This window comes from Narcine bancroftii, chromosome 3 (assembly GCF_036971445.1).
Source record: "Narcine bancroftii isolate sNarBan1 chromosome 3, sNarBan1.hap1, whole genome shotgun sequence".
Lineage (NCBI taxonomy): Eukaryota > Metazoa > Chordata > Chondrichthyes > Torpediniformes > Narcinidae > Narcine > Narcine bancroftii.
In genome coordinates, this window is record NC_091471.1 from 83,660,067 (window position 1) to 83,732,120 (window position 72,054).

The following is a 72,054-nucleotide window of genomic DNA, read 5'->3' on the forward strand; positions in this document are numbered from 1 at the left end:
CACTTTTCAAGACTCTGCTGTCTCTTTTGTTACCTCTATCTTTTCTCCTGGTTTATGAATGGTCTAAAATTGATGTTGAGAGTTCTGAACATTCTGGCATTAGAAAGCTTCTCCCATTCCTATTAGCAGAATATCATATTGAGAGTTTAGCGTTCCATCAATTGACGCAACTATGGAACTTGCCAAGATGCCGCAAACAGCAATATGATATAATCACCACCATGTTTTTTTTAGGTGCAACAATAATCTTTAAGAGAGAATAAGATTTCACATAGTGCCATGGAATCCTTTAAGTTCAAATTCAAGTTCAAGTTTATTATCATCTGAGTGACAAAATTGTATTTCTCCAGACCATAGTGCACACACATACACAAACAACACAGCACATAATAATCACATATATACAAAGAGACATAATTTTAAATAAACAAATATAAATATTTTTGAATGATTCACTTGATTACAGGATACTGTTCTTCATCTTACTGTCTGCAGGAATATTGATGAACAGATTCCTGTCACCAAATAAATTATCCCAAAATATTAATATATATTTATTTTAAATTATATCTTTACCCTCAACCAAGAGCAGATCTACATTTCAAGTGAAAAACAGACCACTAACAGTGTAACACTCCCTCAGTAATTCATTGGCTTATCAGCCTAAATTACTCTTCACTTTCCAGTGATCCACTGAGAGCTTGCAAAGGAATGGAGCAGGAAATCACCCCTTGTGGAATCCTCCCATTTCTTAAAATCAATAAGGCCATTACACTTCAACACATACTATTACTTTTTAACGTGACCACTCATGCCTGGTGTAGTGAACTGGGATTGACTAGAAGTGTGCTGTCCTAACGATTGGTTCTGCCTCCTGGCTCCTCCCCTGAGGGCCCGTATATAACCCTGGTTTCCCGCTTAAACCCAGAACCCCTCTGAAGCCTGTTAATGAACCCTCCCTGTGTTGTCAGCTATTAAAAGCGTTAGATCTCTCTCCAGTCGAGTGTGAGCTTTTATCTACGCTACAAATTTATTAACACAAACAAGGATGGAGGTGTTGCTCAAGCCCAGTATACTGCTAATAGATTCCCAGTCCCTCGACACAGTTGAGGAGTTCGTGTATTGGCTAGACTGCTTCCAAGCCTACCTGAATGCGACTAGGGACATCTTCCATACAGACGAGCTCCGGAGGTTGGCTCTCATCTCAAGGATAGGGACAAAGAGTTATGCAGTTGCCTGAGACTGCCTGATGTACGAGGCCTCCATCGAAGTGCTAAAGACCCGCTACATGAAGGCCCCGAACGAGGTCTTAGCGAGGCACTATGCTCATCCTATGCCACCAATGGCCTGGAGAGTCAATTGACGACTACCTGCTGGATGTGCGGACGCTGGCTAAGAAGTGCAGGTATGAGGCCACATCGGACCATGTCCAGGAAGATGAACAGATCCGGGACACACTAATCATAGAGATCCGCTTGAGGTACGTAAGGCAGCGACTGCTCGAGTCAGGAGAGAAGGACCTCGCTAGCCACGTTGAGCAGGCCAAATCACTGGAACAGGGCAGACTCGAGAATGATGACCTGGAGGCCAGCGAACTTGCACTCTTTGTGTAAGCACCTCCAAGGACTGGTGACCCCCGCTTTAACGGCTGTCGCTTCCTGAGACTGGAAGTGCTTTTTCTGTGGCAAGGGACAGCACCCCTGAGCCCGCTGCCCAGTCAAAGACTCAGCGTGCTCCAGCTGTGGGAAGAAGGGACATTGGACGAGGGTCTGCTGTGTGAAGAGAGATCTGGGGAAATCCATGATCTGTACTGCTCCTGGATCCAATTATAGCCCCAAGTCATCTGCGCCGGACTCACCCGAAATCACCTGTTGCGCAACCCATCGCCACCGGTAATGGCACGAGAAGGCTCGGCGGCCATTTTGTAGTGACCCAATTTTGAATTCAGCACCATCATCATTGTGAGAGGAGGAAGGAGGGCGGCCATCTTGCTGCGCCACGAGGTCGGCACCATTTTATGTGCACAGGTTGACTCAGGATGGAGGAGGCCACTCGAGGGAAGAGCATGATGTCTCTGGCAACCTGGCATCACAGGTCCTTGACCAGAATGGACCTCACCAGCTCAGCAACTCGATGGTGATTGTGAAGGTAAACGGGCATTTGACCAAGTGCCCGATTGACACAGGCTCTACGGAAAGTTTCATAGATTCACAGACTCTGCAAAAATATAACTTAAAAATGTAGCTGTCTAATTACTGAATCTTCCTAGTGTCCCAGTCCTATTCGGCGCGTGTACAGAAACATTGAATAGTTAATCTGTCATGTGAAGGGGGGCGGGGGAATTTTGTAAATTTCGCATGTACATTTTAGATGAATTGTGTTCTCCAGTATTGTTGGATTTGGACTTCCTGTGTCACCTTAAATGCATGACCTTGAGGTTTTCTGGTCCCCTTTCCCTGGTAATGGTTCAGAACAGGGGGCCCTCAAAACCAGAACCCACTTGCAGCCTCTCCTTGCTGAACATCGACCCCCAACCTCTGTTCCCGAACCTGTCTGCCAACTGTAAGCCCATCACCACCAAGAGCAGGAGGTATAGCGCAGCAGACAGGGAGTTTATAAAGACAGAGACTCAGCGCCTGCTGGAGGAGGGGATCATCGAACCCAGAATCAGACCGTGGAGAGCACAAGTGATGGTTGTAAAGAGGGAAAACAAGTCCGGGTTAGTGATTGACTACAGCCAAACAATTAACAGATACACACTCCTGGATGCACCCCCCTCCCTCACATTTCAGATATGGTGAATGATATCGCGCAGTATCGAGTCTATTTGACCATCAACCTCAAAGCTGCCTATCACCAGCTGCCAATCCTTTCCAAGAACAGCCTGTACACTGCATTTAAGGCTAACGGTTGACTCTATCAGTTCATATTTTCCATCAGCAGATGGACAGGATGGTGGATGAGTACAGGTTGAAGGCTACCTTCCCCTATCTCAACAATGTCACCCTCTGTGACCACCCAATGGAAGACCATCATGCCAATCTCTAGAGCTTTCTCCATATGGCGAGAGCCTTGAATCTCACCTACAATTCTGACAAATGTGTATTCAGGACTACATGACAGGCTATCCTTGGCTACATGGTGGAAAATGATGCCATTATCCCCGACCCAGATAGGATGCACCCCCTATTAGAGCTTCCCTTCCCCAGAGATGCCTGGAGTTTTTCTCATATTACACCCAGTGGGTCCTCAATATGCTGACAAGGTTCGTTCCTTCTTAAAGCTCACCACCTTCCTCCTTTCGGCCTAAGCCCAGATGATTTTAATTACCTCCAAAGTTACATTGTGAAAACTGTCATGCACGCGGTAGACGAGCATGTATCTTTCCAAATGGAAAGTGACGTAGACCTGGCTGCTACTCTCAATTAGGCGGGCATTTTCCTCATGGACTCTTCAAGGCCATGTGTTCCAGGTTTCACAGGTATCATGCCACAAAAGTTAAAAAAAAGGGATCCAACATTATCAGATAGATGTTTTCACTGTAAAAAGGAAATGGAAACAACAGTAAATGGAATTTGGACATGTGAGAAAGTGAAAATGTTTTGGGAAGAACTAAATCAGATATTAAATAAAATCACAAAAATAACATTCCAAAAAATCCAGAGATCTTTCTTCTAAGTAATATGAGAAGTAAGGAATTAGGCCTCAAACTGGATAAAGCACAAAAAAGATTTATTATGATAGCCTTAGCAGTTGCAAAAAAAATTATAATGTCAACTTGGAAAATGGAAGAGAGCATAAGAATACAGCAATGGTACATGGAAATTAATAAATGTATTCCATTGGAAAAAATAACATATAATTAAAAAAATAAAGTCACATTATTTGAACAAATTTGGGAACCATACATGGAACATAACAGAGAGGGCTTGCCTCGGACCTCCACCCCCTAAAATGATAAGAAGACAAAACAACTTGATCCAGTGTGTAAAAGTAGATCACACATTTTTCTTGCTTATTTTTCATTATGTGATGACATTGTTTAATGGTTTTATTGTATTGTATATGTTGAATATTTTTGGTTTTGGAGGGGGTAGGGAAGGTAGGGGGGAAAAAAGGGAGAAAATGCCACTGTGTATATTTAATGAGAAACGTTTGTATATATTTTGGTTGATATGCTTCACAGTATGAAAAATAAAAAAATTATTAAAAAATAGGCCATGAGCTCCGGAACTTGTAGAATCCGTAAAGCAATGGAGGCATTACCTGGCAGGTAGAAGATTTACACTCCGCAAGGACCAGCGTTCTGTCGTATTTATGTTCAGTAATGCCAAGTGGGGAAAAATCAAGAATTACAAAATTGCTAGGTGGAGGATTGAACTCTCCACCTACTGTTTTGACATCGCCTACCTGCCGCAGCCCTTAATATCCCTCCAGATGCCTTGTCCAGGGGATGCTGTGTCTCCACACACACCGGTCAACTGCGGACCATACACAATGAGCTTTGCCTGCATGGCTCATTTTGTCAAGTCCCGCAATTTGCCCTACTTAATAGAAAACATTAGGGAAATGACCAGGTCATGCCAGGTCTGTGCTGAGTGCAAGCCGCACTTTTATCACCCCACGAAAACGCACCTGATTAAATCATTCTGCCCTTCGAACAGCTCAGCGTCAATTTTAAGGAACCTCTCCCTTCCATGAACAGGAACACCTACTTTCTCTCAGTCATCAATGAGTACTCCTGGTTCCTGTTTTCCATCCTGTACCCAGACACATCCACCTCATCCGTTATGAAGGCCTTAGACTCTATTTAACCCTGTTCAGGTATCCCAGCTATATTCATAGCGACTGGGGCTCAGCCTTCATGAGCGATGAGCTGTGTCAGTACCTGCTGGTGAGGGCATCGCATCCAGCAGGACTACCAGTTACAGCCCCCGAGGGATATGGGCAGGTTGAAAAAGAGAACACCATGATCTGGAAGACTGTCAAATTTGCCCTGAAGCAAAAAACCCTTCCATACTCGCACTGGCAGGCTGTCCTCCCCATCGCTGTCCACACAATTCGGTTGCTACTCTGCACTACGACCAATGCTACTCCTCATGAGCTCATGTTTACATTCGACAGAAGGTGGGCATCAGGGACCACACTCCCAGCCTGGCTCTCTAGTCTTGGTTTGGCCCTTCTCAAGAAGCACGTGAGGAGAAACAAGACGTGGTGGAAAGGTGAAATTGCTCCATGCCAACCCCACATACGCCTACATTGACCGTCTCCATCTGTGACCTGCCACTCGCCAGAACAGAGGATCCATTGCCTCAGGTGCCCCACGAGCTACCAAGATCTTTTTCCTCACCCCTGCCCAGGGTTTCAGGGGAGAGGGAACCCCCCCTCTGTTGTCAAACTGGAGTCCCAGCCCACTATCCTTCCATCACAGGTGGACCAGGAGACTCAAGGAGCCGAGGCCCGCCGGTGCTAAGGCACTCCATGAGGATCTCCAGTTGCCCAGATCGCCTGAAACTGTAAATAGTATTGTAAATATTTCTCTTCTGTGTCCATTACCAGCTTCTGATTCTTGATCTCTTCATCCACAGCCCCTTAATTCTGAAGGAAGGGGTGAATGTAGTGAATTGGGATTCACTAGACGTATGCTGAATTGACGACTGATCCCGCCTCACGTTTCCTTCCTTGGAGGGGGGTGGGTCTCTACAACTCTGGTTTCTCGCCTAAACCCAGAACTTCTCTGAAGCCTGTTCATGAACCCTACCTGTGTTGTAAGCTAATAAAAGCATTAGTTCTCCCTCCAGTCGAGTGTGAGCTTTTATCTGTGCTATACCTGGCGATAAAGTAAAAGTGATTTACCCACTCAAATCTTAGTTATACATTCAAAGGAAGATTCCACCTCTGCATATCTCCAAAATGGCACTAACAGCAGTGGCTGGTGCTTGAGTACCTTTCCCACCTGGTTAAAAGGTGATTTCAAGACAATCAAGAACGATATCAGTTAATGAATCACTCAGGCATTTTACTTGCTCACCCACTCTGCCTTTGTTTGGACTATACCCTTAAAGTCCTTTCCTCCTATCCTGTAACTATGCTTGGAATGTTTGGCTGGTTTCACTGACGTTCCTCGACATGATTAGCTAAGTCTGTTTTCCAAGAAAATGACAAAGTGGGATTGAATTTTAAATATTTGGGTGTGACAAGACTGGTGTTTGATGAAGTGTTCTGAAATATTGATCCATCTTGCTCCTTCAGGCGCTGCTTCAGTTGCTGTTCTGTCCTGCACTTTCAATTATTATTTAAAAATGCTTGGAAGAAGAATAATTTGAGTCTTACAATTTCTGTCTTACATTCTCAACCATTTATTAGCTGCATGCAGTTACCTGACTGAAATGTAGACCAACCATTTCTATCCATGAATGCTGTCTGACCTGCTCAGTCCTTGCAGCTTCTCTTTGTCTGCATTAAAAGACCTATGGGCCACAAACTCGATAGGAGTTTCAATAGAGATCTTCATTGACATAGTAGCTGTGGAACTCTTGTTTACAGCTATGCTTTAATCCATTTTGATGAGCTTCATCTTTAACAATATGTTTACAGTGACAAGGGTTGACAGAGTGAGTTTCAATATTTCTTCCTGAAGTTGGAGGGCACTTTGACCCATTGAATCTGTGTGGGATCACACTCTCCCCCCAGTAATTTTCAATGTAATCAATTCTCCATGTTCCACCTACACTGACGATGTTAATTGCCGGACCAAGCTCCAGGTCTTTGGGATGTGGCAGCAACCGAAGCACCAATTACAATTACAATTACAATTAATTGCAACTTCTCACAATCAGTGCCAGAGATCAGGGTGAATTTGGGTGTCTGGAAATACTCACTGAGTCACCATACTGCCCTTATGATTAAACTTAATGATGTCTTCATTCAGACAAATAAATATTTCTATTTGGTATCTGGAATTGGGTTGATTTTGTGGTCCATTTAAGCTTGTGACTAGCAAGGTTTTAAATTTTAATGCCAATAGTTCCTTTTGGTGCTCCAACACTGGCACACGTGAGGTTACTGCAGGAATCCAATGGAATGTATGTCTGACTTTGATATGGCATAGGGCTCTTTGATATGTAAACAACTGCACCATTTATCAGTAAAGGAAGTAGTTCAATCAATTATACTCTGATGTGACTGGGCTCCAATACCTGCTGATGCTTGTGTAGAGGATCACCTTCAATGTTCAGCTATGATGAGCTCACTTCACTTTTATACAATTAATGTCAAATAACCTTCCTCCTACTCATAATAAATTAAATTAGCTATAGTTCAATTGATGTTATAAAGCTTTCATCTTTTCATGAACTCAGCATTTTATCTGGTGCAATCTGCTATACAGCAGTCACCTAGATTCTTTCTATTAGAAAGAAAAACCAAAGGTATAGAAATGGGAAAGGTTTAAATAACTATTTGGTGCTATTGCACTAAACCAATCTTTTTTTTTGCTGATTAGTATGCCTAGATGGCAAGCATCCACTCGCTGATCTCCTCTAGAGATCATTACAGTGAAATCTGTGTCTGTGCACACATACCTGTATGAAGGTTGAGAGGGGATTTGATAGAAGTATTTAAGATTATGAAAGGGATAGACAGAGTGGATGTGGATAGACTATTTCCGTTAAGAGGAGGAAAGATTAAAACAAGAGGACATGAGTTAAGAATTAAGGGGCAGAGGTTTAGAGGTAACGTGAGGGGGAACTTCTTTACTCAGAGAGTGGTAGCCGTGTGGAATGAGCTTCCGGGAGAAATAGTGGTGGTGGAGTCAATTGTATTATTTAAGAAAAGGTTGGACAGGTATATGGATGAGAAGAAGATGGAGGGTTATAGGCATTGTGCAGGGAGGTGGGACTAGAAGGGCCTAATGGCCTGTTTCCGTGATGTTAATTGCTATGTTATCACACACACACACACACACACACACACACACACACACACACACACACACACACACACACACACACACACACACACACACACACACACACACAATCTGTTCCTCAGAGGGAACCTTGCTGGTCCTTCCCCAGCAGGAAAATGGATAAATTATTTTGGGCCTGTTAATTTGGCAGAACTTAAGAACAACACTTCCACTCTTTTTATGCTTTGATTGGATGATTTCTGAGGTGAAGGAAACAAAATAATGAAGTCGCAGAACTCTTCGACCTCAATGGATGAATATATTCCTTCATTTTTAATGCAGTGTCTGTCATTTGGAGTCATATTATGGCCATTCACAACTTTAAGCTTAGTTGACAAGTTTGAGGAGGAAATAAAGATTTGCTAAGCTCCAAGTTTGCTCATTTTTTTCTCTCACTGATACTGCTTGACCTGATGTTTGTGTTCAGCGTTAGATTTCAGCATCTACATTTTCTTGTGTGTCTCCAAAATAATTTATGACATTACTTTGCAAAATAAATGACTTAAAATTAAAATGCCGAGGTTAACCTTGACTGGAATCACGATACCATCCTAATTACGAGGGTGTTGGGTATGTGAATGGAGCTGCTAGAGGTAGTTGTTGAGGCAGGTTTAATTGTAATTGTTTAGAAGACATTTAGATAGGTGCACGGAAAGGAATGGTTTATAGAGGTAATGATCTTGAGTTTATCGTCATAAACATTATACTACATATATATGCAACAAAATTCTTGCTGCAGCAAAACAGATCCTTGGAAAATAAAACATCTTCAAAAACAACTAAATAAACACCTACAATAGTATACTTAATTGAGATGAAAAGAGAGCATAAATTTTAAAAAGATAATAAATATTCATAGTTATTCTAGAGCAAAAAAGGGACTTTTTAACCATGCAGTATGGTAATAGGCCATTTCGGCCCACAAGTCTGTACTGCCCAATTTACACCCAGTTAACCTACACCCCCAGTATGATTCAAATAGTGGGAGGAAATTGGAGCCCCTGGGGAAAACCCACATTGACATGGGGAGAACACACTAACTCCTTTCAGACAGCGCAGGATTTTAAGTCCAGTCCCGATTGCTGGTGCTGTAAAGGTGTTGCGCTAACAGCTATGCCAACCGTGCAGCCCATTCGCATTCCAATCAGTCCTCTTGTGGTGACAGAGCAATCCTTGATTAATTTAAAACAGGAAGGTTCAAGAGTCTGATAGCTATTGGAAAGGAACTGCTCTTGAATCTAGAGGTGCTGGTCTTAGCAATAAGAAGAAATTGTGATCAGGAATTCCTTTTTGATGTTGGCTGTCTTCAGGAAGCACCTTCATAGATGTATTCACTGCATGGGAGGTCAGAGCCTGTGATGGACCGAGCAATGCTTGACACTCTCTGCAACCTTAGGTGTTCTTGGGCAGTTGAAATCAGGCTGTGATGCACCTGCCAGTATATTTTCCACCCTGAATCTATAGAGTATTCAACAAAAAGTCAAATCCCAGACTTTTTAAGCATTTGTGTGTCTTCTTCACAGTTGCCTTGATGAGGTCTTCTGAAATATGTTCTTCCAAAAACTTTAATGTTCTTATCCTCTCCACCTCTGCCCATCTGGACAGTCTGGTGTGTGGTCCCTAGGCCTCTCCTTCCTAAAATCGCCATAAAGCTCCTTAGTCTCATTGAAGTTGAGAGCAAGATTTATTTTTGGGGTACCATCCAACCAGATTCTTGATCTCTATTATGGAACATAAAATATTGCAGCACTGTACAGGCCCTTCAGCCCACAATGTGGTACTGACTTATGTAAATGTTCAGTACAATTCTGATTATCCAAAATGGTCAGAACTGGGCCTATTTTGGAAAACGGGTCATTTTTTAAAACAGCCCAGTAGCAACGGCAAATCAATGGTAAAAGCAAGACCAAACAACAAAGGAAGGCCTTTTAAAGAAAGAAATAATATTTAATTCTTACCAAAAAAAAACATGAACAAAATAAGGTAAATCCAACACCAAAAACTTGAAATTCTACTCAGAGGTTTTTCCAAAATACCAAAAAAATTTTTAACCTGAGATGTCGGTTCGGCTCTGAAAAAATTTCAGATAGCTGAAGATTTCTGATTATTTCAGATATCCTCGTATCCTCGTTTATCCAAAAAATTATCAGAGGCAAAATGATGTCATTTTGGCTTCGAAATTTTTCAGATAAATGAGGATTTCTGATTTTTCTGAAATCCTCAATTACTCAAACAAATTTTCGAGCCAAACAGACATCACTTCTGGCTCCAAAAAAATGTGTATAACTGAGGATTTTGGATAATCTGATTTTGGATGATTGGAGTTGTACTGTACTTACCTTTTCAGCAATCAAAACCTTCCCTACCTCAAACACATAACTCTCTATCTTTCGTTCATCAATGTGCCTGTCTTTTAAATATTTCTATTCTACCAACCTCCATCGTAGCCCCTGGCAATGCATTCCAGGCACACACTCCTCTCTCTTTAAACAACAAGTACCCCTGATATCTCCCCCAAACTTTGCTCCCCTCACCTTAAACATATTTCCTCTGGTATTTGCTATTGTTGCCTCAGGATAAAGGTGTCTCTCATTTTTTTAGACATACCGCACAGTAACAGGCCATTTGGGCCCATGGGTCTGCGCTGCCCAATTTACCCTCATTAGGCCTACACTCCCAGTATGGTTTTGAATGTACCAGATTGTAGGTTAATTGGGGGTAAATTAAATGTTTTCATAATACTGGCAATGAAGATTTTTACTTCCTGAATACTTTTGCGTGCATTTAATGGATTTTGGGCTGCTGATCACCTTAAAATTTTCTTATCACGACCGTTGTTTTTGGATTTAACCTATTCTTGTGATTTCCAGTCATATTTTAAGTCTACTTCAAGCATACAAAACCATAAAGTGCAACGTCATTTAAAATTCATTTTCAACATTCGCATTTGGACTTCTTCCCTGCTGAGCCTGGTGCGGTCAGTGACAAACATGGTGAAAGGTTTCACCAAAATATTGCGACCTTGGAAAACCGGTATCAGGGCAACTGGAATCCATCAGTGCTAGTTGACTATTGTTGGACATTGACACGCAAGGCATCAGATGCTGAGTACAAACAAAAATCAGAAAAAAACATTTTTTAGGTCAGTTGAACACAGGCAATGTGTCAGCATCATTATATGATTAAACATGCTAAAATAAAAACTATGTGATATGGATGATCTGAAATTATCTGTGTTCAGCTTGAAGTTGTCTATTATAATCCACAATTTTTCTTCAGGAGGCAAACTTTAAAAAAAAAATATTGTCCAGTGTATAGGAACATAGGAAGTAGGAACAGGAGTAGGCCAAAAATGGTCCATCGAGCCTGCTCCGCCATTCAATACGATCATGGCTGATCTAATTTATGACCTAACTCCACCTTACTGCCTTCTCCCCATATCCACTAATTCCTCTATCATGTAAAAATTTATCTAACTGAATTTTAAATATGTTTAATGAGGCAGCCTCAGCCACTTCCCTGGTTAGAGAATTCCAAACATTCACTACTCTCTGGGAAAAACTATTTTTCCTCATCTCTGTCCTAAATCTACTCCCCCAAATCTTGAGACTGTGTCCTCTCCTTTTAGTTTCCCCGGCCAGCTCAAAAAACCTTCCTACATCTATCCTATCCATACCCTTCATAATCCTATATGTTTCTATAAGATCTCCTCTCATTCTTCTGAACTCAAGCAAATACAATCATAGATGATTTAATCTTTCATCATAAGTCAACCGTTTCATCCCAGGGATCAACCTAGTAAACCTTCTCTGGACCATCTCCAAAGTCAGTATATCCTTCCTCAAATATGGAGACCACAACTGGACACAGTACTCCAGGTGCGGTCTCACCGGTACCTTATACAGTTGCAACATTACCTCCCTACTCCTGAATTCAATTCCTCTAGCGATGAAAGCCAGCATTCCATTTGCCTTCTTAATAACCTGCTGCACCTGCAACCTAACTTTTGCGATTCATGCACAAGCACTCCCAAGTCCTCTGCACAACAGCATGCTGTAGTTTTTCACCCTTTAAATAATATTCAGCTCTTTTATTTTTCTTGCCAAAGTGGATAACCTCACACTTACTAACATTGTACTCCATCTGCCAGACATTGTCCACTCATCCAGCTTAACTATATCCCTCTGCAGACTCTTCACATCCTCATTACAATTTGCTCTTCCACTCAATTTGGTGTCATCCGCAAACTTGGCTACACCACATTTTGTCCCCTCCTCCAAGTCATCAATGTAAATGATGAACATATGTGGGCCTAACACTGACCCCTGCGGCACCCCACTTACCACTCCCTGCCAACCTGAAAAACTCCCATTTATCCCGACTCTCTGCCTCCTGTCAGACATCCAATTTTCAATCCAGGCCAATATACTTCACCGGACTCCACTTTCCTGTAACTTACTGAGAAGTCTCTTGTGCGGCACCTTATCAAACGCTTTCTGGAAATCCAAATATACAACATCAACCTGTTCCCCTCTATCCACCGCACCCATTATATCCTCAAAGAATCCTAACAAGTTTGGCAAACAAGATCTTCCCTTTCTAAAACCATGCTGCATCTGCCTGATTGAACCTTTACGTTCCAAAAGTTTCACTATTTCATCTTTAATGACGGCTTCAAGCATTTTTCCAACCACAGACGTCAAGCTAATTGGCCGATAATTTCCAGTCTTCTGCCTACATCCCTTCTTAAAAAGTAACGTGACATTTGCTGTTTTCCAGTCTGTCGGGACCTGCCCAGAATCCAAGGAATTTTGGTATATGACCACCAATGCATCAACTATAACTTCTGCCATTTCCTTCAGAACCCTTGGATGCATATCATCAGGACCAGGTGATTTGTCTGGCTAGTCCCATTAGTTTCTCCATCACTACTTCCTTTGTAACAACTATTTTATCAAGGCCCTCCCCAACATTCGCATCCTTAACTCCGTACTTGGGCATGCTGGAAGTGTCTTCCACCGTGAAGACTGACATAAAATATTTGTTTAATGCCTTGGCCATTTCCTCATTTTTTGCTACCAGTTTTCCTTTCTCATCCTCCAAGGGTCCTATGTTAACTCTGGCCACCTCTTCCATTTTATATATTTATAAAATTTTTTGCTTTCTGTTTTTATATTTTGTGCCAATTTACTTTCATAATCCTTTTTCCCATTTCTTATTACCTGCTTTGTAACCCTTTGTTGTCTCTTAAAGTTTTCCCAATCTTCCATTTTCCCACTGCTCTTTGCAGCTTTGTACACTTGCGTCTTCAATTTTATACTCTCCTTTATTTCCTTTGTTAACCACGGTTGATTATTCCCTCCCTTGCTGCCCTTTTTCCTAACCGGAATATACTTTTGTTGAGCATTACAAAATATTCCTTGGAAAATCTTCCACTGTTCCTCAACTGTTTAATCAATTAGCCTGTGCTCCCAGTCCACTCTGCTCAATTCCTCCCTCATCCTCTGGCAGTCACCCCAGTTTAAGCATAATATATTAGTTTTAGATCTAACTATTTCCCCTTCCATCTGAATGAGAAATTCAATCATACTATGATCGCTATTTCCCAGATGGTCTCTGACTATTATATCATTTACTCTACCTATCTCATTACACAACACTAGATCCACGAGAGCAATTTCTCTCGTGGGTTCCTTAACATGCTGCTCAAGAAATCTATCGCGGATGCATTCTATGAAGTCCTCTTCCAGACTCCCACGACCAACTTGATTTTTCCAATCTATGTGGAAGTTAAAGCCCCCCATGACTACTGCCGTATCATTATTACATGCCTCACTTATCTCCTATTTATTTCCTGTGCCACTAAACTATTGTTATATGGTGGGCGATAGATAACACCCACCAATAATTTTTTCCCTTTGTTATTCTTTATCTCTACCCAAATGGACTCAACATTATGCTCTTTAGATCTTATATCATTCCTCACTACTGCCTGGAGCTCACCTTTGATTAAGAGTGCAACTCCACCTCCCATACCATCTTGTCTATCTCTTTGCACCACCTGATACCCTTGAAAGTTTAATTCCCATTTAGGGTCACCTTGTAGCCATGTTTCTGTGATGGCTACCAAATCATAGACATGGGTACCGATTTGCGCCTCAAGTTCACTAACCTTATTTCTAATACTGCGGGCATTCAGATAAAGTGCCCTTATGCTCTTTGTCCTTTTAATATCTAGTGACTTCTGTAACCTTTTCTTTTGATTTTTCTGCCCACTATTTTTCTTTGTAATTTTCTTAACACTATCATTGACCCGAAAACTCACTGCACCATCTGATTTTTTACTTTCTCCTCCCAATATTACTTTTCCTATTTTATTTTTCCAGGCCATTACTTTATCTTCCCTACCCTTTTTCCTATCACTCTGGTTCCCATACCCCTGCCAAATTAGTTTAAACCTTGCCCCACTGTTGTACCAAACATACTTGTCAAAATGTTGACACCTTTTGGATTTAGGTGCAACCCGTCTCTCTTGTAAAGATCATGCCTTCCCCAAAAGAGATCCCAATGATCCAAGAACCCAAATCTTTCCCTTGTACACCAGCACCTCAGCCACACATTCATTTTCCTTATCCTTACATTCTTTTCATCACTTGCATTTGGAACAGGTAGTAATCCTGAGATCACCACCCTAGCGTTCCTGTCTTTCAGCTTTCGTCCCAGCTCACTGTAATCCCTTTTCATTACCTCCTCCCTTTTCTTGTCAATGTCATTTGTACCCACATGTACCAAGACATCAGGCTGCTCTCCCTCTCCTCTCCGAATATTTTGGACCCGATTTGTCATATCTCGTACCCTTGCACCAGGGAGGCAGCACACCATGCGGGTATACTTATCTGGCTCACAGAACCTCCTGTCCGTACCCCTGACTATGGAGTCCCCAATAACTACTGCATTTCTCCTTTTCCTTTCCTTTTGCACCACTCTGCCAGGCTCATTGCCATTGACCTGGTGCCCGTGGCCATCTTCTGTCCGGTCATCTCCCTCAACAGAATCCAACACAACATAACTGTTGCTGAGTGCGATAGACACTGGTGTGCTCTCCGTTTTTCTCGCTTTTTTCTTTCCCCCCCTGATGGTTTCCCACTTACCTGACATGGGTTCTGGAGTATTTATCGCCCTGAAAGTTGAGTCAATTAACTCCTCACTCTCCCTTACAAGCCGCAGGTCATCAATCTGCAACTCCATATCCCTAATTCGCTCCCTTAGTAACTGCATCTCGGTACACCTGGTGCAGATGTGGCCGTTTGGGAGGGTGGAGGTCACCCGTTGTTCCCACATCTGACACCCAGTACAGAGCACTAACCCTATTGGCATGACTCTGAATACGAAGGCAAATAACTCAGCTTACCTTTTCTCCTTGCCTGCTTGCGCCGAAGCCTGATAAGCCAAAGCCAGGAAGTCTCACTCCTTCAGCCACTCCTCGCTGGCCGCTCCCTCCCCTTTCATTCCTTTTATTGGCCCCTTGACCAATTAACCCTGTCACTTTCAGCAAGCTCCTCCTCCTCTGACTCACAGCCCGACTCTCTCCAAGGTCCTCCTCCGACTCCCAGCCGAACCAAGTAGGTCCAAGCCCTGGTAAGCCCCTCGACTTTAATAGCTTACCTTCTCCTTACTTTCAGCAAGCTCCTCCTCCTCTGATTCACAGCCTGACTCTCTCCAAGCTCCTCCTCCGACTCCCAGTGTAATCTTGTCGATCTCTATTAAGTCTCCTCTCCTCCTTCCTATCTCTGTTATACTTGACTCATAAGACACATTCTCCAATCCAGGCAACATCATGGTAAATCTTCTCTCCACCCTCCCCAAAGCTTCCACATCCTTCCTATAATGAACTGACCAGAACCAAACACAATATTTCAGAGTTTAATAGGGCTGCAACATTACCTCACAGCTCTTGAATTCAATCCCCTGCCTAATGAAGGCTGGCATACCATAAAACTTCTTAACTACCCTATCAATCTGCATGGCAAGCTTGAGAGATCTATGGATTTGGACCCCAAGAACCATAGGTTCTTCCACACTGTTAAGTATCCTGCCCTTAATCATGCACTCTGCCTTGAAGTTTGACCTTCATAAATGGATCACTTCACAATTATCTGGATTGACCTCCATCTACCAGTTTTCTGTCCAGCTCTGCATCCTGTCTGTATCCAGTTGTAACCTACAGCAAATTCTGCACAATCCACAACACCTCTAACCTTTGTGTCATCTGCAAGCTCACTGACCCATCCTTCTTCCTCTTCATCCAAGACGTATAAAAATCAGAAAGAGCAATGTGGTCCTAGAACAGATTAATTTGGAATTCACTGGTCACTGACCTCCAGGCAAAATATATTCCACCTTGTGATAGTACAGATCTATCACCAATGTACATAGTGTATATAGTTACTGTATCTAGACTGTGCTTACAGCGATTGGCTGAGAGCTAAGCCACACCTATTGTTTGGGCCTTAAAGGGTTGTGTCCCTAGCCAGGTCGGATCATTCCGGACTGGTCGGCCACCTGTGAAGAGCTCCGGTCTTTTGCTAATAAAAGCCTTGGTTTGGATCAACAAGTCTTTGGTTCTTTCGACGAGCTCTACACACCTACTACCACCTTTTGCTTTCTGCAGGAGAGCCAATTCTAAATCCACAAATCCATGATTCCATGGATCCCGTGACCCCCTGCCTTTCTGAATGAATCTACCATGGGGGACCTCGTCAAATACCTTACTAAAATCCATCTACACCACAGTTGCTGCTCTAGCTTTTTCAATTTATTTTCCTCAAAAACCTCAATTAGGTTCATGAAGCATGACCTTCCCCTAACAAAGCCATGCTGACTATCCCTGAGGAGAGCATGCTCATAAATCCTGTCTCTTAGAATCTTCTCCAATAGTTTGCCCACCACTGACATAAGATTCACTGGCCTATAATTCCAATGATTCTCCCTATCACCTTTTCTAAGTGAGGGAACAATATTTGCCCTCCTCCAATCCTCCAGTGCCTCCCCTATGGTCAGGGAGGACACAAAGATTATTGCTGAAGCCCCTGCAATCTCTTACCTTGCTTATTGTAGTAACCTAGGGTATATCTCATCCGGTCCCAGGGTCATATAAATTTGAATGTTATTAAAAATATCTAGCACTTCCTCTTTCTTAACATCAACATGCTCCAACACATTAATCTGTTCTATACTGACCTCACATTGATCAAGATCTGTCTCTTTAGTGAGCACTGAAGCATTAATTTAGGACCTACCCTACCTCCTGTACCTTCAGGTGTAGGTTCCCTCCTTTATCCTTACGTGGACCTACCTTCACTCTAGTCATTCTTCTCTTCTTCATGTATGCATGGAATGCCTTAGGATTTTCCATAATCCTAATTGCCAAAACCTTTTCGTGCCTCTTTCTTGCTCTCCTATATCCTGTTCTGTATTCTGACTCTAATTGGACCAACAATGGTGGTATCATCAGTGAATTTGTAGATTGAGTTGGAGCTGAAATTGGCAATGCAGGCATGAGTGTGGAGAAAGTAGTGCAGGGGATTGAGCACACAAGTAATAAGTGTCCAAGTGATATTGCTGATTCACACTGATTAGAGTCTGCCAGTGAGGAAGTTGAGGATCCAGGTGCAGAGGGACGGACACAGGTAAATTGGACAGGTTTGAGGAGATAAATTGGTTGGCATGGATGTCAGGCCAAAGTTCCTGCTTCTGTTCTGTACAACTCTATAGGCCCTTTCATGCCAGGCCTCCACCTGGAGGCCGGCTACAAGCACGGAGGGAAAACATAAATCTTACCTTTGATAGAGCAGCCCTAAAAGGCTGCTCCTGAGCCACATTCATGTCGAGCAGCGCTTCGTAGCGCCCTGCGGAGCCGATGGAGGCTGGGCGACTGGTGCTGTAGAGCCACCCATCATAAATATTCGACAGAGCAATGGCCATCTTCCCTTCGTATAATCCCCCACACAGCTGTAACTGCTCTGTGTTTTCTAGAACAGTTCCAGCGACATGGGGGATTATGGGTAGGGAAGATGGCCATTGCTCTGCCACATTTTGAGCCGCAAAGAGCGGCCCGAAAGGCTGAAGTGGCCTGGTGAGGTGCTGGAGTGGCTGGTGGGTGCTGTCACAGCCCGCACTAGCCGGCCCCTGATCTGTGCATGAGATAATAGAATTTGTGTAATTGGCTGGAGAGAATATCAATCATTGTGAGTTCTAATTCATTTGATGCGATGGCTCCCGCTGACTGCCCCTGACCCGATGGCCTCCGCCAACTGCCCGGACCTGATGGCTCCCACCGGCCACCTCTGCCCTGTCAGCTGCTGTCGGCTGCCCCCGCCCTGACGGCTCCTGCCGACTACCCCTCCCTTGAGGGGTATTAAGGCAGTCAGATGTGCAGCAAGTCAATCAAACATTATTTTTACAGGTGACAGCTGAATGTGCTTTGCCTCAGACGGCGGAACTCAAGTTTGTCTACTGAAATGAAAAACAAGGAGAGGAAATACAAATGAGAAATCGCTCAATAGTTTCGACAGAATAATCTACAATGATCACATTTAAATAAAAGCTGATACTTTTTTTGTATATACAGTTCCAAGATAATCTTCTGTAGCCAAAATGTGTTTACTCAGTTAAAATAAAACTGCATATTGACTAAAGCATGTCTAAAATATATTCCCTCACTTATCACTTATTTATGTATATTTTAAAAAAGGCACCCTTAAACTAAAAGTGTAATGAAAAGATTGGTGGTAAATGTATATCTTTCTTATTGTAGCCAGATGATGATGGAAACTTAGCTTTATTCATCATCGATACAACCAATTGGATCATTCTTACTAGTTTGACTTATATCCGCACTGTAAACTGTTATATGGTTATGTGGTTATAAGAGGTTGCGGTTGGTTTGAAAAGTTGTTGTGTTCGGTTATTATGTTGATAGTTATGAAGTTGCAGGAAACCTTTTGCCTCAGATTATGTTTGACCATAGTTAATAAAATGACTGTTGTTCGTGTTTCCTCCTTACCTTTTATAAATGAGGGTGTACCAGCAGCTAAACAGAGTCGGGAAGAACAAGACCAGTAGTTGCTGGGCTCATTTGCACTCCAATTGTTTATTATTGAAACTTCCCGCGCTACACCTTATAAGGCTATGGGCAAGTCCCACCCTCGCGCTGGAAACGATGTCATGACGTTGCCCCATGTGCATGTGGACCCAACCCGGCCGGTGGAAAAGACGACTGCTGCGGCGCCATTTGCATGCGGCTGTTCCGCTGTGGCGACCGTTATACGCAGAGCCGGTTTGCCTGCCGTCAGTGATGTGTACCGCCACACAACCCCCCCACTCCCAGAACAGTCAAAAGTGTGCCTCTGAGTCCTTTGTTGGATTTGCCTTAGAGGGCCTGCCCCTACACTTGGCTGGCTGTAGTGCAACTGCCTGGCTGAGGTCGAGATACGGAGGCTTCAGGCAGTTGGCTGTGAACATTTCCTCCTTTGACCCAATATCTAATGTGAACATGTTGCCACACCTGCGGACCACCTTGTAAGGGCCTTCGTAGGGTCACTTGGGGGGGGGGGGGGGTGGCAGTATGCACCTCAGCGAACAAACATATAATCAGTTGTTTTTAAGTCTGTGGGCACCAAGGTGGGATGGTTTCTGTGGTGTGAGGGTGGCTGTGGTGCAAGGAGCCCAACCTGTCCCTCAGTTTTTGCAGTGCTGCCCTTCCTTCTGTGTCTGTGCCCTTGGGTGTTGTCTGGATGCCAAGAACCCAGCAGACCTCATCCACCCAGTTGGGTCTGGTCAGCCAGAATCAGACACACACAAGGTAAACACTGTACAACAGGCTTTAGTCCACAAAGACTTCCACAGAGCCAGGCTGGCTGTGGCTGCAGCAACATTGAGTGAGGCCTTTGGAGGCCGATGCAGGCTGATTTCCCGGAGGGTGATTGACACCCGACCAGGTGGGGCTTGATCCATTCAGGCTGACTGATTGACAGCCGGCCAGATGTTGTCCTGTCCCCCTGGTCAGGCAGGCCATGAATACCAACTTTAGTTGGCGGTGAAAACGTTCTACCAGGCTGTTGGACTGTGGGCAGTGGTGTGGTGGAGTTTCGTGCTGAGGAGGGATGCAAGTAGTGTCTACAAGGCCAAGGTGAATTGTACCCCACTGATATGGCCCGGTATCCCAAACTGGGACATCCAGTGTGTGAGAACTGCCCTGGCGTAGGACTCTGCGGAAATGTCTTTTAGGGGAATGGCTTCTGGCCATCTCATGGCTTGGTCGACTACTGTGAGGAGATACCAGGCTACCCGTGAAACGGGCAGGGGACTGACGATATCGATGTGGATGTAGTCGAATCATCGGCTGGTGGCTCAAACTGCTGGACGAGTGCTTTTATATGTCTGTGGACATTGGAAGCCTGGCAATGTATGCAAGTATAGGCCCACTCAGCGACCTAAGCCATGCCTTTCAAACCGTGCAGCAGCCATATGACCTGTGGTCTTGATGGACGGGTGCGAGAGGTCGTGGATGGAGTGGAAAACCTGTCATCTCTATTGACCTAGAATGAGCAGGGTGCGGCCGCTGTCTGGCAGGGGGACGACTTCGAAGCAGACGCTGTGGATGACTGTGTGAAAAACTTGGATGTCCGTGTCATCTTCTTGCGCCCTTGCAAGCTTGAAATAGAATAGGCCTGGTACCAACGACTGAATATCAGGCCTTGAAAGGACGTCAGCCGCAACATTCTCCTTGCCAGAAAGGTGTTTAATGGTTGGTGGTGAATTCAGAGACATATACCAAGTTGCGTTGCTGGCAGGGGTTGGAAACTTTTGAAAAGGCATAGGTGAGAGGTTTGTGGTCAGTAAACATGGTGAAAGGCCTGGCCTCAAGGAAGTAGCGGAAGTGCCTGACTGCGAGGTAGAGGACTAAGAGTTCCCCATCAAAAGCACTCTATTTTAACTCAGGGGAGTGCAAATGGTGGATGAAGAATGCCAGTGGCCTCCAACGTCCATCAACCAGATGTTCAAGTACTCTCCCTATCGGTGTGGCTGATGCGTTGACTGTCAGGGAGGTGGGAACATCTCTTCTGGCATGGACCAGCAACATGGCTTGGGCTAGGGCCTCCTTGGTTCTTTTGAAACTCAAGGCTGCCTCCTTACTCCAGGCTAAATGTGGAGGTACACCTCTGTACCTGCAAGAGTGTAAGGGGACAGGACAACATCTGGCCGGCTGTCAATCAGTCAGCCTGAATGGATCAAGCCCCACCTGATCGGGTGACAATCACTCCGGGATATAAGCCTGCGTCAGCCTCTGAAGGCCTCACTCAATGTTGCTACAGCTACAGCCAGCCTGGCTCTGTGGAAGTCTTTGTCGATTAAAGCCTGTTGTTTACCTTGTGTGTGTCTGATTCTGGCTAACAGCGCACCACAATTTAATCCACAAAATTTTCCCACGGCCGCCATGAAAAAACTCCTGAGCGCAGGGAGCCTCGAAGTCGACCCACACCACCCGGAAGCCCAGACATGCTTCGAGATCTGGCAGCACACGGTCGAGGCAATCATCGAGGCGCACGCAGGCAGCATCCTGGACTCAGATCGGAAGAGGCTGGTCCTACTCCAGTCAAAGCTGGTTCCCCACGCCTTCCAGGCAACCAAAGGCTGCTCCACATACAAGGGGGCAATGGACACTCTTGAGAACTTGTACAAGCCACCCATGAATGCAGTCTGTGCAAGGTACCTTCTCAACACCCGAGCCCAGCAACCTGGGGAGATGGCTGAGTCTTACTTGGGACACCTGCAAGAGTTGGCCTGACCGTATCTGGCTGAACCCGGGGTAGACGCAGAGGAGGTCAAGAGGTTGATCTGGGACGCCTTCATCTGAGAGCGATGTTCGAGGGCCATCCAACAGAAGCTGCTGGAAGATAGTATCTGAGGCCTGACCAAGACAGTGGAAGTGGTTCGAACCCTGGAAGCTGCAGCCCTGCATATTGAAACCTTTGATTCCAGGTTCCCCCAGGCACCCTCATGGCCCTCTCACACTGTGGCTGCAGTCCCAGACAGAGCTGGGGAAGAGAATGTCACTGCAGCAGGTGCCCGGCGTCCCTGTAAGTACTGGTGTGGGTCAGACCGACGATCGCGCTGAAACTGCCTGGCTAGGAACCAGTACTGTTCCCGATGCGGCAAGAGTGGCGACTTTGCTAAAGAGTGTCTCTCAAAACCAGCCAGCAGCTCAGCGGCCCTCTATGACCCCACCTCCCCCACAGACCCCTCCACATGCACGTGCCGGGCAGCGCCATTGTCCCTGCTACAAGTTCCGTGTTCCCCGACTCTGACGGTGCAGCATCTGGCTCTGCCAGCGATGATCGCAGCATGTGCCCCAAGCACCTGGACCAGTCCCTGCCCACACCAGCTCCACTCGCCAGCACCACTTGCCGAGAACTACAGCGAAGTCACTTCTGCAGATGTAATGACATCACTGCCGCCGGCCACGATGACGTCACTTCCCCCAGTGCAACAAACGTGACTGGGAAAGGAGGCCAACCATGCAGTGGGCCCTCACTTGCCACCGCCATCTTGGGCCAGGCAGCGGCCGACACGGAGGGCCCCCAACAACGACGAGAATGACATGGTCAACATGGGTGATTACCAGGCCGCCCTACCGACACTCCCCATGCCTCCGGACGCCATTGGCTGCCGCACACCACAACCCATGACTGACGTCGATGTGGTCAACATGGGCAATGACCAGGCTGCCCTACTGACGCTCCCCACGCCTCCGGATGCCATCGGCTGCCACACGCCACACCCCACAACCGACGTCGACGTGGTCAACATGGGTGATGATCAGGCTGCCCTACTGATGCTCCCCACACCTCCGAATGCCATAAATCACCGTGCACAACCATACAGCGATGACTCTGACCCTGAGACGGTCCTGGCTGCCACCACGCTGACCAGGGACATCCCTCACGACCTCGGGCACTCTATGATGGACATGCAAGTCAACGGGCAAGTATCAAAATGCCTGTTCAACAGTGGCAGCACCAAGAGCTTCATTCACCTGAGCAATGCCTACTCCCTGAGATTAAAATTCCACCCCACCACCTGCATGATAGCACTCACTGCCAAAGGCTGTTGATACCCTCAGCAGCTGCTCGGCTGATATAACTGTGGGAGGGGAGACTTACACAGGGTTCAGGCTCCTGGTCATGCTCAAACTCTGCACCCCAGTCCTCCTGGGCCTAGATTTCCACTGCCACCTGCAGAGTGTCACTTTTGCCTTCGGAGGGCCCCAACCTCAACTCAAGTTACACAGCATGCCAAACTACCAGCCCCGGCCAACCTGTGGCCTCTCCACACTACGCATCACCCCACCAGTGCTCTTCCCACATCTTATGCTAGACTGCAAGCTGATCACCACCTGAAGTAGGCGCTATTGCGTCGCAGACAGAGACTTCATCAAGGCGGAGGTGCGGCGACTCCTGGCAGAAGGTGTCACAGAGCCCAGTAACAGCCCTTTGAGAGCCCAAGTCCAAGCCAAGGATGGTCATGGATTACTCCCAGACCATTAACAGGTACATCCAACTGGACGCCTAACCCCTGCCGAGGATCGCCGACATGGTCTATGAGATAGCCCACTACTGGGTTTTCTCCACGATTGATCTGAAGTTGGCATATTACCAAATCCCCATCCACTCGAAGGACATGCCCTACACCGCCCTCGAGGCAGACGGGCACCTGTACCAGTTCCACTGAGTTCCTTTTGGGGTCACGAACGGGGTCTCCATCTTCCAGCAGGAGATGGACCTCATGATAGACTGGCACAAGCTAAAGGTGATGTTCCTGTATCTGGATAATGTCACTATCTGTGGCTGTGACCAACAGGACCATGATGCTAACCCGGAAAAATTCCTCCAGACGGCCGGGGAGCTCAACCTCACTTACAACAAGGAGAAGTGTGTGTTTAGCACAACCCATCTCTCTATCCTGGGTACAATGTGGCCCATGGGGTCATCGGCCCAGATCCAGAAAGGATGCGCCCATTAATAGAGCTACCTCTCCCCCCACCACGCAAAAGGCCCTCTGCAGGTGCCTTGACCTATTCTCCCATTACTCGCATTGGGGCCCTCGCTTCTCGGACATGGTCCACCCATAGGCCCAAGCTACAACTTTTCCCCTCCCACCCGAGGCGCAGGCAGCCTTCATCCACATCATGCAGGACATCACGGATGCCACGATTCAGGCCGTAGATGAGGACTCCCCCTTCCAGGTGGAGAGTGATGCCTCCGAGGTAGCCCCATCGCTTTCTTCTCTAGGACCCTCCATGGCTCCGAGCTAGGGCATTCCGCCATTGAAAAGGAGGCCCAGGCGATTGTGGAAGTGGATTGCCACTGGCGCCACTACCTTGACGGCAGGAGATTCACCATCCTCACGGACTAGTGGGCCATGGTTTTCACGTTTAACACTACCCACAAGAGCAAGGACAAGAACGACAAGATCCTGCGCTGGAGAGTCGAGCTGGCAACCTACAGCTATGACATCCAGTACCACCCCGGGAGGTTTAACGACTCCCCCGATGCCCTCTCTCAGACCTGCACAGGCTGCAGGCATGGCATGAGTCCCTCTGCTATTCGGGTGTCACCAAGTTGTACCTCTTCATTAAGTTCCAGAACCTGCCGTACATCATCAGGGACATCAGGGACATAACCAAGGGCTGCCACGTTTGCACGAAGTCTAAACCCTGTTTCTTCTTCCACCTGCCCCAGGCCCATGTCGTAAAGGCCAATCGGCAGATCAAGCATCTCGGCATGGACTTCAAAGGGGTCCTGCCTTCCATGAACTGAAATGTCTACTTCCTCATGGCCCGCTTCAGCCCTGGGGGTCGAACCTGCCCCCCCACCCATCCAATACGACTCTCACACGTCGACCTTGGCCCCTTTTGCCACCTTCTGCGCGGCACCACACCAGTCACACAGACCCATGCTGCCAGCCCCCCCACTTCTCCTCCGACCACTGACCAGGAGCCAGTCCTATGACAATCACAGAGACCCCGGCGGCCGCCAGATCATCTCATTCTGTAAATATTGTATTTTGTAGAGTGGGTACGATTCCTTGTTACTGTCCACCCCACCCCCACCACCCTGGACAATTTTAAAGAAGGGAGTGAATGATGTGGTACTCCACCAGGCTACTGCAGGGGGCAACCTTTGTAAGGGGACAGGACAACACCTGGTCGGCTGTCAATCAGTCGGCCTGAATAGATCAAGCCACTCTCCGTCGGGTGTCAATCACCCTCCGGGATATAAGCTGTATCGGCCTCCCGAGGCCTCACTCAGAGTTGCTGCAGCCACAGCCAGCCTGGCTCTGTGGAAGTCTTTGTGGATTAAAGCCAGTTGTACAGTTTATCTTGTGTGTGTCTGATTCTGGCTAATAGCACACCACACCAAACAGAAGGAGGTCATCATGGCAAAGAGGGTGAGTATGATTTGTGCTGCGCTGGGTATAAAGCAAATGTAAAAATTGATCATGCTGATGAATTCCTGAAGGCCCTTGAATGGGTTGGGCCTTGCGAACTGCCGAATGGCCTCCACCTTCTCTGGCAATGGTGTCATTTCGTCCCTGGTGACCCTGTGGCCTAGGAAATTGATCACCTCCTGGCCAAACTGGCACTTTGCTGGGTTGACTGTGAGGCCAAAGTCAGCCAGGCGGGAGCAGAGCTTGCATAAGTGGGTAGCTTGTTCCTGGTGGTTCCTGCTGGCGATGAGGATGTCATCCAGGTAGATGAAAACAAAATCCAGATCTCTGTCCACTGCATCCATGAAGTGCTGGAAGGTCTGTGCTGTGTTTTTAAGTCTAAAAGCCATGCAGAGGAACTCAAACAGTCCAAAGGGTGTGATAATGGCCATCTTTCCGATGTCATCTGGGTGGACAGGGATTTGATGGTAGCCTCATACCAAATCAATTTTGGAGAAAACTGTCACGCCATATAGGTTGGCCATAGAATCCTGTATAGAAAAATAGAAACAGAGAAGATAGGAACAGGAGTAGGTCATTCGGCCCTTTGAGCCTGTTCCGCCATTCAATGAGATCATGGCTGATCTTAAAGTTCAGTACCCCGTCCCCACCTTCTCTCCGTAACCCCCAATTCCCTTATACTGAAGAAATGTATCTAATTCCCTCTTAAATATATTCAATGAACCTACCTCTACTGCTCTCTGTGGCAATGAATTCCACAGATTCACCACCCTCTGGGTAAAGAAATTCCTCCTCATCTCAGTTCTAAATGGTTTGCCTATTATCCTCGAACCATGGCCCCGGGTTCTGGATTCCCCCACCATAGGAAACATCCCTTCCGCATCCATTCTGTCCAGTTCTGCCAGAATTTTATATGTCTCTATGAGATCCCCTCTCAATCTTCTAAACTCCAGCGAGTACAATCCCAAACTGCTTAATCTTTCCTCATAAGTTATTCCTGCCATTCCAGGTATCAGCCTGGTGAATCGCCTTTGCACTCCCTCCATTGCAAGAACATCCTTCCTTAGATACGGCAACCAAAACTGCACACAATACTCCAAATGTGGTCTCACCAAGGCTCTGTACAGCTGCAGTAAGGTATCCTTATTCCTATACTCAAACCCTCTTGATATGAAGGGCAACATACCATTTGCCTTTTTAACCGCCTGCTGTACCTGCATGCTCGCCTTCAATGACTGGTGCACGAGAACCCCTAGGTCTCTCTGCACTTCCCCATCTCCCAATCTATTGCCATTCAAATAGTAATCTGCCCTCCGGTTTGTATTACCAAAGTGGATAACCTCACATTTATCCACATTGTAGTGCATTTGCCATGTATCTGCCCAGTCTCCCAATTTATCCAAATCACACTGGAGTTTCCTGACTCCCTCTTCAGTGACACAGCCCCTCCTAGCTTAGTGTCGTCTGCATATTTGGAGATATTACATCCAGTCCCCTCATCTAGATCATTAATGTAAATTGTGAACAGCTGGGGTCCCAGTACAGATCCCTGTGCCACCCCACTGGTCACCGCCAGCCATTCAGAAAATGAGCTGTTTATCCCAACTCTGTCTCTATTTGGGGTACTAGGTAGCAGTCCAGGGTAGTTGAATCATTGAGGCGCCAGTAGTCCCCGTAAGGTTGCTAGCCCCCTGTGGCCTTGGCTACGGATGATCCCCAGCTCCTCCATACATTTGAACAGCTCCTTGGCCAACTGCAGCTTGTCTGGGGGAAGGTGTCTAGCCTTTGCATGAGGGGCAGAGGCCCTATGTCAGGATGTGATGCTGCACACCGTGTCTTGGCATCGTGTACGTGAACTACGGCCTGAGGATGGAGGGAAATTCAGTCAAAATGCAGCTGTACCTGTCAGTCGGGGTGGTGACTGTGGCCATATGCTGGTTCTGCATGCTGCTGGCAGCGAACTGGATCATCTGGAATGTCTAGGCATTTAGCTTTGAGGTCCACAAGCAGGCTGTGAGCTCAGAGGAAGTCTGTGCTGAGGAATGACTTCTCCACTGTGGCCAGTGTGAAATCTCGTCGGAAGGTCTCGTCACCGAGGCATATTGGCACTCACTGAAGGTCTTTGTGGCAGGGTTGTTGCTGCCTACAGGGTGGGCCTGCATGGTTGTGTTTGGGTCTCTAGTGGTGTTGGTGGCCTGGATGATTCCCGTTTATGGGCTTCTGCTCCCCAGCGCTGGTGGTAGGAACACCACCGCGTCTCTGCTCCCTCTATTGGTTTACGAGGGCGTGGCTGATCCCTGCTTGTTTGGGTTTCGGGCTGCTGCTCAGTCTGGTGGCTCATCAGCTGATTCATGGCAGATTCCTTCTCCCTTTTGGTGCACCAGAGGATGTCCGCCTTCGCTGTGACCTTGCCGGGGGTGGGGGGGGGGTTGCTGAAATCCACATCTGCTAGCAGCAGCTGGATATCATTGGGCATCTGTTCTAAGAATGCCTGTTCAAACATGAGGAAGGGCTTGTGGCCCTCCACCAGCATGAGCATTTCATCCTTGAGGGCAGATGGCAATCTGTTCACTAGGCCGTCTAGGTGCATGAACATGGCTGCTTTCTGGCATCTTGAGATCCCGTAGGTGCTGATGAGAAGCACCTTTGACACGGAGTATTTACCTCTGGTGGGTTCTATATGAGTTCATCCATTCTGGCTGCAGTTACTTGGTCCAGGGAGCTGACGACATAGTAGTACTTGGTGGAGTCTAATGTAATCTGTTTTATCTGGAACTGCCTCTGCCTGTCCAAACCAAGTGCATGGGAGAAGCATCCAGAAAGTTGGGAGTTTGAGGGCGACTGCACTGACTGCTGCAGCGTCCATACTGTTGAGTCCAGAATTGTCAGGACCTGTCGGGGTCAACAATGTAGTGGCAGCTAAATGGAGTTGGGAAGAATGAGACCAGTTGTCGGTGGGTTCATTTGCACTCCAGTTTTTTATAAGGCTACCAATAGCCTTATAAGGCTATGGGTAAGTCCCTCCCTCGCGTTGGAAATGACATCTGACGTTACCCCGCGCACATGTGGACCCGACCTGGCCGGCGGAAAAGACAACCCCGGCAGCACCCTCTTGATGTGGCTGCTCCACTGCCGTGACTGTAACACGCGGAGCCGGTTTGCCTGCTGTCAGTGATGTGCACCGCCACAAGGGTACATTTTCCTGTGTGTATCTCACCTTGTACCTGATCCTTAGGACATCACTAATCTTGTCGACGTAAGATACTTTGATATTGATTTCTAGTCATGGGTATTCATGACTAGAAGTGAAAATGGAACAAAATGGATAATGCTAAAATTAGCAAGCTAAACTAACACTCAGCTAAGTACAGTTAAGTCCAAGAAAAATCTAAGAAGAGTGATTCAAAGGAAGGTTAATTGTAGGGCAGCTAAAATAGTAATAAAGGATCCTGAACAACTGTGCAGGCATTACATTTTTTTTGATTATGTGAAAAGGCAGCACCCTTGCAAAGATTGTATTTGATGCAATGGACATGTTGGCTCTAGTCAAGGTTGAGCACTTTATTTTTGCTTCAATCTCAATTGTTAGGATTAAAGAATGATTAAAAAAATCTATAACTAACATGATAAGATTCTCAATACTAAAAGTTTTCCTCCCAGTTGAACGCTTTTCTGACTTGGGAATCACCATGGCGGAAATGATTTAAGAATGTTATCAAAGCAAACATGCCATATCCTCTCTGACTTAGTTATAATTATTCAAAATGGAGTAGGAGCATAAGAAAAAGCAGTGATATCCTTGAGCCCAATCAGGGGCCATAGTGTAAAAGGATGAAAGTTACCGAACGACCCACCCACCCAGCCTTGACACAACTCAAGCTACAATCATGGCAAAGTCTGTAGCATCTTTGTTAATGTCATCAGCAAATATCAATCTCACAAAACTTGGATGCAAAGCAAGTTATCCCTTTACTTTCAATCCATTGGATTGTCTAAGGGGAAAAGTGTGAGGTGATAAAAGGGAAGGTGTTCGGGCAATCATTGCATTTGCAATATTTGATTGTTTAAAGAGGGGATTATTAGGGACACTCAAAATGGGTTAACAAAAAGTTATGTGGTACTTCTATGTGGCAATAATATTTTTTGAAGATCTCACCTTGGTAGTTGATAAAGTAACACCCAACCCCAACCCACCAATTTTCCCCTGCAACCGTGTCTGCCTGTCCCGCATCGGACTTGTCAGCCACAAACGAGCCTGCAGCTGACGTGGACATTTACCCCCTGCATAAATCTTCGTCCGTGAAGCCAAGCCAAAGAACCACACTAAACATAGTCTATTTAGGCTGTCCAACAGCTTTTAACGAGGTCCTGCTCAAAAGGCTTTTTTAGTTGTAAAACACAGAAGTCTGCAGACACTGTGAGTGAAGTAAAAGCACAGTGCAGAAGAAACTCAGCAGTGTACTTCATGTAGCAAAAATAAAGAAACATAGCCAATGTTTCAGGCTTGAGCCCTTCATCAAGGTTTCTGTGGAAAAGATAAAGAGACAAACAACTTTTCAGGCTTGAGCCAGTTGTCAAGGCCTTGATGAAGGGCTCAAGCCCAAAACATTGGTTATTCCAAGTTCCGGACAGAAAAATGTCTCAAATATCTGATTGAATCATATTTGTCCTTTGATTGGACACTAACTAGCAAGTTAGAATGCTTCCAAAATTATCAAGCACAGTTTAACTTTGCCCCCCCCCCCACCCAGCTCCAATAATCCAAACTATTGGCGCCAATCCCCCCTGCCATTTTGAGATGTGCCCAATGTTCCCATCTCTCTCCCTTTCTTTGAGCTCCCCATATTCATTCTTACTTCTAATATACATTCATCTTTAAACTAGTGAACCGGTGTTGACTCGAAAGGCCAATAAGGCCTGTTTCCGCTCCGTAAATGGTTATATGGTTAAGGTGTTTGAACATGCTGCCATTTATGGTGATACGTTGGGCTGGATTGAGGATTTCCTGTTTAAATACTCCCAGAGATCTGGCCTTCACTGCTTTGTGCGGCAGTGAGTTCCACAGATCCATGACCCTCTGACTAAAGAAGTTCTTCCTCCTCTCTGATTTAATTGGATAACTAATTTTAGGACTATGACCCCTTGTCTTCGATTCACCCATCAAGGGAAATATCTTATTCACATTCACTCTATCAAAATTTCAATATTTGAAATATTTCTATGAGATCTCCCTCATTCTCCTCTTCTCCAACGAATACAACCCAAGAGCTGTCAAATGCTCCCTATACGCCAGCCCCTGCATTCCAGGAATGATCCTAGTAAAGCTCCTCTGCACCCTCTCCAGCAACATCACATCATTTCTAAGATAGGGGGCCCAAAACTGTACACAGTACTCCAAATGGGGTCTCACCAGTGCCTCATAGAGTCTCATTAACACCTCTCTATTCTTATACACTATACCTCTTGAAATGGATGCTAGCATAGCATTTGCCTTCTTCACTACCAATCTTACCTGGGCATTAACTTTTAGATTACTCTGCACAAGGACACTCAGGTCTCTTTGCACCTCCGAGGATTGAATTTTCTCCCCATCCTAAGGTGGTTATAATATGTATGTTTGCACTATGAAGCTGTTGCAAAACACTGAATTTCATGATTTGTTAATGACAATAAATTTTGATTCTGATATTATGTTTCTTCTTGTCAAGCACAGAATAGGGTTGGCATAGTTATTCTGAATTGTTCAAATAGGGTAAAAAAAAGAATTTACCAGCTAAAGCATTGCAGATTTAAGTGTAAACTGATTGAGGTTGTTCAGAGTAAAGGGAATAGATTGCAAGAGAATTGGCATTTTAGTTCAATTATATTGAATAGGAAGTACCAGGATTCAGGAAGTAGTTTTATCATATCAGATTTGCTCTATCACAAGGGAGTTTTTTTATGCAAGTTTGTCCAATCTCTCCTTATAACCATTTAATTGCCTCTAATCCAAGCAGTGCCCTTGTTCATTTCTTTTGTTGCCTTTCCAAAGCCTCCACAACCTTCGAGGTGGCCTGGTTAGTGTAATGGTTTACACAGCACTCCTACATCCCCAACAGCTGGGTTTAAATCTGGCACTGTCTATAAGGAGTTTGCATATTCTCTTCATGTCTGCATGCATTTGCTCCCATCCTTTAATAATGAGGATTGTAGGTAGTTTGGGGGCATGGGCTTGTGGGCTGGAAGAGTCTGTTACCGTGCTGCATGTCTAAATGTTAAAAAGAAATCCTGTAATGGGTCAACTGGAATCCCCCACAATAATCCAAAAATGGCCTGTATTACATAGAGCTGCAACATGACTTCCTTAATCTTATACTCAATGCCCCGACCAATGAAGGCAAAGATCCATATTCCTTCTCTACCATCCTATCCACTGACATGACAACTTTCAGGGAGCTATGGACCTGGACCCCCAATCCCCTCTGCCTTTCAGTGCTTTGGAGTCCTGACATTAACTGTATAGTTTTCCCTTACATTTGTCCTCAAAATATTTTCAAGGCAGAGCTAAACAGATCCTTTAGAAGAAGGTAATGAAAATTTACAATGGCTGGACTAGAATGCAGAGAGCAGGTTACATCTTGGTCATCTATGGTCTTACTGAATGATGAAGCAGTCTTGAGGAACCAAGGGGACTTCACCTGCTCATAATTTGTCAGTTTGTATATTCAAGAGACCTAATTTTCTTGTGAGTTTGAATTTAGTCATAGAGTTTCACAACACAGAAACTGCCCTTCAGCCCATCATATCCATGCCCATTGTTCTGTCTATCTAAGCTGGTGCCCTTTGCCCAAGTCATCCCTTAAATCTTTTCCTATCCATTTACCTAGACCTACATGACATTATCTCATCAGTAAGCATCCCCAATGATATTTAATGCAGCAAATTTGGAAACAAAGCAAGAATTATTCATGCTATAAAGAGATTTGGTCCATATATATTTCTATTTTTATTTTTTTTCTCTCAATTGTATTCATTTGTTGTATGAGGGGCTGTTATATTTACACCTCAAATTTCCAATGTGCTATTTAATTGCTGTATATTGCCTTTCTGTTTACAGAGAAATCTGATTAAATCAATAAATTGATTTATCCTCATCCTAAAGGACTGTGCAGTATACATAGTGCCCTTAGCTATGACTGCAGATCTTTTTTTTTTCCTGTAGTTTTATATTTGATTCTCAATTTTCCATTAATTCTGCAATAAATTTAACACAGTATTGCTCATCCAATACTCTGGGGAAGAAGCTTGCCCAGAATAAGGGCAATGGTGACAGTGAATGAAAGCAGATGTTCTAGATAACAATTAAATGTGTACATATTTAATATGAAATTTAATAATATCTGAAACATTTTAGACAAAATGGAATAGAGTTAACAATGGAATAATGTTGAAAACAAAAATCAGAAGAGGGTGGAATTAGGCTGCTTATTTACTTCCTCATATTTTACTTAGTGTAAAAATACTTGCACGTTACAATGATGCTTGTTGCTAACCTCAGAGAAAGCTGAAGGAAAAGGTGCAGTGAACAAGAGGACATGGATTTTGCCCTTCTGCATCAACTTCATTTGCTGTCAGTCATCACCTCTGCGGATCTCCAGGGTCTAGCAACAGTGATGTCATCAAGCTGATTGAACAGCCAATCACAACAAAGAATTTGCACAGACAGCAAGTCTGAAAGGAAAATGGATATCATTTCAATAGATTTTTGAAAATATTGTAATAAAGTTGATGACAGATGCACAAGATGTGGCAGAAACTAATAATATAAACATTAAAAAGAACTATTATTTAAAAAAAACATGGAGTTTTGAAAAAAATTGTCTGAGAAAATGACAATACATATCCTTCATTTTATTATGGACAAAACACTTGTGTTAAACAGTAACAATGGCATCGCACATAACCATAAGCTTAATACATAATTCAAAGCACTCAAATATTTTCCCTATTTTTTAAATGGTGAGAACAGATGCAAATTCCTGAAGCTATCAGCGGCTCCTGAATATGGCATTAGAGGTGGTATAAAACAGGATAACCTGTGAAGGAGCAGAGATTTACCAAAGGTAATATCTGCATTTGTATATTTCACTGTGTGTGTTAATATTGAAGGTGTGATTAGCAGGTTTCTTCCTTTATATAGCTTTGGGTTGATTAGCTGACCGCTATTTCTCACTTTCTGGCCGTGAGGTCACTTCAACCTGAGCATAATCGACTTTGCAGTACAAGAATTATTGGTTACTTTAAAACATTGGATCATTGAGTTAAATGGTCTTCTCTCAACATGTGATAGTGAAATGCCCATGTGGAACAGGACAAAGGTGAGAACTCAGGTCAGGAATTGGGGGGCATGCATTATCAATTAGTCTTTTACTGCTTCCAGACTGCAGGTAACTTAGACATGACTTGCTGTAGGATGGCTTTGAGGGCATATCTTTTGAACTCATCAAAATTAGGAAAACAATCAAGAATGATATTTATGGCCTGAGTTAAAGTGATCTGACTAAAATTGGTCAAAGGATAGAGCCAAACAGCAGTGCAATGTTTTTATGCAATTAAATGACAGAAGGAAGGTGTTTGTGTGATTTGTGCCGGTTCTAACTTGGCGAGCTCTCCACTGGCCACCGTGACAGAGGTGCACCAAAGAAGAGGTACAACAAGGACTGCCTAAAGAAATCTCTTGGTGCCTGCCACATTGACCACCACCTCAAACCGTGCATCTTGGCGCCTCACAGTTCGGCGGGCAGCAATCTCCTTTGAAGAAGACCGCAGAGCCCACCTCACTGACAAAAGACAAAGGAGGAAAAACCCAACACCCAACCCCAACCAACCAATTTTCCCTTGCAACCGCGTCTGCCTGTCCCGCATCGGACTTGTCAGCTACAAACGAGCCTGCAGCTGACGTGGACATTACCCCTCCATAAATCTTCGTCCGCAAAGCCAAGCCAAAGAAAGAAGAAGAGAAGAAGAACTCCATCATTTTGCATTTGCCTCTTGTATTATTCTGTATTTTTATTCCTCAAATATCATCCCAGTTCTTTTAAAATTGTGCTTTAAAATTTTGCTTTATTGCTTATTTATGGTCTTTTACACTCCTATATACAGTCCCGTCCATAATGTTTGGGACAATGACACGACTTTCCTTTATTTTCCCCTATAATCCACAGTTTTAAATTTGTAATCAAATAATTCACATGTGATTAAAGTGCACATTCTAGATTTTATTCAAGGTTATTCATTGCTTTAGCAGTATGTTTGGGATCATTGTCTTGCTATAGGATGAAGCACAGACCAATGAATTTAAAGACATTTGCTTGAACCTGAGTAGTTAAGGTGCCTCCTGAAGAGTATTTCTGATCTATCGAACAGGATTTGGGCATTTTTCTTCATTATGATGTGAATGCTTCTGTCTTCAGGTCTTCCTCGGCCTACCAGTCCCTTTGTGATTATTAAGCTCCTCAGTATGTTCTTACTTCTTAATGATGTTCCAAACAGTTGATTTTGGTCATCCTAAAGTTTGGGCAATGTCTCTTCCTGTTTTATTCTTGTTTATCAGCCTCATAATGGCTTCTTTGACTTTCATTGGCACAACTCTGGACCTCATGTTGAAAAATGGCAATAACAGACTTCAAAGGATTAGAAGCAAACCTGGCTCTCGTATACCTGCACCAATGACACAAACACCTGTGAAGCCATATGTACCAAATATTATGGTGCGCTGAAATGGGGAAACTATGTATAAAAAGTTCTTTAATTTCTACATGGTCAAACCAAAATGTATACAAAAAACCTTAAATAAAATCTGAAACGTGCACTTTAATCACATTGCAAATTTAAAACTATGGAGCACAGGGGCAAGTAAAGAACACAAGATGTCTTTGTCCCAAATATTATGGAGGGCAATGTCGCTGGAATATTTTTCCTAAATGAGTTAGTTTTTCTGAAAGAGTATCTTGTATAATCAGCACGCGTCAAGTTAATTCTTCAGTCACACTCTCTCTTCCTCACCACTAGTCATAAGGCATAAATTCATATTATAGAACCATCTAACCATATACAGCACAGAACAGGCCAGTTTGGCCCTACTAGTCCATGCCGGAACAAATCCCCACCCTCCTAGTCCCACTGACCAGCACCTGGTCCATACCTCTCCAATCCTCTCCCCTCCATGTAATTATCCAGTTTTTCCTTAAATGTAAATAATGTCCTTGCTTCAACTGCCTCTGCCGGAAGCTTATTCCACATCCCAACCACCCTTTGCGGGAAGAAATTTCCCCTCATGTTCCCCTTGTAATTTTCCCTCTGCAATCTCAAACCATGGCCTCTGGTTTGAATATCCCCTGCTCTTAATTGAAAAAGCATATCCACGTTGACTCTCCCTGTCCCTTTTAAAATCTTGAACATCTCCATCAAATCCCCCCTCAATCTTCTACGCTCCAGAGAAAAAAGACCCAGGCTGCTCAACCTTTCTCTGTAACTCAAACCCTGACATCCTGTCAACATTCTCGTGAACCTTCTCTGCACTCTCTCTATTTTGTTGATATCCTTCCTATAATTCGGTGACCAAAACAGCACACAGTATTCCAAACTTGGTCTCACCAATGCTTTGTACAATTTCATCACAACATCCCAACTCTTGAATTCAATACTCCGATTGATGAAGGCCAACATTCCAAATGCCTTCTTCACCACTCTAACTACCTGAGTATCAACTTTGAGGGTACTATTTACCATAACTCCTAAATCCCTTTGTCGGTCTGCACTCCTCAATTGTCTACCATTCAATGTATATGACCTATTTAGATTTCCCTTTCCAAAATGCAACACTTCACACTTATCCGTATTAAATTCCATCAGCCATTTCTCAGCCCACTCCTCCAGCTTTCCTATATCTCTTTTTAAGCTACGGTAATCTTCCTCACTGTCCACAATACCACCAATCTTTGTATCATCTGCAAACTTACTTATCCAATTTACCACCCCTTCCTCCAGATCGTTAATATATATAACAAACTATAGTGGACCCAGGAGCAATCCCTGAGAAACTCCACTAGTCACTGTCCTCCAATTTGACTAACAATTTTCTACCACTACTCTCTGACACCTCCCATCCAACCATTGCTGAATCCATTTCACTACCTCCTTATTTATACCTAATGCCTCCACCTGTTTTCCTAACCTCCTGTGGGGAACTTTGTCAAAAGCTTTACTAAAGTCTAAATAGACAACATCCACAGCCTTCCCTTCATCAATCTTTTTTGTAACCCCCTCGAAAAACTCTATAAGGTTTGTTAAGCATGATCTACCCCTGACAAAACCATGCTGACTACTACCTATCAATCCCTGTTCTTCCAAATATTTGTAAATGCCATCCCTCAGAACACTTTTCATCAACTTACCCATATTATATCTCTATATTAATAGAAATGAACAATAAAAGTCAAAAAAAATGTTCTGATGGGCCATTGAGTCACCTGAAATAGGAAAAAATGAGAAGCATATGTTATTCTAATACGGATAGAACTGATATCATACATTGTTGTATTTGAGAAGGTTCAGTTGGCCATTGACCACAACAGAGAGCAATCAGCCAATTCCTGTTTGTCACAAGCTTTGTACACACACACACACACACACACACACACACACACACACACACACACACACACACACACACACACACACACACACACACACACACACACACACACACACACACACACACACACACACACAAGGATAAAGGAGGCAACATATATGCCTGAGGGGGAGGAGGTCCTAAATGACTTTGCGTCAGTATTCACAAGGGAAAAGGACCTTGATCACGGTGAGGTTGGAACAGAACAGAATGTGGAGGTTAAGAAAAAGGAAGTCTTTGATCTTCTTAAAAACATCAAGATTGATAAGGGTCAATCTGACCCTGGGGTCAGATGCCAAGTTGCTGTGGAAAGGAAGTGAAAGCTGGGGCAGTAGTTATCAGCTTTGAGCCTTCTTTAGCCACAGGGGTGGTGCCAAAGGATTGGAGAATGCCAAATACATCCCCTTGTTTACAAAAGGTAATAAGGAGAATCCTTGGAATTATAGACCGGCGAGTCTGTCGTCACTGGCATGCAGACTAATGGAGAGCATTCTTAAGGATACCATCTATGAACATTTGGAAAAGTGCAGTCTATTTAAGAACAGTCAGTATGGCCTTGTGAAGGGAAGGTCGTGCCTCACGAGCCCAATTGATTTTTTTTTGAGAAGGTAAATTAAATTGATGATGGTAGGACATTAGATGCGGTTTATATGCATTCTGTTCTGGGACTGCAGCTCTTGTGATTTTTATTAATGACTGGATGAAGAGGCAGAGGATGGATCAGTGACATCACGGGAAATACAAAGGTTGGAGGAGTTGTGGATTGAACTGCAGGTTGTCAAAGATTACAAGAGGATATAGACAGGATGCAGAGTTTGGCAGATGGAGTTCAATCTGGATAAGTGTGAGGCAATACATTTTGGAAGGACAAACCAGAAGGTTGAATACAGGGTTAATGATTTGTTACTTAAGGTGAGGATGAATCCATGCATCCCTCAAGGTCACAGGTTGATAGGATAGTTAAGAAGGCCTATGGGATAATGGGCTTCATTAATAGGGGGATTGAGTTCAGGAGTAGAGAGGTCATGTTGCAATTCTGCAAATCTCTGGTGAGATAACACTTAGAGTATCGTGTTCAGTTCTCGACACCTCATTATAGGAAGGATGTGTTAGCAATGGAGAGGGTGCAGAGGAGATTTACAAGGATATTGCGTGGATTGGGAAACAAGTCTTGTGAGGCAAGATTAGCAGAGCTGTGATTTTTCTCTTTGGAGTGTAGAAGGATGAGAGGATGGGCTTTCTTGGGGTGGGGTGAAAACCATCATGTATGTAATCAATTTGTTTTTTGATATCTGTATTATAACAATTATAGTTACTGAATGTAGGGAATTTTAAATAAAATATTAAAAATATAGTATGAGGAGACTAAAGAGAGGTCTACAAGATTATAAGAGGCATACATAGGGTGAAGAACTAGTGCCTTTCTGTACAGACAGGAATAGCAAACACCAGTGGACATATGTACAAAGTTAAGGGAGGGAAGTTTAGGGGAAACATCAGGGGTCAGTTTTTTTTTAATGCAGAGATGTGGGTGCCTTGAATGACTTGCCAGGGATGGTGGTGGAGGATTCTTAGACAGGCACATGGATGGAAGAAAAATAGAGGGTTACAGGGTAGGGAGTGTTTAGTATTTATTTTAAGGAATCTATTGGTTGGCACAATGAGAGGGCCAATGGGTCTGTCTTGTGCTGTAGTGTTCTATAAGTATGGGGAAATTGCAAAGGATCAGAATAAGAGTATATCACTGTGTGAATGAGGATGTAGTGAGATGAATGACTCTGCTCTTCACTATAAGACCTATCTTGTATGATTCACAAAAGGCCGATGCTGATGGCTCCTTTCAACCAGCAGGCAAGAGATTTGAGATAAAGTCATCAATATTCCATGCTGCACTACTTTACGTACTGCTGACGTATGTCTTTGTGTCAGTTACTTTGATCTTACGCTGACAGTGTACTGACCCTCATCGATGTTTGCTTTAGGCATTAGAGTTTTTTTGCAGAAGTATTGTATAACACAATGATGTTAGAATGAGTCAGTAAAATGCAGGCAAGCATTAATTTAAATTGAAGATCTACTAATTCAGTGCTTTATATGTATTCAAATTACACTCTTTACATATGCATTCAATTATACAAATTATGCATATTGTTATAAAAACATGGAATAATTCTGTAGAAAAGGAAAGCAAATTTCTTGCCTGTCAATGCAGGCTATGGTTTTGATATTGATTGGTTTACAATTATTTCACACTTCACACAACTTGCACCATACACTCTGAAACAGATGGAAATATGTTTATTGGATAAATGTATCATAGATGATTAATAATTGAATGTTAAAGTTTTGCAATTGCTATTTTTGCAATTGCTTTTAACAGTTAGCCATCTGATATGTAATATAATTTACATTCATAATGCTTTATAAATAGTTATCATGAATTTATTTTGCTAAGAATCATAATACATCTTGGCTCATTGCTCAACAACCTTCAGTGGAGTTGTAAGTTCACTTCAAGTTATTGAAAAAGCAAAGATTGAACTATTATATAGTGATTTGGATCAAAGCTCCATGTTCTTTAATGAGAAAACAAATCAGACCATACTACATGAATGCTAATGCAAATTCTTTCATAGATGCGGTGCTCAGGCTTTCGGTAATATTTATATCTAACAAAGCCCATTAATCAAAAGCCTTCAAGAATATCCAAACCTGTTACATGAGTATAATACATGCATCAAGGGTAAACTTTATCCAGGCACCCACTTTGTCAGGCCGCATCAGAATTTTATACAGTAATGTCTTACAAGAATTACAAAGAGTACCTTTGAGACTCCATCTATAAAATGTACATTTTGCTCTCATTGCCTACTTGCTCTGAAGAGAGCGTCACAAAGTTTCACCTGAATGGTTTCTGGCATCGCCGTACAAGGAAAGAGTGAGCAGATGAGCTGTATGCTCCACTGTTTAGTTCAATAACTGATAATCTCATTGAGATGTAATAGGACAGATGCAGGGAGAATGTTACCTCTGTGGGAGGGGGAAGGAACATAGGAACATTGGAAGTAGGAACAGGAGTAGGCTAAAAATGGCCCATCGAGCCTGCTCCGCCATTCAATATGATCATGGCTGATCGAATTTATAACCTAACTCCACTTACCTGCTTTCTCCCCATATCCCCCAATTCCTCTATCATGTAAAAATTTATCTAACCGAATTTTAAATATGTTTAATGAAGCAGCCTCAACCACTTCCCTGGTTAGAGAATTCCAAACATTCACTACTCTCTGGGAAAAACTATTTTTCCTCAACTCTGTCCTAAATCTACTTCCCCGAATCTTGAGACTGTGTCCTCTCATTTTAGTTTCCCCGGCTAGCTCAAAAAACCTTCCTACATCTATCCTATCCATACCCTTCATAATCCTATATGTTTCTATAAGATCTCCTCTCATTCTTCTGAACTCGAGCAAATACAATCCTAGATGATTTAATCTTTCATCATAAGTCAACCCCTTCATCCCAGGGATCAACCTAGTAAACCTCCTCTGGACCATCTCCAAAGCCAGTATATCCTTCCTCAAATATGGAGACTAGAACTGGACACAGTACACCAGGTGCAGTCTCACCAGTACCTTATACAGTTGCAACGTTACCTATCTACTCCTGAATTCAATTCCTCTAGCGATGAAGGCCAGCATTCCATTTGCCTTCTTAATAACCTGCTACACCTGCAACCTAACTTTTTGCGATTCATGCACAAGCACTCCCAAGTCCCTCTGCACAACAGCATGCTGTAGTTTTTCACCCTTTAAATAATATTCAGCTCTTTTATTTTTCTTGCCAAAGTGGATAACCTCACACTTACTAACATTGTACTCCATCTACCAGACCTTTGCCCACTCATCCAGCTTAACTATATCCCTCTGCAGATTCTCCACATCCTCATTACAATTTGCTCTTCCACTCAATTTGGTGTCATCCACAAACTTGGCTACACCACATTTTGTCCCCTCCTCCAAGTCATCAATGTAAATGATGAACAGTTGTGGGCCTAACATTGATCCCTGCGGCACCCCACTCTCTGCCAACCTGAAAAACTCCCATTTATCCCGACTCTCTGCCTCCTGTCAGACAACCAATTTTCAATCCAGGCCAATATACTTCCCCAGACTCCACTTTCCTGTCACTTACTGATAAGTCTCTTGTGTGGCACCTTATCAAACACTTTCTGGAAATCCAAATATGCAACATCAACCTGTTCCCCTCTATCCACCGCACCCATTACATCCTCAAAGAATCCTAACAAGTTTGTCAAACAAGATCTTCCCTTTCTAAAACCATGATGCATCTGCCTGATTGAACCCTTATGTTCCAAAAGTTTCACAATTTCATTTTTAATGACGGCTTCAAGCAATTTTCCAACCACAGACGTCAAGCTAATTGGCCGATAATTTCCAATCTTTTGCCTACATACCTTTTTAAAAAGTGGCGTGACATTTGCTGTCTTCCAGTCTGCCGGGACCTGCCCAGAATCCAAGGAATTTTGGTATATGACCACCAATGCATCAACTATAACTTCTGCCATTTTATTCAAAACCCTTGGATGCATATCATCTGGACCAGGTGATTTGTCTGGCTTTAGTCCCATTAGTTTCTCCATCACTACTTCCTTTGTAACAACTATTTTATCAAGGCCCTCCCCAACATTCGCATCCTTAACTCCACACTTGTGCATGCTGGACACGTCTTCCACTGTGAAGACTGACAAAATATTTGTTTAATGCCTCGGCCATTTCCTCATTTTTTGCTACCAGTTTTCCTTTCTCATCCTCCAAGGGTCCTATGTTAACTCTGGTCACCCTCTTCCGTTTTATATATTTATAAAATTTTTTGCTTTCTGTTTTTATATTTTGTGCCAATTTACTTTCATAATCCTTTTTCCCATTTCTTATTACCCGTTTTGTAACCCCTTGTTGTCTCAAAGTTTTCCCAATCTTCCAGTTTCCCACTGCTCTTTGCAGCTTTGTACACCTGCGCCTTCAATTTTATACTCTCCTTTATTTCCTTTGTTAACCACGGTTGATTTTTCCTTCCCTTGCTGCCCTTTTTCCTGACCGGAATATATTTTGTTGAGCATTACAAAATATTTCTTTGAAAATCTTCCACTCTTCCTCAACTGTTTAATCAATTAGCCTGTGCTCCCAGTCCACTCTGCCCAATTCCTCCCTCATCCTATGGTAGTCACCCCTGTCTAAGATTAATATATTAGTTTTAGATCTAACTATTTCCCCTTCCATCTGAATGAGAAATTCAATCATACTATGATCACTATTTCCCAGATGGTCTCTGACTATTACATCATTTACTCTACCTATCTCATTGCACAACACTAGATCCAGGAGAGCATTTTCTCTTGTGGGTTCCTTAACATGCTGCTCAAGAAAGCTATCGCGGATGCATTCTATGAAGTCCTCTTCCAGACTCCCATGACCAACTTGATTTTCCCAATCTATGTGGAAGTTAAAGTCCCCCATGACGACTGCCGTATCATTATTACATGCCTCACTTATCTCTCTATTTATTTCCTGTGCCACTAAACTATTGTTATATGGTGGGCGATAGATAACACCCACCAATAATTTTTTCCCTTTGTTATTCTTTATCTCTACCCAAATGGACTCAACATTATGCTCTTTAGATCTTATATCATTCCTCACTACTGCCTGGAGCTCATCTTTGATTATAGTGGGCAAAGGAGTTAAGAGTTATGGGGATAAGGCTGGAAAGGGGTACTGATGGTAGTGATCAGCCATGATCTGTAAAATGGCGGTGCTGCCTCGATGGGCCAAACGCCCTACTCCAGCTTCTATTGTCTATTGTCTACTCCACCTCCCTTACGATCGTGTCTCTCTCTGCACCACCTGATAACCTTGAAAGTTTAATTCCCATTTAGGGTCACCTTGTAGCCATGTTTCCGTGATGGCTACCAAATCATAGGCATGGGTACCGATTTGCGCCTCAAGTTCACTAACCTTATTTCTAATACTGCGGGCATTCAGATAAAGTGCCCTTATGCTCTTTGTCCTTTTAATATCTAGTGACTTCTGTAACCTTTTCTTTTGATTTTTCTGCCCACTATTTTTCTTTGTAATTTTCTTAACACTATCATTGACCCGAAAACTCACTGCACCATCTGATTTTTTACTTTCTCCTCCCAATATTACTTTTCCTATTTTACTTTTCCTGGCCATTACTTTATCTTCCCTACTATTTTCCCTATCACTCTGGTTCCCATACCCCTGCCTAATTAGTTTAAACCTTGCCCCACTGCTGTACCAAACATACTTGCCAAAATGTTGACGCCTTTTGGATTTAGGTGCAACCCGTCCCTCTTTTAAAGATCATGCCTTCCCCAAAAGAGATCCCAATGATCCAAGAACCCAAATCCTTGCCTTGTACACCAGCACCTCAGCCACACATTCATTTTCCTTATCTTTACATTCTTTTCATCACTTGCATTTGGAACAGGTAGTAATCCCGAGATCACCACCCTAGCGTTCCTGTCTTTCAGCTTTCATCCCAGTTCACTGTAATCCCTTTTCATTACCTCCTCCCTTTTCTTGTCAATGTCATTTGTACCCACATGTACCAAGACATCAGGCTGCTCTCCCTCTCCTCTCAGAATATTTTGGACCCGATTTGTGATTTCTCGTACCCTTGCACCAGGGAGGCAGCACACCATGCGGGTATACTTATCTGGCTCACAGAACCTCCTGTCCGTACCCCTGACTATGGAGTCCCCAATAACTACTGCATTTCTCCTTTTCTTTTGCACCACTCTGCCAGGCTCATTGCCATTGACCTGGTGCCCGTGGCCATCTTCTGTCCGGTCATCTCCCTCAACAGAATCCAACACGACATAACTGTTGCTGAGTGGGATAGTCACTGGTGTGCTCTCCGTTTTTCTCGCTTTTTTCTTTCCCCCCCTGACGGATTCCCACTTAGCTGACATGGGTTCTGGAGTATTTATCGCCCTGAAAGTTGAATCGATTAATTCCTCACTCTCCCTTACAAGCCTCAGGTCATCAATCTGCAACTCCATATCCCTAATTTGCTCCCTTAGTAACTGCATCTCGGTACTCCTGGTGCAGATGTGGCCATTTGGGAGGGTGGAGGTCACCCATTGTTCCCACATCTGACACTCAGTACAGAGCACTAACCCTATTGGCATGACTCTGAATACGAAGGCAAATAACTCAGCTTACCTTTTCTCCTTGCCTGCTTTCTGCAAAGCCTGATAAGCCAAAGCCAGGAAGTCTCACTCCTCGCTGTCCGCTCTCTTCCCTTTCACTCCTTTTATTGGCCCCTTGACCAATTAACCCTGTGACTTTCAGCAAGCTCCTCCTCCTCTGACTCCCAGCCAAACCAAATAGGTCCAAGCCCCGGTAAGCCTCCGACTTTAATAGCTTACTTTGTCCTCATTTTCATCAAGCTCCTCCTCCTCTGACTCACTTTCAGCAAGCTCCTCCTCTTCTGACTCACTCAGCAAGCTCCTCCTCCTCTGACTCACTTTCAGGAAGCTCCTCCTCCTCTGACTCACTTTCAGCAAGCTCCTCCTCCTCTGACTCACTTTCAGCAAGCTCCTCCTCCTCTGACTCACTTTCACCAAGCTCCTCCTCCTCTGACTCACTTTCACCAAGCTCCTCCTCTTCTGACTCGCTCAGCAAGCTCCTCCTCCTCTGACTCACTTTCACCAAGCTCCTCCTCTTCTGACTCACTTTCACCAAGCTCCTCCTCTTCTGACTCACTCAGCAAGCTCCTCCTCCTCTGACTCACTTTCAGCAAGCTCCTCCTCCTCTGACTCACTTTCACCAAGCTCCTCCTCCTCTGATTCACTTTCACCAAGCTCTTCCTCCTCTGACTCACTTTCAGCAAGCTCCTCCTCCTCTGACTCACTTTCAGCAAGCTCCTCCTCCTCTGACTCACTTTCACCAAGCTCCTCCTCCTCTGACTCACTTTCACCAAGCTCCTCCTCCTCTGACTCACTTTCACCAAGCTCCTCCTCTTCTGACTCACTCAGCAAGCTCCTCCTCCTCTGACTCACTTTCAGCAAGCTCCTCCTCCTCTGACTCACTTTCACCAAGCTCCTCCTCCTCTGACTCACTTTCACCAAGCTCCTCCTCCTCTGACTCACTTTCACCAAGCTCCTCCTCCTCTGACTCACTTTCAGCAAGCTCCTCCTCCTCTGACTCACTTTCACCAAGCTCCTCCTCTTCTGACTCACTTTCACCAAGCTCCTCCTCCTCTGACTCACTTTCAGCAAGCTCCTCCTCCTCTGACTCACTTTCAGCAAGCTCCTCCTCCTTTGACTCACTTTCACCAAGCTCCTCCTCCTCTGACTCACTTTCACCAAGCTCCTCCTCCTCTGACTCACTTTCACCAAGCTCCTCCTCTTCTGACTCACTCAGCAAGCTCCTCCTCCTCTGATTCACTTTCACCAAGCTCCTCCTCCTCTGACTCACTTTCACCAAGCTCCTCCTCCTCTGACTCACTTTCAGCAAGCTCCTCCTCCTCTGACTCACTTTCAGCGAGCTCCTCCTCCTCTGACTCACTTTCAGCGAGCTCCTCCTCCTCTGACTCACTTTCACCAAGCTCCTCCTCCTCTGACTCACTTTCACCAAGCTCCTCCTCTTCTGAATCACTCAGCAAGCTCCTCCTCCTCTGACTCACTTTCCGCAAGCTCCTCCTCCTCTGACTTACTTTCAGCAAGCTCCTCCTCCTCTGACTCACTTTCAGCGAGCTCCTCCTCCTCTGACTCACTTTCAGCAAGCTCCTCCTCCTCTGACTCACTTTCAGCAAGCTCCTCCTCCTCTGCCTCACTTTCAGCAAGCTCCTCCTCCTCTGACTCACTTTCAGTAAGGTCCTCCTCCTCTGCCTCACTTTCAGCAAGCCCCTCCTCCTCTGACTCACTTTTAGCAAACTCCTTCCTCCTCTGACCCACATCCCAACTCTCTCCAAGCTCCTCCTCTGACTCCCAGCCGAACGAAGTAGGCCCAAGCCCCGGTAAGCCCCCGACTTTAATAGCTTACCTTCTCCTCACTTTCAGCAAGCTCCTCCTGCTCTGATTCACAGCCCGACTCTCTCCAAGCTCCTCTTCTGACTCCTTAATTATTCTGTTGCAGGGAGCCAAAGTATCAATATAGCAGGTGATCCACACTAAGGTACTAAGGTTAGTGTGAAAATTGATGTGCGAAAACTCGGTAGACAGCCAGGGATAGTCAAAGAGCATAAGAAATCTGACACGCACATTTAACTGCATTCATTTTCATACAAGAATTTGTAGACGGTGAACTCATGCTTAAGTGAGACTGATATTATAGAGATAGAAATCAAATTAATCCTTTGAGCAGTCCAAAGAATGCAGAAGTTCACTTAAATAGGAAATAAGGAGGGCAAGGGAAGGGTATGAGAAGCCTCTGGATGATAAGGTGAAGGAGATTCTATAGGTATATTAAAGAAAAGAGAGTAACTAGGGAAAGAAAAGGGCCCTTTATGATTGCAGGGTTATCTATGTGGAGGTTGTCCTAAATGAGCATTTCTCATCTGTATTTACTGTGGAGAAAGACATAGATGTAGGAACTTGGGAAGTAAATAGCAATTTCTTGAATAAAGTCTGTAAAGAGGAGGCACACATGAAGGCAGATTAATCCTTGGGGGCTAATCAATTATACTCCAAGATGTCATGGAATGCTGGGGAAGAAATTGCAACAATTCTGGCAGAGATATATGCATCATCAGGTATGGGCGTGACACAAGAAAATGATGCTACATGTAACCATGAAAGTTGATGAAAACAGGGCAGGAGTTGCTGTCCACATGGACTTTAGCAAGGCCTTTGACAAAGGATCCACATGGTTCACTGGTCCAGAAGTTCAGATTGTATGGCATCCATGGTGATCAGTTCAATTGGATACAGAAATGTGACAGAGAATGGAACTGGAATGTTGTTTCTCCGATTGGAGGGCTGAGATTAGTGGTATACCAGAGGGTTCAGATGCTGGGTCCATTGATGTCTGTCATCTATATTAAAAACTTGGATGAGCTTGAACTCAAATAAGTTTGCAGATGATACCAAAATTGATGTGATTGGGGATAATGAAGAAGGTCAGCTAATATTGCAACAGGATCCATCTAAATTGGGAAAGGGCACAGAAAATATTGACAAGAATGCTGTTGGAACTGGTAAGCTTGAATTATAGAAGCTGGATAGGCTGGGACTTTTTTCCAAAGCGTGTAGGACCAATAGGTTTATAAAATCATGTGGGGTATAGATAACTTAAATAGTCATAGTCCTTTTCTCAGGATAGGGGAAAGTAAAAACTCGAGGGCATTTGAAAGAGGAAGGATATAAAAGGCACCTGAGGCCTTTTTATGAAAGAGGAAGTGGTAGAAGTGGGAACAAATGTAACATTCAAAAGACAATTAGGCAGGTTCATGAATAGGATAGTTTTGGGGGATAATCTAGAGGCTGGATACAGGCAAATGGGACTAACTTGATCAGCATGACCAAATTAGGCTGAAGGACTGGTTTCTGTGCTGCAGAAATCTAGAACTCTCTTCTCTGGAGGGCTGAATAAAACACAAAACTCTGTAGGTGCTGTGATTGTAGTAAAAACACACCAAAATGCTGGTCTATTAGCGACCATAGGAGACAAAGATATATTGGGCCTGAACCTTTCTTCTGTGGAGGACTGTGAAGTTTCAATCCTTCCTTGTCATAATTTGGATATCAAGAGGAAATGTCGGGATAAGGCAGGAAATTAGATGTGAGAAAAATGATAAGCTATGATCTTAATGAACTAGAATGTAGTGCAGGCATGAAAGACTAGCTGGACTGTTCCTGCACCTCATGTCCTTATGTAACTTAGCCTTGTGAAATTTATAAGTAATGTCAGTGGTGACATTTTTGAATGAAAGGAAACGATACATTATTTGCAGACAATCAATACTGAATTAATTCTTTGTATCATATTCTTTGCGGACATCTTCCCTATATCTCAAACAATTAGCACTGGAGGAAAGCAAAAGAAGAAGCAGGAAGATGGTTGCAAATCCCTTTTAAAATGTAAAATGGAGGACAGCCACAGATATTTACATTACCAGTCATACATAGCTCACATTCAATAGCACAGGGTAGGCGTCATTAAAAATGATCCAATGATGCAACAAATGAAAAATGCCGCCAGACATTACATCACTATATCAATTCCTGACACCTAATTAACCATCCTTTTCACCTTCAGGATAATTGCTTATTAAATCATGGCATTTATATTATTGGGTTGGTGCCATGCCTTTTGGGCAGAATACTTGGGTGTGTTAAGCCTCAAACCAAAAACAGAAGACACAATTCAAAAGGGTTAAATTTTACCTTTAAATTTATAAATGATTATAAAAAATATAACGTCTTAACCAAATTAACACCACTATTAGTATCCATAACAAATATACAGATATCATATCTTTATAATCAGTGTGTAATGTTAGGGCCCAGAGGATCCCAAAACCCAGCAGCAATAGAAATTCACCAAGACAAATGGTTACTTAAACAAAAGTTGCTTTAAATTATCTTTAAACATGAAAACAGGACCCATCTCTAACTTATTACTATTAACTTAACCTAACTTAACCCCCTTCTAATTCTAAGCGCACGTATATGTAATGTGTGTGAAAGTTCAAAAAAGTTATTTAATTCACAGTCCAATCTCACTTCTTACTTCTCCGAGTTCACTCGTTGCAAGCATTTCTTATTCTGTGCACAGAATTTAACATTTATGAATTTCACCAGGCTTTGGTGCTTGAAAGGTAAATTGTTACCACTCAGGAAGGTTCTTGTTGGTTTTCAGAGAGAGATTTGTTGCTCGTTGGACACCCATAACTGATTCCTTCAGATCAGCCACTTCAGTGTCTTGCCAAAGAAACTTGCCCCATCAGGGTTTTCCAGATGATAACCTTGTTCTTTCAGGTCACCACAGAGTTCCTTTTCTGTTTTCCTTATTTCAAGTGAAACATTATACAGCCAGCCATCTCCTCTTATATGGACCATAAGGACTTTGACCAGGCTGAACTAAAAACTCACAACCCATCTTCAAAATGTTTTTTTTTCCACAAGCTCGCCAGCTTGTCTTGTTCCAGTCCCAGCTGCTGCTGCTGAACGGTAGGACTGTGGCTCTGGATCTAATCTTCCAAGTTCATTCATCTCTTGCTTTTCAAAACATTAATCCATTACTCCACAGCATGTCTGATTAACACCTACTTGTGAAGCCTCTATGGAGCCTGGACTTTCTGGCTTGAGCCAAGCTCTGGCATTTTAAATGAGATCTGTTTTGAAGTGTTTGTACGTGATCTACACTAAAAAAATCCTGCCACAATTTATCTCCTTTAAAACATATCTATATACAATATAAAATGTAACATAATCTGTCACAGTATGTAAAAATAACAGATCAAATGCAGTCTGTGCCCAATATTGAAAAAGAGAATAATCTCCTAAAACCTAGGTCAGTCAATCAAGTACATCAGTCCAAAAAAAACAGTCCACAAATTTCAATCTCAAAGCTCAATGTCCAAATTCAGTTCTTTAACTGTATAATAAAAGGATGTCGTGTTGAACTTTGGAGAGAGTAATGCCTAATGTTACGTTGCCTTAAGCTTACAAATTCTTTCTCAAGACTGACTTAGAAGACTTCCCTTGGTTCTCAAATTATGGTTTTAACCCTTCATTAACACAGCTCTCCAGTTGGTCTCTGCCACTCCAACTGCCGTTCTGAATGTTCCATTCTCTCTCTCTGTCTGCACAGCTCGTCCCTGCTGCACCACAAGTCACACAGAGTTCCCAGCACAATTCCATCCTTTATGATGACAGTCCACAGTCCAAAAGGTCAGTCCATGGTCCATAACAGGTCCAATATAGAATATATCACAAGAAATTTTGACCTCAGATATATATTAGAATATTAGCCTGGTAATTTGACTTTTCCATAACAAAGACATTCAAATGGAAATACATTTAATGTAAACATTTTTGTTTTATTTGTTGTTGTTATTTTTGATTGGCACACACCATCCTGACTTGAAATATATCACTTCTTCTTCACCTAAATCCTAGAACTCCCTACCCAACTCCATGGTGAGACTGTAGAGGTTCAACAAAGCAGCTCACCACCACCTTTATCAGAGCACTTAGGAACAGACAATAAAACTGTGAAAAATGTTGAAAAAGGTTATCCCTTCCTTCAGAATAAAATCTAGTGTAAATCTTATGTGCGACAAGACATGGATAGAGTTGCAAAGACAGTCTTGTGAAGATCTTGGCACACTTGCCCAAGAGCCAGAAAGTGCATGGAAAATTTTAGGAAGGATCATTGAATACTGGTGCTTATGAACTATTTAGTTGGGTTAGACTATGTTAGACACACTTTAACATGTGTGTCAACCAATGGCTCACAAGTAAAATGCAAACAGGTTTTAGTATGACTGTTTACACAATTGGTTGGATTCAACAATAATAAATTTTAATAACATTTTATTCATCAGAAGTCAAAGTGAAAGAAAAAAGTAGTCATGAAACATTTACTGGTGTATGTGCAGCGGTTCTACTCATGGACACAATGACGGGATGGTGGCTGCTCAAACATTGTCTGGAGTGGATCAGGAGAGATGCTCTACAGATATTTTCTACAAAACCCACTTCTACAGCTACCTTGACAAACCTCTTTAAACTCTGTTCCCTGTAAGGTTTCCATTCCTTTCCCTCTGTCTCCATCAATCTGCTCCCAGGATGAAGTTTGCAAATCAAGAACATCCAAAATGTCCTCTTTCTTCAAAAAATCTGGCTTCCCCTCTACTGTTATCAATTCATCCCTTACCCACATCTCCTCTATTTCCTGCACATCTGCACTGGCCCCCTCCACCTCGGACAAGGATCAGATTCCTCTTGTCCCCACCAGCCTCTAAATCCAAAATATCTTCCGCAATTTCCCCCACCTGCAATGTGAACCCACTACCAGACACATCTTCCCCTCCTCTCTGCTTTCCACAGGGACCATTCCCTTTGAGACTCCCTCATCCATTCATCCCTTTCCACTATTTGCCCCTTTGGTATCTAACCCTGTAACCACAAGAAATGCTTCAGTTGCATCCACATCTCCTCGCTTACCACCATTCAATCTTTCCAAATGAGGCAACTCTTCACTTGTGACTTTGCAGGGGTCCTTTACATCTGATGCTCCCATTGTGGCCTCCCCTATATCAGAGAGACTGGATGCAGAATGGGAGATGGTTTAATTGAGCACCTTCACTCTGTCCAGTAGTGGCTAACCTTTTTAATTCCATATCCCATTCATGCACAGACATGTTTAGCCATGCCTCATACATTGTCAAACTGAAGCTACCTGCAAATTGGAGGAGCAACAACTAATATTCCATCTGGACACTCTCCAATGAAATGGTATGAACATTAACTCCTCCAGCCCATCCATTTCTCTCTCTCTCTCTCTCTCTCTCTCTCTCTCTCTCTCTCTCTCTCTCTACCAGGGGTGCAATGCTAATTTTTTAGCTGCCGAAGATCTCTGAAAACAGCAACGAGGTCTCTCGAGACCTGGCCTTGGTGGCTGCCATGTTGTATTTGACATTGTATCATTGAGAGTAAATGGTAGGATGAGAAAGGAGGATGACCATTCGTAGAAGAAACAGATACCTTGTATATCCAGAATAGCACTCAGTGTGGGGGGGGGGGTGTGGGCACATGGAGCAATGAGTTGCTGGAGCAGCCCCATGAGGTGCTGAAGCAGTGTTCCGGTGAGCTCTGGCAGCACTGCACACCTGCCTTTATCTCCTTTCCTCCAGCTCTGAACCCTTCCCTTTGCTCTCCATTCAGAGAGCTACCCCCTCCCCTTATCACATCAACTTTTTTTCTCTTCTGCCCTCCACTCATATCCACCTATGACTTTTTACTTGTTGGTCTGTGCTTCTCGTCCTGCCCCTTCTTCCCTCCTCTCCTGCCCCTCCACCTTTTTGCTGATATGCTTGACAAAGAACTCAGGGTTGAAATGTTGATTCATCTTTGCTCCCTATTGATCCTGCCTGTTCTGCTGAGATTCTTGGGCACTTTTGTGTACAGGAGGTCCTCAATTACAATGGGGTTACATTCTGGCAAAGCTGTTGTAAGTAGAAAACATTTTTGTAAAGAAAACCGCACCTACCATTTTTTAATAATTACATTTTGAATATCTTTATTCCACACTGAAAAAAATTAACGTACACAGCTGAAAGCACACTGGGCATGAAGAATGTTGGAAGCACTGAACTAAAATTAATTGCTGGATGGGGGGATGCTGAAATGAACAGCTCATAGAATGTACTGGGGCATCGACACTTGATGAAGGCACTGGGACTTGTTTACAGTGCACTCGTTCACATGATCGCTATAAAGACTATGAGTGTGGTTGAGTCACATGCCATCACCCAGTATCACAAGAGTGTAGTGAACTGCATATCGCAAGTGCAGGAACAGATCAGAATTCAAAATTGAAAGAATGGATTCAAACCATGGTAACTTTGAAAAATCGTACTTTGAAAAAAAGTAGGGGACCACCTGTATTGCACCACAAACCCAGCATCTGCAGACTTCCCTGTGGAAGAAGAGATGTTTGCCTGTTTTTCAAATTGGGAGTGTTTGAACCAGCTCAACAGTATTTTCCATCACAGTGAAAATTCTTCCTCCAGACAATATCTGTATCATCTAATTCTCCCTCCAAAATGGATGTAGTCTTTTTGAAAACAGCATGGTGGAGAGCTGCATCTGGCCCATCAGTATCTAATTGCACCTCTCATAGTTGGTGAGTTTCAAAATGGTGAGTTTGGAGGTGGCCCCGCACATAAACAAGATTCTAGTTGCTGCCACCATCTTGCAACCTCAAAGTTAGCCCTCAAGCACTTCTCACTGATTAGCAATCAGATGCCTAAAGGACAGGTGATTGAGAGATTTCTTCTGCTTGTCCTTCTCGCTGATTTCTGTGATTTTCCTTGTTTTGCCTTTTGGAAAACACACCAGTTATAGAAATCGTGAAGTTGTGTTATCACTCGCAAAGATAGTGCTTAATGTGGCTCTCACCCTGGCAGTGTCCACTATAACAGTAAAAATATTATGTAGAATGCTTCTGCAGCAAGAAGGGAAGCTATCAACTGTATCTAATAGGAAACATATGTTTGTTTCTCCTTTTCAACCTGCAGGAAAGGTCATAAATTTACTTTGAAAATGTTTGTCCTGAGCTTGGAGGAATTTATTTTAATCTTCCAGTGTGACCAATTGTAGGATGCAATCATCAGTTTGGCAAATATTGTTACAGTCAAATTCATGCAAGTTTACATTGCATTACTTTATAATTTATATAATTTTTTTCCCACTTCTTGAACATTTGAATTTTTCATTTCAATCCATTCTAATACTTTAGAATCTTTTCTTTTGCTCTCTGCTTTCGAACCTAAATTCATTGAGACTGATTCATTTTGTACTCTCCTGTCTACATTGAAACTGTTGGCATTAGAATTCTGAAAATTGATTGGAGCCTTTCCCCATCCAACGTGTCTGATCTGTTCTGTTGAGTTCAAAGTAAGATAGGACATGATACAATTTTGTAAAGAAAGCTGTGAATGACTGTCATAGCAGCACTGATCAATTCATACAATTCTTTTGTCTATATTGATGTCATATCCTTGGTATGATGCAGGGGTGGAAATCCTATGACCCACAGGATGATCCTAATTTATCTTGGCCACAACAATCAGCAATTATCTACATGTTTTTTTAAAAAACCCCACCAACATTGATAGCTTGCATGAAAGTGCAGTGAATTGTGGGACAATCAAGCGCTGCCATGCCAGGCGGGCAGTGGGATCTGATTACGAACGGGTAACCATTAAGTTTGGAATGTGTGGGTTCGATTCACAGGTATCGGGCACTGACATTATCGGGCTGGCGGGGCAAGACCAGCACCAACAGGTGAACAAGTGAAGCTGGTGTCGGATCCAAATTTATACAGCCTGCAACCCAATGCTCAGCAATTAGCTACACATTTATTTTTAAACCCTGTGGCAGCTTGCGTGAAAGCAATTGTTTTGGCTACTGTAGTGCAGCCTTGGACAATTGAGCGCTGCCGTGCCAGTAAGATCCAATTTCAAACGGTCATCAAAAGATTGAAAACATTTTTCTTTTGTTGACACTGCACCCTCAAACCAAAATAAATTTATCATGCTGTATTTCAAATTTGACCAAAAATTGTGTTTTTCATGTTCTGTTTTTCAGTTTTGTTTTACAGGCATGTTTAAAAATAGTTCAAAAGATAGCTGCAAATATGATATTGTACTTTTTTTTGCTGTTAATTTTTGACTGTTAAACATATTCACTAAATAAAACTTTATATTTAATTTTAAATTGAAGTATACAGCATGATAACAGGCCATTTCAGCCCATGAGAAATTTTATTTATTGTGGTGGCCCGCCACTGTGGAGATCGAGCTGGCACATCGCATGGTAGTAAACTGCAACATAAAACACTGCAACACGTCCCTTAACACAGCAAACTGGCACAGTTGAAAGCTAGAGAAGTACAAGATCAGCAGCCCTAAAATGGCACTGGACAAGCTGCCCAGCTAACAGATCAATTACAGGCTGGGGAAGAAGGGTATTCACCTGCAAGAATGTTCCTGCCCGCTATTATTCAAACAAATGGCAGGAAATCTAACTATATAAAAGGAGCCTTCCAGCCTCAATAAGTCTCAGAGCTTAACCTCCCACATTGCGAGTGTGTGTGTTCGTAGCAGTCAGCTATATTATATATTTTATTTATACGTCATTATATTTTTGTAATACTAAAGAGTGATTTTTGGTGCATTTCCAGATTTGAAGATGACTTCCCTGACCTGAAAGACATCATTGTAGTTTATTTTTGGAAGGAATACAGTTGATCTCTCTGCTTGAACTTTTCCTCTAGATTGTTTTTTGATAAATTATCATCAGTTATGTTCATATGTTGTACATTACGTCCTTCAAGCAGAGACATTTGAAAACTTCAATTACATAATTTCTGTGTTTCAGTATTTATTTTATTTATGGTAGTATATAGGACGACATGGTGGGCATAGCGGTCAGCGCGGCGCTTTTACAGCGCCAGCGATTGGGACCAGACCGGGGTTTGAATTCCATGCTGTCTGTAAGGAGTTTGTATATTCTCCCTGTGTCTGCATGGTTTTTCTCCGGGGGCTCCGGTTTCCTCCCACCATTCAAAACACACTAGAGGTGTAGTTTATTGGGTTGTAAATTAGGCGGCATGGACTCGTAAGTTGAAATAGCCTGTTACCATGCTGTATGCCTAAAAACAAATCAGTGTTGCCCTCCGGTCAACCACTGACAGTCCATCCAGCCCACAGTTGGTCAAAGGTTGCCTGCCCCTGCTGTTATGTTTCTGAAATGACAAATCTTGGCCTTCTATCATAAGGTGTTTGGTTGGTCAATGACTGTCTGAAAATAAAGTTGAGCTCTTCCCTTTTTATGATCTTCTTCTTCAGGATCTTTGAATTAGCAACATATGAAACAGGAACATGACTCAAAATGATGCATTGAGATGAATGCAAAATTCATTGCATTAAACTCCAAAATGCCATTATATTGTACTTCATAAGTGCTTATCATATACTCTGCATGTACACTCATGGCAAAAAATTACTTGTTTCTTCAATCCATTAACTATAATAAAGTTAGCTACAACTCAAAAGAGTTGTGGTGGGGGGGGGGGTGTTCATAAGTCCAATAAATTATTTCCTTAATGAAATCTATATACAGCAAATTATATTGGATTTCAATGGAGATATGTTTCATTCTGGAAGAAAGATTTGCAGAGGTTTCATTCTCTATAATCTGTGGATAAATTGGAAAAATGTTAAAAGCTTATTGGCACGTAGTGCTGTTTATTGGACAACATATATCAGACTGCCTAGTTATGTAAATGCCAAAATGTGAATAAAATAAAATATTACCAATTCTGATTAGAAATTACTTTCATTTCCACAAAGATAAATGTTCCACCTGTAATAAAATGAAAAGTGCACTTACTTTCTACATCAAGCGTATTCCTGGGTTGACAGGACTGATGTATAAAGAAAGATTAGATAGACTAGGGTTATACTCATTGCACTTTCTAAAGTGAGTGGGGATTGCATTGAGATTCTGGCAGAACTAGACAGGTTAAATGAAGGAAGAATTTTTCTGAAATTGTGAAGTTCAGACCAAGGGATCACTGTCTAAGGATAAGCCATTTAGGACCGAAATGAGGAGAAACTTTTTCATAATGAGTAGTGAACTTGTCAAGTCCCTACCAAAGTAGGTTGTTGAGGCCAGTTGGTTATCTTCACTGGTTGCCAGTATGGCTCAGAATGGATTTGAAAGTTCTCCAGTTTTTTGACAAAGCCATTAATGGACTTGCCCCCTTTTGCATCAGTGATCTCCTAATGCCCTTCTCCACTTCAAGACCTCTCAGATTGGGCAATTTAGGGTGTTTGGTTGTTCTGTGCTTAAATTATAAACACAGGGGGATTGCACATTTGCTACTGCAGCCCCCAAATTGTGGAACAACAGTTCCATCAAATCAGCCCCAATCTTTAACACTTTTAAATCCAGGATGAAGTTAAAATTTTACTCGCAAACGTTTTGAGGTGATTATTGATTACCACCATATTTTATGTACAGTTCTAAACCTCAGGTACCTGTTTTATACTGCACTTTAAATAGCTACTTAAGTTAAGATGTAATTTATGATCTGTATCGCACTTTGGTCAACGTGAGTTGTTTTAAATGTGCTACATAACTAAACTAAACTAACTAAACATATATTCAGAAGGGGCCATATTGCTTAAAGGGATCAGGGGGTATGGAGAGAAAGTAGAAATCGGGTATTGAAACTATATGATCAGCTGTGATTGTGTTGAATGGTGGAGCAGGCTTGAAGGGATGAATGACCTCTCCTGCTGCCAATGTTTCTATCAAAGACAATGGAGGAGAAAATCAACAGGGACCTGAATCTGACTGCTTCCATGAATCTGTTTTGAATTTGTTTCAATGTTAGTTCATCATTGTTTTTTTTCCCCCAGAGCAAAAGTATAACGAATAGGATTCAGGGAAATGGAGAGAATTCCTCCAATTTTTGGGAATTGTGGATTATGAATACCAAAATCTGCTTCATCCTGTCTCAGTAAGTTGTAGTAAGGACTTAATGCCAGTTTTCTTAAAATCACAGATGCTCCTCTGAAGGGGCATTTATGGCCATTGCTTTGGTGGGTTCCAGTGAAGGAAATGACACTCGACATGCAAATCACTTTGCACTAAAATAATTTGAGATTCAGATGTCAGGCCAATTTCCTATCCACTTGCAAAACAAACAAATATTTCTGGCCCGTTGCTTCAGTTCTCCCCTGAGTAAACATACCTCAATGCACAGCCATCCCTTAACTGATGAAAGGAATGTGTTCCTGAAACTTTGTATCTCAAAAAAGCAGGGCAGAATGCTTCATAAGCATTTTGGTACAGTGTATTCCAATGGGTGGAGAATGACATACTTTTCATTGCAGTGAAAATAAATTAATATATTAAAGACATCTATTTCTAAAATCAAATATATTACTGTACAAAAATTATGAATCAGGTGCTCACAGATTGAGGAATACTTGCACTCATCCAGATCTCATCAATGGCCCAAAATCACGCACACTATTTCCTCAACAGGAAACCACTCTCCTGGGAGAAATCATTGGGCTGAGTGGCATCAGTGGGAGAAAAAGAATGGTTGACATTTCAGGTTGGAACTCTTCATAAAGTCACTTAATTTAAAAAAAAATGTTCCCTCATTCCATAAAACAATTTGTCTTCATTATGGGTTCTGACACAAAATGACAACCATTTTTTTTATCCCACTGAGGCTACCGGACCCATTGATTGCTCCACCCAGCATCTGCAATCAGATTCCAGCATCTGCAATCATCTGTGTCTCCTATTTCCTTTTTCCTCGTTGGGTCTTATTAGTTAACTCATCCTCGAACACCCATACACCTAAACATATGTCCATATCTTCCCTCATGTCCTCACCCATGATCCTTTCTGTTCTGTGCTCCAATCCTGTTATATTGTGTTTCCCACAAAAAAACCACTGCTGGCTTCACATACACTATCTCCCAATGACAGACTTCAACTGTGGTCTCATCCCCGCTATGGAAACAACCAGACTTCTAAATCTCCTGGTCCAGTTCCGATCACAAACCACACTTAATGAGTCCGTGCCCAAAATGGCTGTGGCTGTGCTGGACAGTGGGCACTAGGGGTGGCAGATTCCAGGGGATCAGCATACCAGTGCAGAACACCAGAAATTAGGAGAACACTCCAGTGAGAATCTCAACAGCTGAAGTATCCACACAGGCTGAAGACAGTTGGTGATGCAAACAAAAGACTCACACAGTCTGTGGACTGTTAGTTAATTGTGGCGGACGACCCTCACAGGATGCTGGGACCCATTGACTAACTCATGGGAACCAGGTGTGGGAACCGAGATTCATAAGGGTACAGAGATAACTTAATTTTTTAACATTGTTCAAAAATTTTAATTAAAAAAATTTTAGACATACAGCACAGTAACAAGCCATTTCGGACCATGAGCCCGTGCCGTTCAATTTACACCCAATTAATCTACAACCCCCGGTATGTTTCAAACGATGGGAAGAAACCGGAGTCTGTGGAGAAAGACCATGCAGACACAGGGAGAACATACAAACTCCTTATGGACAGCGCGGGATTCGAACCCCAGTTCCGATTGCTGGTGCTGAATCAGGAAGGGCTCCTGAAGGATCTTGGGCACTGAAAGCTTCCTGATTGTATTAGAGGTTTGGACCTGGAGCTCGGGTTGCCAATGGATTGAACAATGGATTGTGCAGCTGCAGAGACTGGGAGTATTGGAGGCAAATTCACCGACATTCGGATTCTCTGAAGGGCCTTTCTTTTGCTTCTCTTTCTCTTACTGTAAAGGGTGCCAGGTATTGCTCATTGTAACTCCTTGTTTACCTTATGACAGACAAAAGGAAATTTGAATCTTGAATATGAGAAGAAAATATATAGCTGTTTGGTATTGCATATGGTTAATCAGACCAGCAGACCCTGCAATCTGATTAAAAAGCCTAATTGTAAGCAAAGATACAATTGTTTACCTTTTACAGAGTTACCAAGAAGCAAACCATGCCTTATCTAAATCTGATCAAATGTTTCCTTTGCAATTTCAAAGATCTGTGTTTATTGGGTGGTACTTGCATCAGAGCTTTTAAGATAACTGCTCAGATCCAGGCCATCAGCTATTAAACCATGGGCAGAGCTTCCTCTCGAAATATTTAGAGGAACCAAAAGCTAAATTGTTATACCCAACTGGGAGGACAGCATCAAAGCGAATAAAAATTGTGAGAATTGCTGGCCTGAAACATAAAGCATTTTGATATCGATTGGAAAATTTGTTTTATTGCCATGATGTTCCAACTAGATATGATAGATACATTCGTAACTGCAAGAGATTTCATCCACAGAGACAATAATATGAGATCAATTTTCTTTCTTTTTTTAAAAAAATATTTGAATTAATATTTATACATAGAAAAAAAATGAATACAATTATATGTGCGAAATTCTGAAAAGTACAATAGCACAAATATAGTGATACAATAGAACCAAACAAAAAACAAAAAAATGAAAAGAAAAACAAGGTTGAAGGTAGCATAATCTTGGAGAAAGAGAGAGCACCATGCCAAAATTCCAAATCAACACTAACTCTTAAGGTTATGATAGTCGTCTATAAACGAGCCCCATGTCGTTTGGAGTTCAATATTTGTATTGCATAGTCAATTTGTTTACATTCATTATGTATTTTCAGTTCTTTTATTTGTTTACATATTTACACCGTGTACAGTTTAGTTTTTGAATGACCAAATATTGGTAATTCTTCTGCACCTGTAGGAAAATGTAATCTCAGGGTTGTATGTGATGGGCCCAAGATGACGGAGCCTATTAATTGGCAGCAGCTACGATAGGCTGCAGACTCCAGGGAAGTGGAGGATGGGGTCAGGGTACCAGAAGATGGGAAGGTCACTCCTCATCTGAGAAAGAGAAGCGGAGGAGATGACACATGGGGACAGTGACCACGGCAGTGGAGAAGTGAGGGGGCTCTGAGGCTGAGGTGGGCTGCTGGAGACTTGAGGCGAGGAACTCGCAGAAGCTGTGGTCTACTGGAGACAGCTGTCGGGAGACTCGCGCCAGGCTGCGGACTGCTGGAGACTGGCTGTAGGGGTACCAGGTATTGGAACCAGGATGGAAAAGAGGTGTTGAGGGCACTGAAGGGTTCCTGAAGGAACATGAAGGAAGTTCAGATCTGGAGCTCAGCTAGCCAATGGTTTGGACTGGATTCTGTGTGGCTGTGGGGGCTGTGGAATCACTGGAGGCAAATCTACGGACACCCAGTGACTCTGGGGTGGGGGGGGGGGCACTTTTTTGCTTCTCTCTCTGACTGTAAGAACTATAAGAGGCACTTAAGCAATTTCTGCCAGTGGCAAATCTGTCTGGCTTGCAGAAGGGAAAAAGAAATTTCATGGAATATGGCACTGTTTTATTACTATGATAATAAATTGAATCTTGAATCTTATGCACTAATACATTGAAACAATCCTTCTTGGTAAATTTTCCATTTATGTAGAATATTCTTTTATAATTGGAAAAAAATCTAGGCAAATAGAAAAATGCATCTGAAAATGAACTTAATGAAGACAGAGTGTATTTCGAGATGTGTGGTTCTTAAACAGGGGAGGGGAGCCAACTGCTTCCTAGCAACACAAAAAAAAAAGAAGGTCACTTTGATAAAGGTTGAGCGATCTTGATTGAAAAGGTAAGAGGATTGGACACAGGTGATTCAGGGATTTCCCAGGACCAAGTTAAAGCACATAGGAGAAGAGGCTGACAATTGGATACATATCTTTTGCTGAATAGACAGCACTCATGGGGGAAATGGAGAACCTTTCTCATCTGGGTCCAGGCAAATTGATTTCACCTGCTAAATTACAAAGAAATATCTCTCAAAATAAGTCTAGATTTTCTAGAATCCGGAACATTGATGATGATTTAATCAAAGTGTTTTCGTGATATAAAGCAGATCTGATAGAATGAGTAGAACGTGGTTATTCCTGCAGTTTTTGGGTTTGGCTGTAAGGTGACGGTGTTTTCGAGTGATACAAAGAAACTGTCCCACAGGCAGAGAGTAGTAGTAACTTTGGAGTTGTCTATCCTTCATGGTTATTCTTGCCAGCTCCTTCTCTAATACTTTGGATTTCCTTTAACAAATCTCACCTGATCTGTCTGTATTAATATTGGTAGATATTACCTCAATCTATTAGCTAGTGCCTTCTCCAATATTTTATAATCAACATTCAGAAGTGATATAAATCTATATGATCATGTTTTTAATGGGTCTCTACCTTTCCTTGGCAGCACTATAAATCTAGCAGTTGAGAAAGATTCCAGGAGAGTCTAGGTCTCCACCGCCTGGTCAAATGCATCCATCATAAGGGGCATCAGCAAGTCTTTCTGGAATTCGGGAGGAAACCCATCCTTCCCCAGAGACTTATTATCTTGTAAAGTACCCAAAACTTGCTCAATTTATTCTCTAGTGAAAGGGGTATCGAAATCAACCTGATGCTTTTCTTCTAATTTTGGAAGTTCAATATTTGCAAAAAAAATTCAACCATCTCATTTTCATCTGCTAATAATTCTGATTTATATAATTTCGTATAGTATTGTCTGAAAATATTATTTATTTCTTTTTCATATGTTATATTTTCAGCTTCTGTTTTTATTGCATTTATCATCCTCGATAACACTTCTGTTTTTGCCTGTCAAGACAGAACTTTATGTGCCTGTTCTTCTATTCATAATATGTTTTTTTAGCTTTTAAAATATTTTCCATTCTATATATTTGTCATGTTATATCTCAGTGTTTTATTCCCTAATTATCTTTTTCTTGTAACTCCCATTCTTTGATATTCTTTTTCCAGTTTTGTTATATCTTTCTCCAAACTATCTAACTCTCAAGCTTTTTTGTATAAGAAATAATTTGTCCTCTTAGGAGCTGGGATGTTATGGTAAAGTTGTATAAGACATTGGTGAGGCCAAATTTGGAGTATTGTGTGCAGTTTTGGACATCTAACTATAGGAGAGATATCAATAAGATATAAAGAGTGCAGAGAAGATTTACTAGGATTTTACCCATACTTCAGGAACTGAGTTATGAGGAAAGGTTAATCAGATTAGGACTTTACTCCTTGGAACGTAGAAGAATGAGGGGAGATTTGATCGAGGTATTTAAAATTATGAGTGGGATAGACAGAATAAATGCAACCATATAACCATTTACGTTGCAGAAACAGGCCATGTCGGCCCTTCGAGTCCGCACCGGTTCACTGCAACAACTCCACTAGCTCAACCCTCCCGCTCTCCACCTATAACCCTCCAACCCCCTCACCTCCATGTACACATCCAACCTAAATAGGGGGAGTGGTGGATAGTGAGGTAGACTTTCTTGGAATACAGAAGGATTTGGTTTGTTTGGAAGAGTGAGCTGAAAGATTCAATGTAGACAAGTGTGAGGGGCTGCATTCAGTAAAATAACCAGAATAGGACATATGTAGTTAAGGCATGCAGAGTAGCAGAGGGACCTGGGAGCTATGGTACAGAGTTCACTGAAGGTGGATTCCCATGTAGACAGGGTGGTTAAAAAGGCATATGGTATGGTGGCCTTCGTAAATCATAGTATAGAGTATATTTGCTGGGAAGTGATGCTGTGGCTGTTTAAGGCATTGGTGAGGCCTGGTTTGGAGTACTGTGCTCACTTCTGGTCTCCAAATTATAGAAAGGGTATAGATAAGGTGAAGAGGGTGCAGAGAAGGTTTACAAGATGTTGCCTGGCTTACAGCATCTGGATTACAGGGAGAGATTAAGGAGACTAGGACTTTATTCATTGGAACATAGACGACTGAGAGGGGACTTGATAGAGGGATTTGAAATTATGAAAGGAATAGACAGACTAGACATAAATAGACTCTTTCCCCTGAGGGCAGGGAAGGTTGGAACAAGAGGGCATGAGTTAAGGGTAAGGGGGAAAAACTTTAGGAGAAATAGTTGAGGATACTTTTTCACTCAGGCAGTGGTGGCAGAATGGAATGATCAGGCCAAAGGGGAAGACTAAAGATTCGAGGGAGCCGTGGTTTTCTGGTGAAATTAAGAAGTTGGTTCGGGACAATATTTACCTATACCAAATATAAAAAACAAGGGATTGTGACAGGGTGCCTTCTGTCATTTAAGAGAAGGTTGGATGTGTACATGGAGGTGAGGGGTTTGGAGGGTTATAGGCGGAGAGCGGGAGGGTTGAGCTAATGGAGTTGTTCCAGTGAACCGGTGCAGACTCGAAGGGCCAACATGGCCTGTTTCTGCACCATAAACGGTTATATGGTTGCATTTATTCTGTCTATCCCCCTTATAATTTTACGGTTTGCCTTTCTAATTTCCCTCTTAAGGTTCTTCCTGAATCTACGTAACAATCATACATCTCCTCAATCCCTTGTTTTTTATATTTGGTATAGGTAAATATTGTCCCGAACCAACTTCTTAATTTCACCAGAAAACCACGGCTCCCTCGAATCTTTAGTCTTCCCCTTTGGCCTGACTGGAACATAAAGATCCTGCTCTCTCAAAATCTCACCCCTAAATTCCCCCCCAAATTTCCTCTACATCCTTTCCAGCAAAAAGATCAGCCCACACAACTCTCTGCAAATCCCTTCTCATTTCTCCAAATCTGGCCTACCCCCACTTGAAGACCTTCAACCTCGGACCCGAACTATCCCTTTCCATCATTAAGCTAAAGCTAATGGACCCGTGATCATTGGATCCAAAGTTCTCTCCAATGTACACCTCTGTCACCAAACAAATGTCGATAAGCTTTTTCTGCTGAGGATAGGTGAGATACAAACCAGAGGTCTGGGGTTAAGAGTGAAAGGGAAAAAGTTTTGGGGGAACATGAGGGGGAACTTCTTCATTAGGGAGAATGGTGGGAGTGTGAAATGAGAGGTTCATCACAGGCTAGAAGGGTCGAAGGGGCTTGTTTCTGTGCTGTGATGTTCTATGGTTCTTAAATAAATACAGTATATAAATATTTTGGGCTAATTTACTCAGTTACAGGATACTGATCATCAATCTCACAGCCTGCAGGAAGAAGGAGGATGTACTAATATTAATGTAATTTCAAATATCAAATATTGTTTTGAGAAAGACTTCAAATCATTGTATAAAATGGCACTGTTCCCTGGATGTTCTTTAAACAGTTTTACATGACTGAATCTCAGGAATGTCTGTCATTCAATGGGCAGAAAGAGTTCACTAAACCTGTTGCCTGAATAGCACATCCAAATAATGATTCATTCTATTCAATGATCAGAAGAGCATGTCCTGAAAGAAAGCTTTGAAGGGTTTTTTTATGATCTTAGTCCCTTGGCATATCATTTTCACACCATCTATTCAGCAATATGTATCTCTGATTCACTAATCAGCATTTTTACTGGAATAGATCTGGGATCAAAGCAAAAGGTGTCTGCTTTTGATGTCTTTATTCTGTTCTATAAATGGTGTTTCTCCCCCCCCCACCCCCTTCTGATACAATAACAAGAAAATGCAATGTATCCAACATGTTCTTAACCGATAAATGATTTTAGATTTAGACATACAGCAGCCAACAGGCCCTTTTGGCCCATGAGTCCATGCCGCCCCATTACACCCAATCGACTAACAACCCTACGTATGTTTCGAATGGTGGGAGGAAACTGGAGCCCCCAGGAAAAACCCATGCAGACACTGGGAAAATGTACAAACTTCTTAAAGACAAATCCCTAGTCCTGATCGCTGGCGCTTTAATTGCGTTGCACATACCGCTAGGCTAACTGGGCTGCCCTGATGATGTATGAAATAATTTCAAACCATATATTTTTGTAAAGTCTAAAATCTTTAATTGCGAATTAATAATAAAGTCAGCAACATTTAATGTGAGGTTCAATGTAATTTTCTGCCATATTTAACAAAAATGCCATTCACCAAGTACATTTTAGCAAGTTAATAGCCTTGAAAAATATCTTCTACAGTTCTTTCCCTTAAAACAATTGATGACCTGAAATAAAAAGCATTACCTACTAATTTTAAGTGATTTTGGCTTTAGATCATGCCCTTAAATTATGCAATAGGGGGCCAAATTAAAAGAACAAGTTATTGACCTTCAATTTCATTCTACAGTGTACATCATTTTTTATTCATACAAGGGGCCTGGACATTATTGGTAAATTCAATCACAATTGCTCAAATATTAACTATTTTCTTCAAAAAGTTAATTCCTCTGCTAATAATTGTATCTGAAATGAATCACTGTGAATTAATAATATTTTCCTGTTGTGTGAATGCAATTTTGTCCGGAGGTTCATGAGATAGATCCCTTGGACCTGTAGTTAAATGCTTGCCTTTATTATCTGCTTCATTCTACTAGGACATCTACCCAACTCCTTCCAGGAAACCTGAAGATTAAGTATTGGTTCACTGACTTCCCACATACAATTGACTTTTGGGGGGTGGGGGGGGTGGGGGAGGGGGGTGGGGGAGTAGCATTTAAAAGACCTCTCAAATGTAGTAGACAAGGGATGAAATTAGATCTAAAGGAGTTAGGCTCGACCTGTTCCCAGCATGCAAAAGAAAAGACCAGGCTATTTTAGGTTTTGGATTTCCTGAACTATTCAATGAAGCAGTGAGCAAATGACATTGTATGATTATGTTGAATGCATGGATTTATGTGCATATTCCTTGTTCTAACTCATAAGCCACAGGTGAGTTACAAGAAGACTGAAGGATAACTAATGTCTTCCACTTGATCAAAAGGGGCAGAAGGGATTAGCCTGGAAACTGTGATTTTAATATTTGACTGGATTATTAATCCTTGCCGCTACATGAATTGTCCAATAACAAGGTATGGAGATGAGAAGAAGCCATTTGTTTAAGAATGCCCTGCATCTGCCTTGCTCTGCATTCATGCTGCAAGGCAGTGGATTCTGATAAATATTTGGAAGGTAATCATTCCACAGTGGTTGAAGATTTACCTTAAGCAATTACCCAACCCTTTTTCTGGAATTGAGAGTGGGAAACTCCTCAATCAGTAACAAAGGAGATGGTGGAAGGATGCTTCCCTGAGGAAGCCTTCATTTAGCCGCTTTCATGTGGACTAGCTGGGAGAATGCAGCTCTGGAGCCGGCTGCGGGTGTGTGCGAAGCGACATTCAGGTGGCAGCGCTGAAGGTGCTGTTCTGGCACCTGAAAGCTCCACAGCGGGAAGAGGCTCCACAGAGAAAATGCTGGCTCCTGTCAACTGTGGTCGTAGTCCCACCCACTTTCAGGTGCCTAGGGGGACCGCTCGGAAGCGGAGAATACACCTATCCGAGGAGGGTTGGGTAAGTACTCCTTGGGTCACCCGCTTTCAGGTGGCCTCCCAACAGCTGCAGTGGGTTATTTTAGGTGGCTTTATGTTGGGATATTCTGGCCACCTGAAAGTGGCTATTGATAATGAGTAACATGAATACATTAATTAATCTCATCTGTCTTAAAATAATTGATTTTTTTCCAAATGAACAAAGCTATTGAAAATCAACAAGGTCACATGCAAGAAAGGTCAAACTATTATGTGCTCATACTGCTCAGACCATTTCCTCCTCTTCACATCTTAAATGTGAAGCCGTTACGGGAAGTCCCTTTAGGTTACATTTTTGCTGAAGTACCAGTATTTGGATATATCTGGGGACATCCTCATACAAAATCAACCTGTTCACTTTCCCTTAGATAAGATTCATTAATCCTGGCCCTGATACACTTTGCCATTCAACCCCAAATGTTACTCTTTATATTGTTCATTTTACAATGTATTTTATTCAGTACCCTAATTTAACAGTTTAATTGGAAGGATCAGAATTCAATACTCCAAAATTATCCCATTCAGCTTCAAAAAGTTCTGATGGTAAATGAAAGAATCTGTAGTAAACACTGTGTTCCAGATGTGAGGACTTTCTCTTGGAAATGATGGTAATGCAAAGAGATTACCTGTACTTGAATTTGCTGTTCCTGAACTACTGTTCATAGAGTAGGGTTTATGAGTTTTTCCGCATGTAATTCTTCAAAGAGTTTTAAGATATTCTGCTCTCCAACACCTCCAAAGGTATATTTATGGCATTTTGTTCTCTTCAGTGAAATATCAGGCAGAAATTTATAGGATTTGTGGCATAGAGGATTCAGAAGTGTTTTTAAAACTTGCACATGGTAAATAAAAAAGAAACTCATAAGGAAGGAAAAGATGAAATATAAAAGCAAGCTAGAGAATAATATTAAAGAGCATACAAAAAGCTTATTCAAGTATTTAAAGAGTAAAAGAGAGGTGAGAATAGAGAGAGGACCACCAGAAATTGACACTGGAATGATGTGAGACAAGAAGATGGCAAATGAATATTTTGCATCACTCTTCACTGTGGAAGACATTAGCAGAGTACCAGAGATCAAAGAGTATCAATGAAGGGAAGAAGGTGCAGTTACTATTTCAAGGGAGAAAGTGCTCAGAAAGCTGACTGATTAAATGGTGGATAAATCTCCTGGACCAGATAGATTTTATGCTTGAATTCTGAAAGAGGTAGCTGTAGAGATTTGTGGAAGCATTGGAAATGACCTTTCAGGAATCAATAGATTCTGGTATGATCCCCGATGAGTGGAAAATCACAAATGTCATCCCACTATTCAAGAAAGGAGGGAGGCAGGTTTAAGGAAATTATAGACCAATTAGCCTGACATCAGAAGTTTGGGATGTTGGCGTCAATTGTCAAGGATGAGGTTGTGGAGTACTTGGAGGTATATGACAAGAAAGGCCAAAGCCAGCATGATTTTCTTCAGGGATAATCTTGTTTAACAAACCTATTGGAATTCTTTGAAGAAGTGACAAGCAGGCAAGATAAAGAAGATGCAGTGGATGTTGTATATTTGGGTTTTCAGAAGGCCTTTAACAAGGCGCCGCACATGAAGCTACTTAAGATAAGAGCCCATGGTATTACAGGAAACATACTAGCATGGATAGAGCATTGGCTGATTGGCAGGAAGCAGAGAGTCAGAATACAGGGATCATATTCTGGTTGGCTGCCTGTTGCTAGTGGTGTTCCACTAGCCACTTAATTTTATGTTTTATTCTAATGACTTAGATTATGGAATGAATGGCTTTGTGGCCAAGTTTGCAGATGATAGGAAGGTAGGTGGAGGAGCAGATAGTGCTGAGGCAACAGAGAGGCTACAGAAGGACTTCAACAGATTAGGAGAATGGGTAGAGACATGGCAAATAAAATACAATGTCACAAAGTGTACAGTAATGCATTTTAATGGAAAAAAATGGGCAGACTATTTTCTAAATGAGGAGAAAATTGAAAATACCCAGATTCAATGGGACCTGGGCATCTTCGTACAGGATAGCCTGAAGGAAAGCTTGCATGTTGAGTTGGTAGTGAAGAAGGCAAATGCAATACTGGCATTCATTTCAAGAGATATAGAATATAAGAGCAGGGATATGATGTTGAGGCTTTATAAGGCACTGGTGAGACCTCACCTGGAGTATTATTAAGCAGTTATGAGCTCCTCATTTCTCTCCAATATGCTGATTTTGGAGAGGGTTCCGAGGATGTACACAAGAGTGATTCTGGGAATTAAAAGATTATCGTATGAGGAGCAATTGAAGGCTTGTGGCCTGCACTCATTGGAATTTAGGAGAATGAGAGGGGATCTCATTGAAACATTTTGAATATTGAAAGGCATGGACAGAGTAGATGTAGAAAGGTTGTTTCCCATGATAGGAGAGTCGAGGACTAGAGGACACCTCTTCAGGATCGAAGAGTGTCCACTTAGAACAGAGATGAGGAGGAATTTATTTTGCCAGTGGGTGCCTGTCATGTTGGGAAGAGTATCAGGTTTGGTGGGTTCACAGAGAGATGAGTATGGACACAAGTGTGACAATCACATATAACTTTAATTAACACATAGGAGACAAATGGGGAGAACGTCGAATGGTGCTTGATTATTATTTCACTTAAGCAACGATATAGACCTTCACCTTGGACTTAGGTATCTCCGTCAATGACATGTGCTACCTCCACGTGGTCAGGACACCACAGTCCGCATCATCGACTTCCTCCAGCTGCCCCCAGAATGAGGAAGGAATGTGGCCATAAAAGAACTGTTAACCTGCACTTATGGGCTCTCAAAGCTCGAACGCGCTGTCCGAATGCTGCATATCGAAGGTTTAGGGGACAATGTCCCTTCTGCCCTCATGTGTGACATGCTCACTCTCAATGATGGTCACACCTCCTGCCTGCTTTTCCAGCAGATCTTCCTGGAGAGGCTGCCCAAGGACATCCGGCTGCTCATCGTGGAGGAAGACTTTGATGACTCCAGGAAGGTGGCTGCCCGAGCAGACCTGCTATGAGCAGCAAAGAGGGATGCCTCTGCTTCACTCGAGCAGATGACAGCACTGTGTCATCAGCGCCTGGCCAGGAAGACCTCCGACGGACTGACTGACCACCCGAACACCACACCCCATCGATGAGCAGTACTGTTTCTATCTGACTGTGGGGTTTTGAGGCCCGTCGATGCCACTCCCCCTGAACGTTTCAGGGAAACACCCAGGCCAGCCGTCATTAATGGCTGTGACAACTGGCCAACTGCAGAGCCTGCTACACATTCAAGACTCTCTGTCAAGCTAACATTTCTTGGTGGACACTGGGGCACAATACAGCGTTATTCCCACGACCAACCTAAAAGCCCACTGCAGCAAAGTAGGCTGGGAGCTCCGAGTGGCAAACGGCTCCAACACCCGAACATTCAGCACCCACACCATTCCTCTATGCTTTGGGGACAGACAATTCACTTGGAAGTTTATGTGATAGCCATGCAACAACTATTACTGGGTACAGATTTCCTGTGGGCAAACTCACTCCTGGTAGATATCAAGGGGCTCTGGCAGGTGGATGCCCAGACATTTCAGTCACTCTGGCTCAAGGGCACTGAACTCACCAGCCTCCAGCTGTACTTAGTGAATACTGCCAACAACTAATTTGCTCGGGACCTAGTACAATTCCCCTCCATCACCACACTTCACGTCCATTCGGCAGAACCCAAACATTGGGTGAGGCACCAAATCATTACAGAGGGCCCAGCCCTCCACGCCAGGGTGTGGTGTCTCCTCCCTGAGAAACTCAATCTAGTGAGGGATGAGCTCAAAAAGATGGAGGAATTTGGCATTGTGCGGTGCTCTGATAGTCTTTGGGCCTCCACTCTCCACATGGTCCCCAAGTCAGAGGGAGGTTGGAGGCCGTGCAGACACTAACACCACCTCAACAAGGCCATCATACCAGATAGCTATCCTGTGCCCTATATCCAAGACTTCACAGCTAACCTGTAAAGGGCACAGATATTCTCAAAGATGGACCTCATCAGGGGCTATCACCAGATCTCGATACACCCTGAAGACATCCCAAAAACTGACATCATAACCCCCTTTGGACTGTTTGAATTTCTCTGCATGCCCTGCTGGTTAAAAACGCAGCTCAAACTTTCCAGAGACTGATGGATAAAGTGGGCTGGGATCTACGTTTTGCCTTCATCTACCTCGATGACATTTTAATTGCCAGCCACACCTGCACTGAGCACACCACCCACTTAAAACAATTATTCTCCAAGCTGAGCGATTTCAGCCTAACCATCAACCTGGCCAAGGGCCAGTTTGGCCGAGAAACTATTGACTTCCTGGGCCATCGTATCGACCAACATGAAGCCAGACTCGGTTCACAACTTGGCTCACCCTGCCATCAGGACCACAGTTAAAATGGTGGCAAACAGGTATGTCTGGTATGGCCTCCACATAAAGGTCGCCCTGTGGGCTAGGACTTGTACTCAGTGTCAGTCATCCAAAATTCAGACTCATATCAAAGCTCCACCACAAACATTCAAGCCATCATGTCGCTGTTTCAGCCACATGCACATTGACATAACCAGAGGCGCACATTATCTTCTCACAATGGTCGACTGGATGACCAGATGGCCAGAGGCGGTACATCCATCAGAGGCTTCCAAAGATGCATGCGCATGGGCTTTACTCAACACTTGGGTAGTGAGTTTCGGGGTCCCTGAACACCTTGCATTGGACAGGGGGGCCTAATTTATTTTGAGTTTGTGGACTGCCTTAGCCCAACTCCACCACACCATAGCGTATCACCCACAGACCTATGGGTTGGTGGAGAGGTTCCACAGACACCTTAAGGCAGCCTTAATGGCACAGCTTATCAGATCTAACTGGGTCAACAAACTTTTTTGGGTCCTGTTAGGCATCCACACTGCACCCAAGAAGGGCCTCTAGGCATCCTCTGCTGAGTTTGTCTATGGCGCACCCCTAGTTATACTGGGTGAATTTGTGACTGCCCCTGAGGACTTAGGGGAGCCCCCGGCGACCACATTATCCTGACTACATGAGCACCTAGGCATCCTGGCCCCAATTAAACCTAGACCGCATGACCAACCCTGCACTTACATCCCAAAGAACTTAACTGACTGTAAATACGTGTTTGTTCGATGCGGGGCTCACCGACCACCTCTACAGCGGCCTTACGAGGGGCCA

At 43.1% G+C, this 72,054-nt stretch overlaps 1 long non-coding RNA gene across 1 annotated transcript; it reads right to left on the bottom strand.

Moving 5' to 3' along the window:
• Positions 1–32,892: 32,892 nt before the first annotated feature.
• Positions 32,893–49,957, bottom strand: LOC138756151 (uncharacterized). Its single transcript, XR_011352803.1, has 4 exons — positions 49,871–49,957; positions 46,244–46,327; positions 36,916–36,990; positions 32,893–33,190 (listed from the first exon to the last, which is right to left on the bottom strand). It is a non-coding gene; the product is annotated as an uncharacterized lncRNA (long non-coding RNA).
• Positions 49,958–72,054: the final 22,097 nt, after the last annotated feature.